The sequence below is a fragment of the Lithobates pipiens genome, unplaced genomic scaffold, assembly GCF_037356315.1.
Source record: "Lithobates pipiens isolate NorthernLeopardFrog02 unplaced genomic scaffold, aLitPip1_a1.2 Scaffold_16, whole genome shotgun sequence".
Taxonomy (NCBI): Eukaryota; Metazoa; Chordata; class Amphibia; order Anura; family Ranidae; genus Lithobates; species Lithobates pipiens.
In genome coordinates, this window is record NW_027507748.1 from 628,468,841 (window position 1) to 628,529,788 (window position 60,948).

General features: G+C 43.2%; 1 protein-coding gene and 1 long non-coding RNA gene across 2 annotated transcripts; both read left to right on the forward strand.

Annotated features, from left to right (window-relative positions):
- Window positions 1–42,581: 42,581 nt before the first annotated feature.
- LOC143984488 (uncharacterized) lies at window positions 42,582–44,771 on the forward strand. The gene is made up of 3 exons (XR_013274885.1): window positions 42,582–42,866; window positions 43,547–43,867; window positions 44,436–44,771. It is a non-coding gene; the product is annotated as an uncharacterized LOC143984488 (long non-coding RNA).
- A 4,479-nt stretch (window positions 44,772–49,250) lies between these two features.
- On the forward strand, window positions 49,251–60,090 carry RFXAP (regulatory factor X associated protein). The gene is made up of 3 exons (XM_077484151.1): window positions 49,251–49,737; window positions 56,867–56,974; window positions 59,567–60,090. The coding sequence occupies exons 1-3, from the start codon at window positions 49,354–49,356 to the stop codon at window positions 59,672–59,674; spliced, it is 600 nt and encodes a 199-aa protein (XP_077340277.1). The 5' UTR covers window positions 49,251–49,353; the 3' UTR covers window positions 59,675–60,090.
- The last annotated feature ends 858 nt before the right edge of the window (window positions 60,091–60,948 follow it).

Sequence of the window (60,948 nt, forward strand, 5' to 3'; positions counted from 1 at the left end):
CCAAACATCGCTGAATAGAGATGGGCTCAGGTAAGTATTGGGGGGGGGTGGCACGGACATCCTTTTTTAAAAAAAATAGTTTTTTATTATTATTTAGCATCATAGTTACATAGTCAGGTTTAAAAAAAGTCCATATATTTCAACCAATAAACAAGTACAACCAAATGTACTTATAGGAGAAAAAGACCTCTTTACATCACAATTCTTAAATTCCAAGTGATAGGAAATGTAAGAAGTATTAAAACTTACATGTGATTGGTCACAAACAGTGCCTGCCACCCCATTTGTGATCAAGCTGTGGACAGGCTATGCATAGACATAGAATAAAAATAAAAATATAAAAACAAGAACAAAAACAGATCAACTATATCTAGGGGGTTATTTACTAAAGGAAAATGCACTGAAAGTGCACTTGGAAGTAAAGTCACTGTAGATCCGAGGGGGACATGCAAGGAAAATAAAAAACAGCATTTTAGCTTGCACATGATGAGCTTCCACTCATTGCAGATCTACCCCTCAGATTTAGAGTGACTGCTCTTCCAAGTGCACTTTCAGTGCAAAGTGGATTTGCCTTTCATAAATAACTCCCCTAGGGAGAGAGTTGCAAGCCTCTCTAAAGTCAGAAATCTCATTGAGTAAAGCAACAAGAGGTAATTACCCCATCACATAATCACTGAGGCCTTTGTCTCTGATAACCATACAGTCCAATATTTTTAAATGTAGCGGCAGCTCCCGAAGAGCACGCGCTATGCGTTTTTCAGAGTTAAGGTTTACCTAAACTGCAGTTTGGGTACAATTGTCTAAATTTGGACTTCAGCATCAGTCTGACTGGACTGTGAGATGTTCAGCCTGGCCACAGGGGGCACTGTCTCTTCTGGCAGGCATGGAACTATGGTCTGGTTAGTTGCTTAAGTTACTCTCTCTTGGAGCCCGCCCAGTAGGAGTGGCACTCTTGCTGTGCTTTCTGTGAGAGGGTATTTAAGATGCGGACGTCATGTGGTATGGGGTTCCGGTCCAGAATTATGTACTGACTTCATGGTCCTGGTCCTCCTGACCAGCCCCCAGGAAGGCTATGGCCTGGGGTGTGGATCCACCCTATCTTGATGTCTCCGGGCTGGCTAGCCCGAGTAAAGGAAACTAAAGGAGGATTCTGAGGTGTTGGGTGCCGTCTCTGATTTGGGAGAGACCCAGTGACTTCAAGAATTCCAGGGGAGGACTCTTCAGAAGAAGACCATGTACGGGTTGGCTTCTTAGCAAGAGCCCGGAAGGGCTGGAGTACCCAAGAGAATCCGGTCTCATGGATATTGCAAAGCTGGCTGAAAGATCCAGGTATCCTACGAGTGTTCTTCAAGTTTAGTAGAGACATTATCTTGTATGTTCTACAACAATGTCTGTGGCAGAGACTTGTTCCTGAGTAAGCACCTTGTTGGCTGCTAGACCTTATGAAAGAAGGACTGTCCAACTTGCGTGAACATCCAGTTGCGAATGGCTATTCTCTGGATGCAGTCAAAGTAAGTAATTTTGACGTTGACACTAAGAGTACCTGAACTTCTTTCCAACCCTCTGATCCCAATTTAAGAGATTGTTCATTGTCTACGTTTTTGCAAATAAAATCCATTCAAGTGGATCTTTTGTCAGTTACTGGGCTATCTACCACGGGAAACCCCTAGATGTGAAGCGAGTAAAACAGAAGGTAACAATAAGCCCAAATCTAACCAGCAGCTCCTTCGGGGGAAGTGCTACATAAAATTAATCAACTCTGCATTCTTTATAGGCCAGCATCTTTTCATATTGACATTGGGTATTCAACCTATTGCGGTAGATAAATTAGGAGCCAACCGGGATTTCCAGCCAATAGTAATAGTGGTGGAGATTTACAAGATCTGGTGTACGCAGAATCTGGTGCAGCTGTGCATGGTAGCCAATCAGTTTCTAACTCCAGCTTGTTCAGTCAAGCTTTGACAATAAAACCTGGAAGCTGATTGGTTTCTATGCAGAGCTGCACAAAATTTACTTTCCAGTTTTAGTAAATCTGCCTCAGTAAGTCTGGCAGCAAAAAGTACATGGGTTCACTCAGGGCCGCCATCAAGGGGGTACAGGCAGTACTTGAGTAAGGGGCCCGAGCATCCCAAGGGGCCCGGCTGGCCAGGGCCCACTCCACCTACAGCAGTACATTAAATTAATCTATCGCCTGTACGGCGGCTGGCCGCTGTAGAGAAAAAAGCCTCTGCATCCTTTCACCCCCCCCCCCCCCAGCCGGACACAGTCTCAAGTCAGACTCGGGTTTCAGAGTTGCAGAGATCCCCACCCCATGGGAGACAGAGGACCAATCATCAGCTAGCATTGTCCAGGGTGTGGGCGGAGACACAGAGCCTGCAAAGACACGCAGGAGGAGCCAGCTTGTACATCTTCAGCGGTAAGCCCAAGTGTTGTGACTCTGTCTCTCTTTCGCACAGATTACAAGCAGGCAGCAGCTTACACACAGTGGTGGTCCGCAACTCTGGCTCCAAGCGCCTAAGTCAGCGAGGTGACCACCCATGGCACCATGCAGTGTGGAGTCCACACTAGTAGGATTCCCCAGTCCCCATTTGGGGGTAAAGATCCTCTGAGGCCAGGGATATGATCAAGATAATCAATGATCAGTCTGCCTGTGATCACAAGCCCATGCCCATCCCATCACACCTTCCTATCACAAGGCCAGCCATGGAAACAAAGTTTGGGAGTAAAAAGAACCCATTTACTGGTGCAATCTTTATACGATTTCTTTGTGTACACCCAGCACAATGGCTAATGCTGCAGCTGCTGCACACTGTCATGGGTATAATACATTATAAAGACTGCACCAGTAAATGAGTTCCCTTTAAAGTAGAACTCTGGGGAAAAAAATGTGTGTCCCATGCAGTGAGACTATGCCCGCACTGCATGGGTTGTCTGTGAAAAGAGAGCCTATACTGACCCAATCCTTTGATCCTCCTGAAAACAGTGCATCCCTCCCCCCCTTCGTCCAATGGTGGACTGTCCCTGCCATCCTAATATCCAGAGATGGTCTATGGGCATGACAGCATCGGGAACAGTCCACCGCACAAGACCGGTAGACTGTAGGGGGGCAGGAGTGCCAGGGACTGGTCTTGCGCCGCGAGGATCAGTGGATTAGGTAAGTCCACTCTTATCACCCCTAGACAAAAAATGATCAGTTAACCCGAGCCGTGCAGGCACAGCCCCACTGCATGGGATGAAAACATTTTTGCCTAGAGTTCTGCTTTAACTCCAAACTTTCTGGTTTCATGGCTTCTCTTGTGGTAGGAAGGTATGATGGGTCTGTGATCCATGTGCTCCAGCGTTCGAGGGGACCCTATTGGGCCCAAACTGACTGGCACGTTTCGAAGGAAGCACCTTCTTCTTCAGAGCCAAACTATATATGAGGTATGTAAACCTACACCTATACCAAGGGTATTCTTCATCTTTAGTCAGGGCTGCACAGTTTGTTTTATTTACACACATTATCTGCATAGGCAGTTTTATGGTAACGGTGAACTATGCCTTAAAATCTGGTTAATGTTGGTGGTCAGGCTGGGGGGGCCCAGGGCTAAAGCTGTGTAAGGGGCCCCAAAATTTCTAATAGCTGCCCTGGGTTCACTGGGATCCTTTTAACTGAGTTATTATGCCCAGGGGATGGGCAAGTCTGCCTGCTCATGTAACCACTGCAATTGGTAGAACCAGCTCTTGATCATTACTAGGAGCCTTTGTCTTTGCACATTTGCAGTGAGCAAGCTCTCGGCACAAAAACCTATGCTGCCCATGGAAGCATATGTGTGGCGTGTGGGCATTAAATCCCATCCTCTTTGCTGGCATGCATATCCCTTACATGGATAGAAGCAAGAGGTTTAGGGGTATCTAAACCCAAGGACAAATGTTTATTACATTGCAGCTTTCCAGTCCTTGGAGGTGGTAGCTTAGTTTTTGTTTTTCAGACTAAGAACATTTTTACCAGTTACAGAAAAATACCTGTTGACTTTGTCAGAAATGCTGTGATCTTATCACTTGCTGTGAGCTGGACAGAAAGCAAAACAATCTGATCTTTCCTTTGTAAGCTAGTAATCCCACCATCCTTTATGTAACAAAAAGTGGACATATTTCAAGTCCTCTGATACATATGTGAGAACATTGCATGTATTTCACTGTGCATGAAGCCCACTGGGCCCTAAAGCTTCACTTTTATTACAACAAAAGAAAAAATTAATTTAATAAATTTGGTGAAGTAAATTAAGCTGTGTAATACTTCTTCTACATTGTGTGCTGGGAAAATGCGAAGTTGAGAGTGAACTGTAAAATGCTTCCTAATGAGGTAACTATCTTTTAGCAAATGTTGACTCATCGAAAAGGTCCAAACTGTGACTCTGTACGCGTTCTCTGCCTCAACACCCATTCTAAATTCAAATCTCAGCACAACCTGATAAATTACAATCAAATCACTAAGTAAACCAAAACCCCCAAAACTCAACATGTTTCACTCTGAATAAAGGGCCTTTTCAGGAGTGAAAAAGTGTCATCAAATAATTGTGTGCTCAAACAAACACATGTGATAATGTTTGAAGTCCAGCCTAGACAGGAAGAGTTTTATTTGAAGGACTAACAGACAAAAAAAAAGGTAATAAAGAACTGAAAAAGAAAACAGAATTCTGCTACCTTATTTAAAACGGTATTAAACCCAAAAGCAAAAATGTAATATATTTCAGCTTACCGATCAATATATGTGGTGGCTGCATTTGTTTTCTTTTTTTAGCCTTTTTCCCTATGTTTACCTGGTGATCTGGCCAGTAACACCTCCTGTATTAGAGGATGAAGGAGCACAGGGGGCACCTTTGGACAACAGTATTGTCAAAATGGGGGGGGGAGGGGGGGGGTAGTGTTAAGCCCCGTACACACGAGAGGACTTATGTCCGACAGACTTCCGAAGGAGTTCCGTCGGAGTTCTGCTGGAATTCCAACGGAGTTCTGACAGACTTTTCGGCTGAGCGGACTTGGCCACACACGATCACACTAAACTCCGACGGATTCGAACGTGATGACATACGACTCGGCTCGAATAAGGAAGTTCATAGCCAGTAGCCAATAGCTGCCCTAGCGTCGGTTTTAGTCCGTCGGAGTAGCACACACACGAGCGGATTTTTCGAAGGGGACCGGGTCCGGCGGAGTTCCTTCGGAAAAATTTGAAGCATGTTCCATATTCTAAAGTCCTTCGGACTTTGGCGAGTCAAAAGTCCGTTGCAGCCCACACACGATCGGATAGTCTGACGGACTCAGTCCTTCGGACTTTGGATGTTGAAAAGTCCGCTCGTGTGTACGCGGCATAAAATGAACTAGCAACAATTTTTTTTACTTTTGGGATAAAGATTTTACATAAATAAAAGCTGACTTTAATAAGCACCCCTGTCAGTGTTAAATTGTTTGTCTCAACCCACTAACTGCTACATCTGCAGGAGAGTTTGTTGTGTTTAAAACAGACTTACTGGCTAGATCACCCGGGAAAAAAATAAGGAAAGAAAGCCAAAAGCAAGCCCCATGCACACTGGGCATTTTTACAGCCGCTGTTTTGGGTGTCAGGCGTTTTTTCTACAGCCAGTAAACTCCCCAGCATGTTACCCTATGTGTCCATGCACACATTGGTTTTTTTATCAGCTTTTTTGGCAGGGGCATTTTCTGGCTGGAAAAAAAAACTGAATTACTGCATTTGAATAGGAGTTTTGCAGCTTAAAAAACAGTCTAATGCCCCGTACATGCAATCAGAAATGCCGCCAACAAAACTCTAAGGCCGCGTACACACGGGCAGACTGTTCGCCCAACTTTGTTCGTCAAACAATCCGACAAACAGTCCGCTCAAAATTTGCATGAACGGACTTGACCACACACGATGAACGAACAGTCCGCTGAAAGCGTGCGCGATGACGTGAACGGCACGTATGACGGGACTAGAAAAACGACGTCCTATACACTGCAATGCAACCTTCGGCCTTGTAAACCCTTTCTGAGTATGCGCGATACTTAGTCCGTCCAACTTGCCTACACACGAGCGGACTGTCCGCTGAAACCAAGTTTGGACGGACAAAACCAAGTTTCAGCGGACTGTCTTACGGAAATTCCGAAAAACTTTGTTCGTCAGACTGTCCGCTGAAACTGTCCGCTGAAGCCCACACACGAGCGGACTGTCCACTGAAACACTGTTCAGCGGACAAAGTTGGGCGAACAGTCCGCCCGTGTGTACGCGGCCATATGAGAGGTTTTGGTCGGAATATGCGACCATGTGTAAGTTCCATCGGACTTTTGTTGGTGGAATTGCAGCCAGCAAAAAATTGAGAGCAGGTTCTCTATTTTTCGGTCGGAAAAAGTTCCTATCCGAAAATGCTTTGTCTGTATGCAATTCGGAAGTGCAAAAAATCACGCATGCTCGGAAACAATTCGATGCATGCTCAGAAGCATTGAACTTAATTTTCTCGGGTCGTTGTAGTGTTATACGTTACGGCTTTCTTGACGGTCAAAAGTTCAGAGAACTTTTGTGTGACCGCGTATATGCAAGGCAAGCTTGAGAGGAATCTCGTCAGAAAAGCCATCATACCTTTTCCCGTCCAAAATTCTGATCGTGTGTACACGGCATTGCACTGACCAATGTGGTAAAAAGTGGCAACTGTGGCTATCTGGCATTTACAAGCCTCACGGTTTTGTGGGAGTGCAGTATAGTTTTGCTAAAAAATGCTGCAAAACTCATGTTTTAAAACTAAAAACTAATGAAACCATCATATCTAATGCCCCGTACACACGAGTGGAATTACCATCCGCAAAATCTTGGATGGATTTTCCGATGGAATTACACTCAAGTTTGGCTTGCATACACACAGTCACACAAAAGTTCTCTGGACTTTCGACCGTCAAGAATGCGGTGACGTACAACACTATGACGAGCCGAGAAAATAAAGTTCAATGCTTCTGAGCATGTGTCAAATTGTTTCCGAGCATGCGTAGGAAGTTTGTGCATTGGAATTGGTACAGACGATCAGAATTTCCAATCGGAACTTTTTCAGACCGAAAAATAAAGAACCTGATCTCAATCTTTTGCTGGCGTAATTCTGCAAGCAAAAGTCCAATGGAGCATACACACGGTCGGAATTTCTGACCAAAAGCTCACATCGGACTTTTGCTGGCGGAATTTCCGCTTGTGTGTACGGGGCATTAGAAGTAATAGACTAAAATATAATACATATTTGCTTTATTACTGCTTTAAAGACAGGCAAGCTACAATATATTGCATTTACCCTAGGTATAGAAAAGAATCACTACCCCCTTTAAAATAATCACATTTTGTGGCTTTTCAGCCTGAAATAAAGACAGACTCAGTTTTTTTTTATCCAGCTGTATTTATTAGTGCAACTTATAACATCCAAGCAGTGGCACAGCATGGGGGGGTGCGAGGGGGGCCACCGCCCCAGGTGCAAAATTTAGAGGGGTGCTGTCACGAGTGTGGACCGTGTAGCACGGGGATAAAAGCCCCTTGTTAAATTTATGATGCTGGAGAATCCACGTTGTTCAGCAACAACGGCCATTCTTGTGGTGCGGGTGAGCAGGCAGCTGGCAGATCCGTATCACGGACCACGGTGGTGATCAGCGAGGGGCCGAGCCAAGGACAGATAGGCTGGTCGCCTAACAGCCCGGGACTGGGAAGAATAGTTCCACCATGCCCGCCTCCTCCTTGACCTAGCCCCCCTGACCCCGCCCCCCCAAAAGATGAGAAGCGGCAGACGCAGCATCTCCCGTGCCTCCAGGGCACTGATTGCTCAAACTTCCTCTCTGACCTAATATGAGGCCCAGAGAACAGGCTGACTGAGGACCCAGAGGACTTGCAAGGAGGCGCACGTTGCCAGGGAGCCGCTAGAAGGATCAAAGCACCCCTGGATCAAGGAGACAGACTGGCATGGAAGGTAGGGCTAGCAGTCTCTCTCATCTACCCCTCAGGCCCCTCTGCCTCTCTCAGCCCCCTCCCCTTTCCCTCAGCTCCACCGTCTCTCTGATCCCAATGGCTCTCTCTCTCAGTGAATCCAAATCACCAGTGCTGCAAAAACACACAATTGTGCAAATATATCAATAAATAAAGAAACTAATTTTATATAATAACCAATAAAAAGTTCATCCATAGCCATAAAGTCCATTCATAGCCATGGGTTTTGGATGCTTTTTATTGATTATTATATGAAATGCGTTTGTTTATTTATATTTTTGCACAATATTGTGTGTTCTTGTAGCACTGGTGATTTGGATTCACTACCCAGTAGGGCTATCTTAGAATTATTGTATTTGATGAATTGTTATATGACATTTTCTGTGCTTTATTTGCACAATGAGGTTGAGGTTTCTTGCAGCATTTGTGATTAGATCATAATATGGGAGCTACATACACTATGTCATATTCACACTATAATACTTGTTGCAGCACCGTGCCATTGGGGTATTGACCCCAACGGCACAGTGCTGCAATAAGTATTATAGTGTGAATGTGACATATGTAGCTCCCATTAACTGAAATATTATAAAATCCCCCCACCTAATGCCTATGATGGCTAACATGTAGAAAAGATGTAAACACCTATTTTCAAGCTGTCCAGTCATGTTATCCCCTATGTGAGCCAGTGGTGTATGCAGGAGAGAGAGCGCCAACAACAGATGGGACATAGGAACCTATGCATGATGTCACCACTCCAGGCTTTACCAGTCATCGTCAATCACGCTCTCCTCTTCCCTACAGCCACCACTGTCTCACACAGGGAATCATGTGACCAGACTGGAGCTAGCTGAAAATAGGTAAGTCTGTCGGTCAAAGGGGGCGCAAAGTACTTGCCTCACCCCGGGCGCTGACAAACCACGCTACGCCACTGCATCCAAGTGAAAAATATAAAACCAACATTTAAAAAAAAAAAAGAAAATCATAAACACAATCACTGAATTGGAAAAAGGATCACTCCCCCCCCCCCCGCCCCCCTCACATCGGTATTTTGTTGGACCACCTTTTGCTTTAATTACAGCATTTAGGGATATGTCTTCACTAACTTTGCACATCTAGACTTTGCAATATTTTCCCACTCTTCTTTGCAGAACTGCTTAAGTTCAATTAAATTTGATGGTGCCTGTTTGCTGACTGCAGCCTTCAAGTCATTCCACAGATTTACAACAGGGTTTAAAGTGGTTGTAAACCCTTACAAACCACGTTGACCTACAGGTAAGCCTAGATTAAGGCTTACCTGTAGGTCCAAGAAATATCTCCTAAACCTATACGGTTTAGGAGATATTTACCAGAAGACAGCCACCGCTGTCTACGGCGCATGCGCACTGGGCAGGCCGCAGATCGCGGCGATATGCCGCGAGTGTTGGCTCCCGTGCGCATGCGCGGAAGTGACGTTATCGCGGCTCCGGCGAATCACAGCGCCGGAGCAGCGAGACCCGGAAGACGCTCCGGGATCCATGGCAGCGGCGAAGAGAAAGACGGAGGACTGCTTCAGGGGCTTCGTTCTCAGGTAAGTTATTCATAATGAGCTAGCATGCTGTGCATACTAGCTCATTATGCCTTTGCCTTACAGGGTGTGTTTTTTATTTTTCTAACTTTACTTCCTCTTTAAGTCTGGGCTCTGACTAGGCCATGCAAAGATATTCCCCTTTTTCTCCTTCAACCACTGTGGAGTCATTTTTGCTGGGTGCTTTGGGTCATTGTCATGTTGAAAGGTAAACCTTCTTCCCATTGACAACTTTCTGGCGGAGGGCAGCAGATTTTCCTCAAGAATTTGATGCTATTTTGGCCCACACATTTTTCCTTCGATCCTGACAACTGCTTCAGTCCCTGCTACAGAGAAACACCCCCATAACAGGATATTACCATCTGCTTTACCGTAGGAATGGTGTTATTTGGATGATGAGCTGTAATGATTGTAATGATTTCCACCAGACATATCGTTTGGTGTTGAGGCCAGATAATTCAATTTTAGTCTCATCTCATTGGCTCACTGGCTGTGATTGAGAGTAGTGGGAGTCAATAGCTCCGGCTGCTGTCTCAGCCAATGAGGAGGAAAAGACCTGGGAGAGCCGCTACTCTCGTGCACAGCCCTGGATGGAAATGAGGCTCAGGTAAAGTATTAGGGGGGCTGAGGGGGAAGCTGCTCACAGAAGATTTTTTACCTTCATGCCTAGAATGCATAAAGATAAAAACTCTTGAACCTTTACAACCACTTTGAGTGGTTCTGGTATTAAATTAGTAACTTCTGGGCAGAGAGATATGGGTAAAGACTGGTTAAAGATTGCAATGTGATAACTTTAGTTGCATTATACTGTTTGAAAATAAGTATAAGATGACTCTAAGCCCCTGTACACACAGTCGGAGATTCTGCCAACCAAATCCGTCGGATTTTGTCCGTCAGATTTAGTCTGACGGATTGTGTCCGAAACTGTTGCATACACACGGTCGGACTAAGTTGTCGAAAAATCCGATCTTTCAGAACGTGATGACGTAATTTCGTTACGATGGGACTACATTCAGGCTAGTAGCCAATAGCTTTGATGTAGGAATTTGATCTGAGCATGCGTGGAACTTGGTCCGATCAAAATTCTCTACACATGATCGGATTACGGCCGACGGCCCAGTTGGTCGGGAAATATTTCCAACATGTTGGAAAATTGGGTCCGACGGATATTCAGACGGAATCAGTCCTATGCATACCACATGGTCCGATAAGACGCATTCCGACGGATTCTCCAACCGTGTGTACGCGGCATTAGAGGTTGAGTATTGTAGAGTATTTGTGCTTGAATAAGCTTGTAAATCCACTTTCTTCTTTTATATCATTGAGATATGAACAATAAAACATAAAAAAATATGGTGGTATCAATAATAATTCCACAGTTGTATATACACCTGGAACTTTTCTCTGTTCTATCTTTATACATACTGTACATATACCAAAGGAGATGCTTGTTGATTTATTCAGATTTAATTATGTTTGTTTTTTATCAGATGTGCTTGACTGGAAAACTCTCAGAGTACAGAGATTTTAGTGACTTCTCTGTGCTCTAATTCTGTCAATTGTGCCTTTGGCTGCTGACATTTAGGCTAAAAAATAAAAGTTTGTTTTTTCACGTGAAAAGTTAGTCACTGGAAAAGTAGTTTTCATAACTCTCCAGAGAATTTGAATCTTGATTGGATATAGTTATGTAAAATGTTTTTTTTTTTTTTTTTAAACAAAAGTGTACATGAAAAACTCTAATTTCCTTCAGAAAACGAAAACATTTTTCAGTTTAACTGTTTATTTATTGGAAATCTTATTTCTGTCACACACAAAATTGAAATCAGGGGTGATTACATGGTTGTCAGGTGAATAGTGGATGTGTGAATGCACACGTACTTTAGCATGGAGGAACATGCATGTGAGTATGGATGTTTTGGTGCCTATTTAAAGCTGTATAGGAGTCCAAAAAAATCGTTAAGTGGACGTCAGCTCCTATTACCTGTGACCTGATCCCATGCTTGCTTCTTTGTTCTGATCTAGCTTCATTTGACCCTGCTTGCTCCTGATGCTCCATTGCTGACTCCAGCTTGTGACCCGACCTTGTCTCCTGTCTGCTGTACCGGTACTTTCTCTGCTCATCTGATAATGACCTCGGCCCAGCCTTGACTCCGCTTCCTGATTTTGTACTTCTGACACCCAGTTGTTGCTGGCCCCTACCTGCCTGACCATGCATCAGAGATACTGCATCTACCAGCTGACAGTTTGCTTGCTGCATAGTCTTCAGTCCTGCACTTGCTAGAGTGTCTCCTGGCCAGGATCTCCTACAGACACTGCTGTCCTCGTATACCCTGTTATCAACTCCAGGGGGAATGGGACAGGAGGTGTAAGGGAAGCCCTCTTTTCAGGGAATCTGCCAGATGCAGGATGGCTCTCTCTCTCCCCCAGACAAACGAGGCTTACAGCGATACGCATGAGGACTAATCATTATATGCCTATGACCTCTAACTCTCTTAGGTGCCTTTCTCTTTCCTTTATGGCCCTCCAGAGTTGCTTCTTCTCTACAAAGTGCTGCCTTCAGTGGCTTCTCTCCCTGCCACTAAGGACCGGATACCCAGCCTCACCAGTGCACCCTTGTCTCTCCCTTTTTTCTGTATCATCATTTATACTACACCTATGATAAAAATTATAGACCCTTCATTTTTTTGTCAAATAAATATTTTCCCCACTGTGTATGTTGGGTGGTTGTAAAAGGGTAAGGGTTGCTAACCTCATATTAACTTTTTTTTCAAGTTGCTGAAAAACTGGTGAAGACTGTGCAAAAAAGTGTTGTGATATCCATGTTTTGCCATGGGAATTTTTAGGAAGCATATTTTCATGAAAATGAAATGAGGCCTATATTTTTATAAGGCTGGATCTGTGTATTTTATTAAAAGTACACCATGCATTGTCAAATTTGTGCACAAATATGCTAAAATGGTTTCCATTCATTTGCAGTTTGACACTGGAATCTTTAACCACTTCCCGACCAGCGCACAACGATGTACGTCGACAGAATGGCACGAGCAGGCATATTGGCGTACAGGTACGTCCAATATTCAATGCCATCGGGAGCGCGCCGCCGGCGGCACGCTCCCGCGCTGGTCGGGACCCCCGTGAGTCCGGTCGCGGGACCCGCGGACTCGATCGCCGCGGGCATCCCCGCGATCGTCTCACGGAGCGGCCGAATGGAGGAAATGCTGTGTAAACAACATTTCTCCATTCTGCCTAGCAACTAGTGACTCTGATCTCTGCTCCATGTGATTGGAGCAGAGATCAGTGTACACTAAATGAAAGCCCAACCCCCCCACAGTTAGTAACACACCCCTAGGAACACTTAACCCCTACACTGCCACCCACTGGTTAACCCTTTCACTGCCAGTGTCATTTACACAGGAATCACTGCATTTATATAGCAGTGATTACTGTATAAATGACAATGGTCCCAAAAATGTGTCAAAAATGTCCGATGGGTCCCCCACAATGTCGCAGTCACAATAAAAATCGCTGATCGCCGCCATTACTAGTAAAAAAAAAAAATAATAAAAAATTATTAATAAAAATGCTATAAAACTATCCCTATTTTGTAAACGCTATAACTTTTCAATAATCGCTTATTGCAATTTTTTTTACCAAAAATATGTAGAAGAACACGTATCGGCCTAAACTGAGGGAAAAAAATGTTTTTTTATATATTTTTGGGGGATATTTATTATAACAAAAAGTAAAAAATAATGAGTTTTTTTCAAAATTGTCGCTCTATTTTTGGTTATAGTGCAAAAAATAAAAACCGCAAGGGTGATCAAATACCACCAAAAGAAAGCTCTATTTGTGGGAAAAAAAGGACGTCAATTTTGTTTGGGAGCCATGTCGCACGACCGCGCAATTGTCAGTTAAAGCAACGCAGTGCCGAATCGCAAAAAGGGGTCTGGTTTTTGACCAGCAAATTGGTGTTTTATCACCTCTATTAGTTGTGATACAGAAGGTACGTCTGCCCCATTGTTTTGCTAAAATTTCAATTTTGTTGCCAGCAGTTTAGACATTAATGGGTGTGTGTTATTTTGAGGGGAAAGCAAATTTACACTGTTATACAAGCTATACACACTATTTACATTGTAGCAAAGTGTAATTTCTTCAGTGTTGTCACATGAAAAGAGATAATAAAATATTTACAAAAATGTGAGGCGTGTACTCACTTTTGTGAGATACTATAAGTATAATAATACATTAGTAAAATAATAAGCTAGTATATAAATTTGTCAGTAATCGTTAAACAAGAAAAATAATCAAAACAAATATACATATCTAAAAACGTTTGAAAAAATGAAAGCAAAAGAGACTATATTCACAAGGCTGAGGGAATCACTAATAAAACCAACCAGGGAGCCAAAGGCTGTATTCCTATAGATTGAGCGAAAAACTGTGGTGGACCCCAGATGGCAACCGGGTGGGGGGGGGGGGGGGGCGTGCACGCGAAAAGGCAGCACCTTTCCAAACTAGAAGGACCCTAGGCACATGGAGTCAAGATCCTTCCAAAATTCTGACCAGTAATCGTTTGAGTCTGGATGGGTACTGCAGTAGAGTGCTCTATATGTACAAGAGAAAAAGAAGGGGCAGAGAGTATAAGGGGAAAAGCACGCATAGTTCATTGTAGAGATGCAAAATAGTAAGTGTACAAATGAGGTATAAGTTGTTATCAAAATGTTTCACCCCCAGCATAAATATACTGAGTATGGTGAAACAGATGAAAGAAAATATGTCTAAGTTTGAAAAAGTAAAGACAATGTTTGCTGATCACATACCTCTGCTCTTAGTCCTGTAATGTCTAATCCCGTCACCCCCACGACATCACTGTGGATGTCTGGGGTGCGGGCACCCTTTTGGGGCCGCACATTTGACATCCTTTGGAGCCTGCCCTATGACAGGTTCCTTCCTGTTTGTGTTTCATTGTGAAGCGCAGACCGGTGGGCTAAATGCCTACCGGTGGCACGGTGATGCGTGGCAAGACTCCACCTCTCGGGGTGGGCTCGTGCCACGCTTCATCATGCCGAGGGACCCCGTGACAGAAAGAGGATACAATTGGTTGAGCGCCACGATCTGTCACACTGACCACCAGCTGATTCCAATTTCACAGAGTGCAACTGATTTCAGTCAGCTTTACCAGGGGTATATTAGCCTGCACCCCAGACATCCACAGTGATGCCGTAGCGGTGGCGGGATTAAACATTACAGGAAAAAAGGCAGAGGCATGTGATCAGCAAACGTTTTGTCTTTACTTTTTCAAACTTAGACTAATTTTCTTTCATCTGTTTCACTCTGCTCAGTATATATATGTTGGGGGTCAAACATTTTGATAACAACTTATACCTCGTTTATACACTTATTATTTTTCATCTCTGCAATGAACTATGCGTGCTTTTACCCTTATACTCTCTCCCCCCTCCCCTTTTTCTCTTGTACAGATACAGAAAAACATATACAGCACTCTACTACAGTACACATCCAGACTCGATCGATTGCTGGTCAGCATTTTGGAAAGAGCTTGTCTCCATGTGCCTAGGGTCCTTCTATTTTGGACAGGTGCCTCCTTTTCACTCTCCTGCCCTTCTGTGCATGCCCCCCACCCGGTTGCCATCCGGGGTCCACCATGGTTCATGATTCGCTCATCTTTGTAAGTATAGTCTCTTTTGCTGTGATTTTTTTCAGAAAATGTTTTAGATATACATATTTGTTTTGATTATTTTTCTTGTTTAACGATTACTGACAAATTGATATACTAGTTTATTATTTTACTAATGTATTATTATACTTATATTATAGAATACTCATGACTCTCAAAAAATGACATAAGCCTCTGAAGAAGGACTACAATGTCCAAAACGTGTTAGGTGTCATTTGCGGTATGCGTTCTTGCTAGCCCAAATATTGTCTATAGGGCAGCTGAGCTTCTTACCAATGTAACTCTGAGTATACTGTCATTTGCTATATACACATTTTATATGTAATATGTAATTTCTACCCCTTTGCTTATGCATTTTTATTGTATGTTTGTTATAATAAAAAAAAAAATTCTACTATATTACCTGGTCTGTCTATAAAATCCGGAGGTGCTTTGAGCACTACGTTCTCCTTTTTTGGTTGTCTGCATTGGATCAGATGGACCAGGTGTTTATTAACACATTGCCAATCCCTTCCTTATACATTTTGGAAAATATGACAGGATTATTTGCTGCACTAAGATGTGTAGTGGCAGCACCAGCAGATTGTTCCTGAAAGATGTAAGTAGTGAATGATTCAACACACCATTGTTCACTAATAGCTAAAAATTTTGAGTGGAATAAGCCTTTAAATATTTTTGTTCCAATAAAGTTTTTTTTTCCCCCTACACTGTGAATTCACAGAAAATATTATTTCACTACAAAAATCTCTCTGAATTACTCAGCTTGTTATTCCATGGTGGATGTCATTGAATATCAATATGTTTGTTTCAAGAAGGACCCAAGAATTTCAGAATGGCCTTGGGTTAATAATATTGCCTACTCTGTAACCAAGGAGTTCAGCTAGCTCCTTTTCAAAGTTTAATGTTTGTATCTTATTTAAAATTAAGAACTCGTGGGGAAATAAGACTGTGAATTTTAATAAATCCAGTTGCAGAGGTCCTAGAGAACGGAACATAATCTAAATGCAAATTATTTTGTAAGTGTATTACCTATATATGAATTGGAAAGAGGTCAGTGCAAGGAGAGCGCTTCGATTTTTAAAACGGCTCCTTAAGTAAGACAAAGAAGGAACTGTGATTTATTCGAAATAGGAGAGTTATATTTTAAACATTATTATCTTCAAGGCACTTGAGAAACTAGAAACAAATGTTGGAATGGGAAGAAATAAAAGTGTCTTTCATGCAGCATACATAAATAAAGATTCAGTACACATGCATTCATTTTATAATGCTAATATTAATTGTAAAGATCTCTAAGCACAGCATGGAAAGCTAATTAACTTTTGGTGTTTTTTTTGTTTGTATTCACTGTTTGGAAGAAAATGTTTCACTGTGTTGCTAAGGCTATTTGTAGTGATGTTTATAGCACTAATATGGAGTAACATTTTAATTACATGTGTGGTTTTTGGAAGCTAAGCCTCCCCACTGATATGCTAATGAACCCCTGGGATTGGTTTATGAGCTCAGCACAGGAAGTGAGGCAGCAGGAAGTTAGAGGATGAAAAAGGGAAGTTGGAGCCATGTGCTCAGAAACAAGAAGAGTTTGTTATGTGGACTTTGGAGAAGGAACAGCTGTTTGGAGGACTTTGAGAAGCAAGCTGCCATGAGAAGATTCCATCACCGGGAAACCCAAGTTAAGTAGATGATTAGTATACTTATGCCTATCACATACATTGTACATGCTTATTTGCTAGAAAGGATAGTTAGCTTGTGCATTTTGTAGGCATATTTTGTAATACTTTGTATGTTATGCATTGTGTATCTTGCAGTTGAATTTGCAGGTTTTTTCTGTTCAGTAAGGCACAGTAATACACTACAGAGTTTTAATTGCTTCCTACCCCAAACCTTAAAAGACACTAAGCAAAACATTCATATAAAATTTGTCCTGTCCCAAAAATGAAGCCTGTGTATACCCCGACAATGTACAAAAACACCTACCGCGTACCCTCATTAGCATAAACAGCACACCTTCCGATATGGTGTTAAGTTAATAAAATTTTTGGAAGCCCTTTACTTATTTCAATAAATATGAAAAGCATATATATTTTAATACATACATTTAAATTAAACAATATAAAAAAGCTTAGCTTAAATAATGATGCAGACTCTTCCAGATGGAGTTTGCCATCTTCCTCCCCACCACAATCCATTTGATCCATCACCATAATGGGATGCCTCGTTGGCCAGTAGATGCCAGTAGAGAGTCATGAGAGAGCAGTCATAGTTAAAGTGATATAAACTGTCTCAATCAACATTAAATACTTTTAAGCCTTATGCTGCTAGCATTAGTAAACAGATAGGCAGGCATATTATATTTACTAGTTTTAAACTTTTTTTCACATTTCTTCAGTTGCTTCCTGATTTCTGGCCTAGGTCAAAATGATTTCATGGGCATTTTCTTTCTTTCATCTGGAGGAGGGAAGGAGGGGCTCTTTCAGCTAACCTGCCTGCATCCTTGAGTTAAGGGCAAATGTATTCCAAGAAGTAAATTCTACATGAATCATTTGCCCTTACTTAAAGTGGTTGTAAACGCAAAAGTCTTTTATCTTAATGCATTTTATGCATTAAGATAAATAACCTTCCGTGCGTAGCAGCTCCTTCAGCCCCTCTAATACTTACCTGAGCCCCATCTTTATCCAGCGATGTACATGAGTGCCTTGGCCATCCGAGACTCTCCCTTCTGATTGGCTGAGACACAGCAGTGGTGCCATTGGCTACTGTTGTACAAGGAGGATTTCAATATTTTTTTTCGAATTACAGAGATTTGGTTTGACAGCTCTCATGATTGGCTGGCAACCATTCAAGGGTATTCCCTATATTGCAGGGATAGAGATGGTAAAAAAGGGGGAGGGGTATGCCTGTATATCAAAAATGTGAGAAATGACATCACTAAGGGAGCAAGGGAGGAGGTGGAATCCTTATGGGTAGAGCTACAAAGGGAGGGAACTAAGGGGGAAGTAATACTAGGAGTATGCTAACAAGGGGGGAGTCGGAGGCAGATCTCCTATCACAATTTGGATTAATGGTAAGAATGGGAAATGTCATAATGGGGGATTTTTGTTATCCAGATATAGACTGGGTGGAAGGAACCGTGCATTTATTTAAGGCTCGCCAGTTCCTAAATGTCTTGCAGGACATTTTCATGGGTCAGATGGTAAATGGACCAACTAGAAACAAAGCGTTATTAGACCTATTGATTACCAACAATACAGACCTGATTACAGATGTGGAAATACGGGGCAGTTTAGGAATAGGTATAAATCACACCAATAGGAAACATAAGGGGAATACAAAGACACTGAATTTCAAAAGAGCCAACTTCCCTAAACTACGATCCTTGCTAGAAGATTATAATTGGGATAAAATCTTAGGAACAAAGAACACAGAGGAAAAATGGGTATGCTTTAAAAGCATATTAAATAAGGGCATTAGCCAGTGCATTCCAATGGGAAATAAATTCAAAAGAGCTAATAAAAGTCCTGGGTGGCTTAACTCCAATGTAAAAATGCATATAAAAGTAAAGGATAAGGCCTTCAAAAAATACAAGGCTGAGGGATCAGCATTCCAACTTTACAAAGACTACAACAACAAATGTAAGGGTGCAATCTAAGATAGAACACGAAAGGCACATATAGTCAGGTCCATAAATATTAGGACATCAACACAATTCTAATCTTTTTGGCTCTATACACCACCACAATGGATTTGAAATTAAACAAACTAGATTTATGTATTTACATCCAAATCAGGTGAACGGTGTAGGAATTACAACAATTTGTGTATGTGCCTCCCACTTCTTAAGGGACCAAAAGTAATGGGACGATTGGCTTCTCAGCTGTTCCATGGCCAGGTGTGTGTTATTCCCTGATTATCCCATTTACAAGGAGCAGAGAAAAGGTCCAGAGTTCATTTCAAGTGTGCTATTTGCATTTGGAATCTGTTGCTGTCAACTCTCAATATGAGTTCCAATGAGCTGTCACTATCAGTGAAGCAAGAGATAGCAAAAAAATTAGTCGTTGCCAAATCAACTGTTTGGAACATCCTTAAAAAGAAAGAACGCACCGGTGAGCTCAGCAACACCAAAAGACAGAAGACCAAAGAAAACAAATAATATATTATTGGATATACCGAAGAATTCTTTCCCTGGTGAAGAAAACACTCTTCACAACAGTTGGCCAGATCAAGAACGCTCTCCAGGAGGTAGGTGTATGTGTGTCAAAGTCAACAAGAGAAGACTTCACCAGAGTGAATACAGAGGGTTCACCACAAGATTTAAACCATTGGTGAGCCTCAAAAACAGGAAGGCCAGATTAGCATTTGCCAAACGACATCTAAAAAAAGCCTTCACATTTCTGGAACAACATCCTATGGACAGATGAGACCAAGATCAACTTGTACCAGAGTGATGGGAAGAGAAGAAAATGGAGAAGGAAAGGAACTGCTCATGATCCAAAACATACCACCTCATCAGTGAAGCATGGTGGTGGTAGTGTCATGGCGTGGGCATGTAAGCAATATTATCTGCTCATATTCAGCAAAATGCTTCAGAACTCATTGGACGGCGCTTCACAGTGCAGATGGACAATGACCTGAAGCATACTGCGAAAGCAACCAAAGAGTTTTTTAAGGGAAAAAAGTCGAATGTTATGCAATCAAGTTAATCACCTGACCTGAATCCGATTGAGCATGCATTTCCCATGCTGAGGACAAAACTGAAGGGAAAATGCCCCAAGAACAAGCAGGAACTGAAGACAGTTGCAGTAGAGGCCTGGCAGAGCATCACCAGGGATGAAACTCAGTGTCTGGTGATGTCTATGCATTCCAGACTTCAGGCTGTAATTGACTGCAAAGGATTTGCAACCAAGTATTAAAAAGTGAAAGTTTGATGGATGATTGTTAATCTGTCCCATTACTTTTGGTCCCTTAAAAAGTGGGAGGCACAAATACAAACTTGTAATTTCTACACCGTTAACCTGATTTGGATGTAAATACCCTCCAATTAAAGCTGAAAGTCTGCAATTAAAGCATATCTTGATAGTTTCATTTCAAATCCATTGTGGTGGTGTATAGGGCCAAAAAGATTAGAATTGTGTCAATGTCCCAATATTTATGGACCTGACTGTAGCAGAGGAGAGTAAAAAAAAAATACCAAGAAATTCTTTAAGTACATAAATAGCAAGAAAGGGAGGTCAGGTCATATTGGTCCCATAAAGAATGATGAAGGGAATCTGGTTACTAGGAAAGGGGAGATGGCGAAGGTATTGAATTTATATATAGTAACCAAACTTGCAATGTTTATCCTCATAACATATCACAAGAAGCACCCGTATGGCTAACAGAGGACAGAATTAGAAATAGACTTGAAAAACGTAACATCAATGAGTCACTGGGACCAGATGGCTTGCACCCACGGGTCCTTAACAACTTGCCGACCAGCCGCCATCATTATACTGCGGCAGGTCGGCACAATCCCATGAACTGTCGTAGCTGTACGTCGGTCCCTTTAAGTGGGATAGCAGGCACGCGCTTGACCGCGGCACAGTGGGGGGTGCCGATGCTCATGACTGGCAGACGTGTTGACTGCCAGCCACGATCGATCGTGGGCACGAGAGGCAGAACAGGGACTTGTGTATACATCCCAGTTCTGTAAGGAGAGGAGAGAGAGATTGTGAGTTCCTACTAGGTGGGAACCACGATTTCTCATCTCCTATACTCAGTCCCACCCCCCACAGTTAGAACACACTCATAGGAAACACAGTTAACCTCTTGATCACCCCCTAGTGTTAACCCCTTCCCTGTCAGTGACATTTACACAGATCGCTGTATAAATGCCAATGGTCCCAAAAATGTGACAAAGCGTCCGATATGTCCACCATAATGTTGCAGTCCCAATAAAAATCATAGATTGCTGCCGTTACTAGTAAAAAAAAATAATAATAAAAATCCTATAAATCTATCCTCTATTTTGTAGACGCTATAACTTTTGTGCAAACCAATCAATATACGCTTTTTGCCATTTTTATTACCACAAATATGTAGAAGAATACATATCGGCCTAAACTGAGGGAAAAAAAATCGCGTTTAAAAAAAAAAATTAGAGGCTATTTATTACAGCAGAAAGTACAAAATATTGTGTTTTTTTTTTTTTTTTTTTTAATTTTGCTCTTTTTTTGTTTATAAGGCAAAAAAAATAAATCCACAGAGATAATCAAATACCACCAAAAGAAAGCTCTATTTGTGTGAAAAAAAGGACGTCAATTTTGTTTGGGTACAGCGTAGTACGACCATGCAATTGTCAGTTAAAGCGACAAAATGGCCTGGTCATTGAGCAGCCAATTCTTCCAGCGCTGAAGTGGTTAAGGAACTCAGTCAAGTAATTGCCAGACCATTGTTCCTAATTTGTATGAACAGTTTACTGACTGGAATAGTACCAGCTGAGTGGAGAAAAGCCAATGTAGCACCAATATTTAAAAATGGGTCAATATCCATCCCTGGGAATTACAGACCAGTTAGCCTAACATCAATTGTATGCAAGCTCTTGGAGGGGATAATAGGGGACTATATACAAGATTTTAGTAATGACAAGGGTATCATTAGCAGTAATCAGCATGTATTCATGAAGAAATTGTTCTTGCCAAATCAATTTATTAACCTTCTATGAAGAGGTGAGTTGCCATCTAGATAAAGGAAGGACGGTAGACGTAGTGTATCTGGATTTTGAAAAAGCATTTGATACAGTTCCCCATAAACGTTTTCTGTACAAAGTAAGGTTCGTTGGTATGGACCATAGGGTGCGTACATGGATTGAAAACTGGTTACAGGGGTGAGTTCAGAGGATAGTGATAAATGGGAAGTACTTGGAATGTATCTAATTCAAAAACTTGCACTGGAATATTAACTCAAGTGTTGAAATATGAATAAACAGAAATTAATAAAATTAATAGGAAGACCAAAGGTGCTACAACCTTAAAGCAATGAAAAATATATAATACACAGCGCTAGCAGCCTATGTCAACAAATATACATCGTAATAAACATCGTAATAAACAGTGCCTAATAGATCAATGATAAGAAAAAACAAAAACATAAAATCTAAAAGTGCTCAAGTGCTTCAGTGAAAGGTGCAACGGTGCTCCAAAACTTTTGGATCGGTGAAGTAGCTGCCCCTTTGGTGTCCCCACTCCCCAAAATGATTGAATCCTCAGCATCACAGTCTGGGATCAAAAAGGCATTGATCAAATGATTTGGGGATATGCTGGATGGTTCCTCGGTAATATCTTGCAGGGAGACATTTTAAGACAGGAAGGATATACTACAAGGATTTTTGGTAAAAACAGGCATCAGTAAAAAAATCATCCAAGTTCGCTACTGAATGGCGTGCGTTCCACAGAGATGGAAATTTGAGTCACTGGTTAACATGAATCGGATGTACGTTGACATGTTTTGCCCCTCCAGGGCTTTCTTCAAGCCCCCTAGATGCGTTGCCCTGGGCAGGCACCCCACCTGCCCCCCCTAGTTTTGGCCCTGACTGTGGGTGACATGAACCAGATTGAGGTATTGGTGTACTTAGACGACATCATCATGTTGGGAAGGACTCTGGAGGAGCACGAAGAGCACCTGGAGAAGGTCCTGAAAAAAGTCCATGACGAGGGGTTGAAGTTCTCTCTGGAGAATTGCCAGTTTTATCAACCTTCGATCAACTACATTGGCCACATCGTGTCTGCCGATGGAGCAGCCACAGACCCCCAGAAGTTGGAAGCCATTCCCTCCTGGCTGAGGCCTACTAATGTGACTGAGCTTAGGTCATTTCTGGGATTCGCTCATATTACAGGAGATTTATTGAGGGATTCGCTAAAATAGCTCGCTCACTCAATGAGTTTAGATTTTATGTTTTTGTTTTTTTTCTTAACATTGATGTATTAGGCACTGTTTATTAGGATATATATTGGTTGATATAGGTTGCTGGCGCTGTTTTATAAATATTTTTCAGTACTTGGAATTGTCCAGGGTGGAAAGTGGGGTCCCCCAGAGTTCTGTGGGGGACCAATTCTAATTAATTTATTCATAAATGACCTGGAGGATGGGATAAACAACTCAATCTCTGTATTTGTGGACAATACTAAACTAAGCAGGGCAATAACTTCTCTGCAGGATGTGCAAACTTTGCAAGAAGATCTTAACAAATTAATGGGGTGGGCAGCTACATGGTAAATGAGGTTTTTATGTAGAAAAATGTAAAATAATGCATTTTGGTGGCAAAAATATGAATGCAATCTGCTCACTAGGGGGGAGAACCTCTGGGGGAATCTAGGATGCAAAAGGACCTGGGGGTCCTGGTAGATGATAGGCTCAGCAATGGCATGCAATGCCAAGCTGCTGCAAGCAAAGCAAACAGAATATTGGCATGCATTAAAAAGGGTATTAACTCCAGAGATAAAATGGAGGGTATTAGTTATGAGGAAAGGTTAAGAACACTGAACTTGTTCTCTCTGAAGAAGAGATGCTTGAGAGGGGATATGATTTCAAATACCGTACTTGAAAAGGGAATTTAATAAGACATGCGGCCATTCACTAAAATTAGAAGAAAAGCGGTTTAACTTTAAACTGTGTAGAGGGTTCTTTACTGTGAGAGCAGTTAGGATGTGGAATTCTCTTCTACAGGCAGCGGTTACAGTGGGGCATCAATAATTCTAGCCGATAATTCTAGCTGATTGATTCTAGCCAAAACTGAAACGCATGTAGGGGCACATGCGCCATAAAAGCATTGATCCTTTTTCTTCATTGAGAGTGAATAAATGTTGACCACTGTAAGCACGCTTGTCAGTGATTAATGGTTTGTCTCAACCCTTTAAAGCATATGTGAACAAGTAGAATGTTCTCCCAGTGCAGCCAGAAAAGTGACCACGCTGGGATGGATGTGCTCTCATGCCATTGCCTGGTGTGGCCAGTTTGAAATAGGAAAGCAGGGCAACTAGCAGGATCACCAGGAATTTTACACAAATAAAGGAATGCAACAAAAAAAACAAAAAAAAAAAAAAACAGGGTACTTTTAAACACAAGTAAACGGTAACACAGACACATATCAGGAACATGAAATGTTGGTTAACATATTCTTTAACTGCTTCCGGACCACCCTACGCACATATACTGTGGCAGGGCGGTCCTTCAGTACAAAATCACGTACCTGTATGTTTTTTTTTTTTTGGGGGTCTGTAATTGGAAACAGCGGGAGACAATCAGCGGGTCCACCAGACCAATGTCCGTCGGGTCCCGCCGATCGTTCCTGAGGGAGACAGAATGGTAGTCTGCCTATGTAAACAGGGCAGATCACAGTTCTTGCAGAGGAGAAAATTGAGATCTTGTGTTTCTGCTAAGCAGGAACACGGATCTCTGTCTTTCCCCAATCAAAGCATCCCCAACACATTTAGCAAGCACTCCCAGGGAAAAAAATTATCCCTTTGATTGCCCCTGATGTTAACCACTTCCCGTGTCATTAGTACAGTGGCAGGGCATTTTTTTAGCACCTATTACTACATTGGTGTCACTGGTCCCCAAAAAGTGTCAGTGTCAGATTTGTCCGCCGCAGTGTCGCAGTCCTGCTAAAATTACTGACGCTATTACTAGAAAAAAAAAATACAGGAATCTATCCCATAGTTTGTACACATTATAACTTTTCTGCAAAAAAACAATCCATATACGCTTGTTGGGATTTTTTTAACCACAAACATAGCAGAATACATATTGGCCTAGATTGATGAAGAAATTTGATTTTTTTTTTTTTTGGGTATGTTTTATATCAGAAAGTAAAAAATATTGTTTTGTTTTTTCAATTTTCAAGATTGTCTGTCTTTTTTTGTTTATAGGGCAAAAAATAAAAACTGCAGAGGTGATCAAATACCACCAACAGAAAGCTCTATGTGTGGGAAAAAAGGGCACAAATTTATTTGGGAACAGCATCGCACGACCATGCAATTGTCAGTTAAAGTAACGCAGTGCCATATCGCAAAAAATGGCCTGGTTATGAATAAAGCTTCCGAAGCTGAAGTGGTTAACTGCCACTTTTGCTGGACAGCTTAGATATTTAAAAATAACAGACTTACTAGTCAAATTAACAAGTGAAAATACTGAAAAAAATGGCTTAAAAAAAACTAAAGCCCCACTGGTTTCTGACGTTGCGGCCAAATTTGAACTATACATTACATCTAATGGCAATGCCCTGTAGTGACTAGATTTTGGATCCGGATGTTTAATTTTATTTATTTCGTGGAAGGAGTAAACATTCATGAATCCCTGGAGTCGGCCCTCTTTCAAAAACTACCTGACGAGGTACCCAGAAAATCTGTGAAATTAATCCTATTACTGTATATGTTTCTGGCAGCTAGAATTGCCATTGCTAAATACTGGAAGCAGTTGGTGGTTCCTTTTACTATGTAAAGAATAAACTTAAAGGGGTTGTAAAGGTTCGTGTTTTTTCACCTTAAAAGCATCCTATGCATTAAGGTGAAAAAATACCTGGCAGTGACTGGCCACCACAGCTCCCCCCGTTTTACTTACCTGAGCCCCGAATTTCTGTCGGCTAAGACGCGCTCTCCCTCTCTCCACGGGGTCCCAGCTCTTGATTGGATAAATTGATAGCAGCGCAGCCATTGGCTCCCACTGCTATCAATCAAATCCAATGACACGGGTGCCAGAGGGAGGCGCCGAGTTCAGCATTCGTGTCTGTGGACGCAAATGCTGGACTTGGGAGAGCAAGGTAACCCCCCAGGAGAGCGACTATCCTGGGGGGTTATCTGATGCGGGGAGGAGCCGCCAAAGCCAATGGAGGACCCCAGAAGTCGAGGATCGGGGCCACTCTGTGCAAAACAAGCTGCATAGTTGAGGTAAGTATGACATGTTTGTTATTTTAAAAAAATAAAAAAAGAGGGTTTACAAAAACATAGCACTTTCTCAAAATAAGAGAGACCTCACAAAATAAGAGAACCTCACTGCTGCGATTATTTTGAGAAAGTGCGATGTCAACTAAAGAAATGTAAGTTTATAACTGTTTTAATAAATGTATACGTTTTTACGAAATTACGCTATGTCAGTTCCATTCTTCTATCCTGTATGATCGTTTTGGTGGAGTGTGATCTGTTTTTCTGATCGGAGGACATTTGGCATCAGGTTTGGTTTTGGAGGAGTTTTCACACCAACCAGTTCCATACTTCACCGTTCTCTGGAGACCATTCAATCGTTTTCATATTAAAGCTGTTCTGATCCTTCGGGCATACGTCCGTTTGGGGCATTGGCGTCCGGTAAGCCTCAAATTTGTTTCAGGTGGTGGCGTTCACACAAGGGTGTATTGTACACTTTTTTGGACTTTCTGGAAGACTTTTGTCATTTACTCTTCACGCAGAGGGGGACTGTTGTTTGTTCCTCGTGTAGACATTGCACCAATTTTCACTGGAGGACTTTGTTAATTAATCCTTTTCTTGTGTACTTTGTTTTTTTCACGTGTAACCTACATACACATATTTAATTTGTATAGGGGTCACCCGACAACTAAGCATAGGTTTGCATTTTTTTTGTATAGAGGTTTATGTTTGCACATTTATTATATTTATTTCATTTAGCGCGGCACTTTTCTTTAAACTGGTATCTATCTGTTCTTTAGTGGTCCCTGGCTGACCTTCTCCATTTCTCCCTCTCTCTTGGTCTTTTTTTTTCCTTCTCCTTTTCTTTTCATGTTTGGTCTTTTTGACTATTTTAAGATGATTTAAGGGCCTCATGTGGCTCTGAATTTGGTTAGACTCCAAGGCTAGTGAGCAGTGGATTTCCTCTTACCTCCTACCCATTGCCTTCCTCCCACCCTTCCTTCCCTACTTTTCCCCACTGTGCAAGTTAGGCTGGGTTCACATATTTGCAGCTGCGGATTTCAGCCTGAGGTCCAGTGTCTTCATGTTCACTGGTTCAGGTGCGAATCAGGTCTGAACATTTGCCTGAATTTGCACCTGAACCGGACCCAAAAATACCCAGGACCCTTTTGGAAACTGCACTACGTCCGTCCCAGACATGTGTGAACTGGCTCTATTGAGAGACGGTCACACTCACTTGTCATGTGAACTGTCAAACCACATCCAATTTGCACATATGTGAACCTGACCTTGCTCTAATATATTGCTGATAGTACACCAGCTGACTTTGATTGTTAAGCCTCTTATGTGAGAGTCCTTGTCTGGGAGTATTTTTATGCTATGGTTTGCCTATCTGGTGATTGTTTGTATTGTCATTGTTGGCTTTTCTCAAGACTCCTGCTTTTGTCACAATGATGACCTGAGTAATTACTACTGTTTAATGGATTTATTTTCCAATATTGTACTTTCTTATTCCAATAAAAAATTGAAATACAAAAAAACAAAAAAACTAAAGCAAACACCACACCTGAGGACTGGTAAGCCAATATATAGCAGATTTTTGTTTTTGGGATTAGCCACACCAACAGAAGTAATGCAATAGCTTTTATTTTTTATAGTCCTCATTAAATATAGCTGAATAAAACACAAAAAACTGAAAACGGTAAAAGGTAAATATTATAAAACAAGCCTCCATTAAAAAAAAAAATAATTTGTTAATGCAAGCCACCAAAACAAGGAGTAATCATATTGCAGCAGGGGGGCTTACTTTAAGCTGAAATGAATAAATATCTTGTGCAGTTATAAAGGTTGATTTTCTATATGTAATATATTAACAAGAAGGCTTTTTCATACTGCCTTGTGCATCATATGGCTAATTGCTTGTGACTGATAGAATGCATACATGACTTGATCTAATGGCATTAATTAGTCAACAAGGTCATATTTATATTGCAATATATTGTAATATAGTATGGGTTCAATCTATCCAAACGAGTTTTGATTTGGCTCTCATTGCTCATACAATTTAAATTTAAGTGTAAGGTCATGCAGCATTTCACAAGTGCTGGCTGCTTAAATGGATACTAATCCAAGAAGAGTCATAAATCGCAACCTCTGCTGTGCACACTTCACCTATCTGTATTCGCAGGAAATGTTTGCTACATTATTTGCATTTTCTGCAATACAAGTGACTGCGTAATGTGTAATATAAACACACCAGTGTCAAATGGATAATTTAAAATGTATTTTTTTTTTTATTCATACTATAGTAAATACATTTTCTATAGGAAATAGAAAAAAATATTACAATGTTTTTATTGAAAAAAATGACATAGAGCTTTCAAAGATTAAAAATCATATGGATACAAAAAACAAACACGAAAATACCTTGCAAGAAAATAAGCCTCGTACATAAATATCCAATAATGGGGATGGGGATATTCAAAGATATCATCCAACAGACTTCTGGAACTAGCCACTCTTGGATGATATCTTTGAATATCCCCATTATTGGATATCTATGTACGAGGCTTATTTTCTTGCAAGGTATTTTCGTTTCTGTTTTTTGTATCCTTATGTGCCTTGGCTCCTCTCTTTGGACAAATTCGTTTTTTATGATGTGTGTCATTTTTTAAACAAATATGTTTTATTTCAGACAGTGAGATCTGCTCTCTCTTTTGCTATCTTTGAACCTTGAACGTGTCCTGATGAAGCCTAATGGTGAAACGCATTGATGCACAAGGGCTCACTGTATATTTTGTATCATTACATATGATTTTTAATCTTTGAATGCTCTGTTCATAAACATTCATGTACTTTTTTCAATAAACATTGTAATATTTTTTTCTATTTCTCCATTGTTTTCTATGCCTTTAAAGTCCGACCCAGGGCTACTTAGCAAGTATCCCTTATTTTTTTGTTTCACATATGTTTAGAATTTTCCATATAGCTAAACAGAAATATGGTAGTTAAAAAAAGTTTTAAATAAGGCAGAAAAGGGAATGAATAATAAAACATTTAATGACAAATATTTAAAATACTTATTGTAATTTTCCTTTCCTGATGCCAAACCATGGTAGCATATTAGTGATGGAGCTCCACCTCTTGACCCCTTGGTCACATGGTGGAGAGACAACAAGTGCATGCAGACAGCAGCAGCAGCAATGACAAAAGCCCAGAGCCACAAACGTCCCAATTCTGGAGGATATTTAAGGCCTCAAATATGGCCTTTAAAGAGATGGTGGAGATGGTGGACATGTTCAAGAGGCCAGACTATGACGGGAAGCACGGACCATACCCAAATCCAAATGTGAGAAAGGCCAAGATCATGACTAAAGTTGTGAAAAGTCTGCCGAAGAATTTTGGGGTATGGCGATCCAAGGATCAATTGAGGAAATGCTGGTCAGACCTGAAATTGAGGGAGCAGGATCAGTACAGAAGAATCAAGAGAGTGCTGCAAAACAGTAAGTATTTTGTCATGTGTTCCTATTCTTCTACTTACGTTCATGTGCTCCATGTGCTTTTCTTTACTATTGTACAGTTTAAATTGGCAAGTTTCAGGTTCATCGGCACAGTAAACATTCATAGTAAACATTGTTTGTTCACCCACTAATACAATGTTTTTTGTAGATGAAGGTTAACTACATTTGGTCATGCCTATTTGTCTTAAAAGAAGTTTAGTACATTGTTGTCTAGATTGGTTTGTAACTAGAATGAAATGCAAACTTAATTCAGTGTAAGGAGAGGACACTCAGCAGCTGTTTACACATCTGGATGCAGTAGTACTAATGTGGGACACCAGAACAAACTTCTTAGGGTGTCCCACACAGGTGCTCCAGTGGATACTAGGGGTCTCTACATGTATGATACTTTAACAAAAAAGTTAAGTATTCCAGCTTCGTAAAGGGAAAAAATCATGTCTTCAGCTTTCAACTCTGCCAAAACAGACAAATGTACGACACTTCCAAGCAATGTTTCACACAACAGGTGAGTGTCTGAGACCACAGCTTCAGGTAATAGATGGATGCCTGCATATTTATAATACATGGTGGTTTTCGTTTTTTTAGGTGATGTGAATGTTGTCGAAGAAGAAACACATTTCACAAGTGCACAAGTCCTCAACAGGGAGATCATGGCCTGCAATCAGGATTTACAGAAGATTAAGGAAGACATCAATGATGTTGAAAAAAAAGACTCAAAAACATCATCGATGTTTTAGGCAGAATCGAAAACACACCAACATTTATCAAATTCTTTCTATTTTTCTAACTTTTCTCCAAAATAATGTCTGATATTGCCTCCACTTTGTCAAAGTTGAACTTTGTAAGTCCCTGAGTTGTGTATGGTTTTATGGTTTTAAACATGCCTGTTTTAACACAAGAAAGGCTATTTGTACTGTCAAAAAAGAAATGTTATTACTAAAATATGTTAGTTTGTTCAAAAACCCTTTTCTAACGCACATGTGAATGTGCACAGAGTAAAACATTTTCTACTCAACAATGTGTGGCTTCTTCAAGGCTCAATATCATTTTTTGGACTAAGTTTGTGCTTACACTGAAATGGGGGTTATTTAATAAAGGCAAATCCACTTTGAACTATAAGGGCACTTTCAGTGCAGTTTTAAGTGCAGTTTCATGTGCACTTTTGCAGTGCACTTGGAGTGCAAAGTGGATTTTCCTTTAGTAAATAACTCCCACAGTGCTTTATAATTTGCCACAATCATGCAATTTTTGTCACTCACCAAAAAAATTCATTCATGGTGCTGAAAATGATGTATATTTTTATCAGTAATGCATTACATACATTAACAACAAAAACAAGGTGTGTGTAGCAGACCCACAAAAATAATAGTTTGCTGAAGAAGAATCATGCATCAAATAAATTACATTTGCACTATTGAAGAAAATGGCCAAAAAGAAAAGCCCGTTGGAGAACCTAGGAGACAGCTAAAAGAAACACAAGCAGTAAATCTAAGCAAATCTTATTTCAGTTTAACTAAAAAATGTATTTTGAAAATGTTTCTTAAACACTTTCTGGCATATCAATGGCCCCCCTACCCGCAAAGTACTCCCAAAAGCGTTATCCCCACTCTTCTGGCTCTGGTCAACCGGTAGTTAAAAACCCTCTGGTCCGGGGTGAGGGTCCTCATGGCTTCAAAATGGTCGGCTGGTCAGAACGAACTGAAAGGACTGAAAAACAAAAAGGCCTAAGAAGAGTGAGCTGAAAATCAGAAACGAGCGGGCAAGAACGCACTGCAAAATCAAATACGTACTATAAAACACGCACTGAAAAACAAATGCAAAATGACAACATGCACTGAAAAACAGATAAGAACCCACAAACACAAACTGAAGAGCAGTAACGATCGGAAAAGGATGAGGCTGAAAAGCGGGAATCGTCTCTCACCAAACTTCTACTAACACGAGATTAGCAGAATGAGCCCAAAGGGTGGCTCACTTGGTATTGAACTTCCCTTTTCTAGTGCCATTTTATGTGTTGTAGGGCACCGCGTTCTTGACGTTTGGAATTTCCAACAAGATTTGTGTGACCTTGTGTATGCAAGACAAGTCTGAGCCAACATTCATCGGAAAAAATCCATGGATTTTGTTGTTGGAATGTCCGATCGTGTGTACAGGGCATAAGAGAGAAAAAATTAATAAAATGATATTCTTCACACACAATGAGAAATTGTTACTATACTGCTATCTTTATAGTATATTAATACTTTATGCTAACATTTAATGCATAATATTATGATATTAAAACACCATTTAGAAAAATCAGTGCATGTGTAGTCTTCTGGGTGTTATTGTGCTGCTAAAATGAGTTATATGTACAAATTATTGGGAAATTAAAAGCAGAATATAAAATGAATCACACACAATAGTGATCTTTTTTTTTAGTTAGCTGTTGAACGCAGAAATGTTTGCTACATGAGGCTGACACCTAGAGTTCAACATTCATAACTGCAAAACTCTACGGTCTCTTGCACACTGCAGCTTGAAAATGCTCAGTACAGCTTATTTTTTTTACTGAGCTAAAATACAGCCCATTAATTGTAATGTGCCTATGCACACAGGAATGTAAACAAGCGCCATGTATTCTACAGTAAAAAAAAAAAAATTAAAAAAATCTGCATTTTTGCTGAGTAATTTACACCTCATGCACCCAAACACCTCATGCACACGTTTGCCCATTTGTGCAAATGCACACAGATTTGGCCATTGACATTGTCAAACCGGAAACAAGCTTCTGCACATGAGCGGAAAGGTGCACAAATTTGCATGGAAATATGTGCAGATTTGCACGAGAATGCGCGAAAATACATTTTAAAAAAATGTCAAACGGGAGTATCATGTGCACATGGTTTTTACAAGATCACCTTCAAGGAATGAGACACTTAGCTTATGGTAAATAGTAAATTAAAATAGACTTTGCAAATGTCCTAAAGTCAGAAAGTTCACCTAACAGGAAAGACACGTCACACAATTCTTGCTGTCACCTACGTCTCATCCTTCATCATTTGTGGGCTTAGAGGGGGACATATAAGCCTATTCCACACTTTGCTAGGTCTGTTTTTTAGAGGTGGAAAGAGATTAGTATTATTGCTGTTTTTTTATTTTTTATTTTTTTTTATTTTACTGGAAGACTGAGAATAAATATTTCAAAATTCCCGCGTTAACCTACTCCAGGTAACTTCTTAAACAGGAGTTCCAGACTGTAAAAATAAAATAAAAAAATGTAAAGTCAGCAGCTACAAATACTGCAGCTGCAGACTTATTAGGACACTTGCATGTTCAGGGATCCCTCAATGTCGGTACCCCAAGCCGATCCATCTGCCGGCTCCAGGTGCAGACGCTATAACCTTCACTAAGAGAAATAGGAAGTAAAGCCTTGCGGCTTCACAGCCTGGATCCTACTGCGCATGCGCAAGTCATGCTGCACTTTGTGAAGGGTTCCACTGTATTCTGGGACCTTTGTGTCTCCCAGAAGGCAGTGGAGGGGGGAGGCGGCAATTTCATAGATCAACGCACAACGATTGTGGCGATCTGATCCCAGAGGTGGGAGAGGGGACCTTGTTTTGCTCCTCCTCTCTCCCTCGAAAGATGCCATATGGCAGCGGTGGGGGGGGGGGGGGTAGAAAACAAGAGGAGCTTCCCCTTTTGGGTGAGGCTTCACTTTCAAGTACAAATAAACCCTCCTATACTTTACTAGACATGTGCGGTTTATTTCATTCCGAATTCATATTCGGACAAATTGTTCATTATTCGGAGATTCAGATATAATCGAATACCCGAATTACAATATAAACAAATTTTACCTAATGCTCCAAATAACGAAACAAAATTCATCCGAAATTCAAATCGACTTCACATCTACTGTAACTCCAGTCGAATTCTAACTGTACACTCATTGCTGAAATCAAAGACTGTGTGTGTTATTAGAGTAACATTTTGAAATAATGCTGTTTTAGTTAAAGGATAACTCCACTTTTGTGGGGAAAAAAAATAGCAAACAAAGAAAAAATAATATAGCATATACAATTGAGATACAAGTCATATTGTAATTGAATGTTATAAAAAAATTACCTTTCTTTTTCCCTCTGCAGCTGCTCAAATTTTCTAAAAATGCAATGCAATACAGCTACCTGGAGTTGTTCTGTACACAGAATGTGTGCTGACCACTCCCCAGAAACATAATTTCCTGCTTGTGTGATTGGCTCACCAATTTTCACAGAAGTCTGCCTAAGATACAAATCAAATATCAAGGATCACCTGCAACAAAAATGTAATTTTTGGTGAGATACGAACACGTCTAAAGGGATGCAGGCCCAGCAGTTTTCCACTCTCCAGCTGCACAGCTGATGGATAATTCTGAGGAACACACATGGATTTCTTCTGAATAACAAAAAGGTAGGAGTCTGCAACAAAATGGAAAATTGTTTCATACTTACCGTAATTTTCCTTTCCTGGTGCCTATCCATGGCAGCATACCTGTGATAAGCTCCGCCCGGAGTCCTCCCCTCAGGATAGTTAATAGCTTATAAAAAATGACAACCATACCCCCCCTAGCATTCTCCAATTATATTGAATACCAAGGGAGGGCATGTATGCTGCCATGGATAGGCACCAGGAAAGGAAAATTACGGTAAGTATGAAACAATTTTCCGTTTTCCTGATGCCTCCATGGTAGCATACCTGTGATACAATAAATAGCTAACACCAGGGTGGGTACTGCTTCGAAAGAATTTTAAGGAAATGCAAGAGCTGACTCAATTGCCCCCCTCCCAAACTCTACTGAAGTGAGTGCTCTTGAGTCAGTTCTGTAATGACACATGAACGTATTTGGAGACGTCCATGTGGCCGCTTTGCAAATAGTTTCCAATGACACACTTGTCCTTGCCGCCCACGAGGAAGAGACTGCTCTCATTGAATGGGCTCTAACCACCGGAGGATCCAACCCTCTCGCCCTATACACCCTTTGGATTAATTTACAAATCCACAAAGTGATCGTCCTTTATATGGCTTTTTTCCCTTTATTTTTGCCCCAAGGTAGTATGAATAGTCTATATGATGCTCTGAAGGGGCTTGTGACCTGCAGGTAGCGTGCTAATACTTTGGAAACATCCAACTCTTGTAGTGTACATGAAAGTGGATCTGTGAAAGTATGCAGTACCCAGGCCTCTGAGAGAGTGGCTTGAGATGACACTTTTGGGACAAACCCTTGCACTGTCCTCAGCTCTACCCTATCTGGGAAGAAAGCTATGTGTTCCTTTTCTGCTCCTAGAGCCTGCAATTCCGAGGCTCTCCTTCCTGAAGTTATTGCAACTAGAAAAACGGTTTTGAGCGTCAGGTTCCATAGTGAAGCAGATTCCAATGGGATAAAAGGCTGAGCCATTAGACAGTCCAGTACAAAAGGCAGATCCCAGGCTGGGAAGGCACGTCTTACTGGTAGACGGATTTTCTTGACTGCTTTGAAAAACTGCGTGATGTGCATCTTCTGCCCATCTTATCTGGGTATATCTGGGATATCTTGAATTTATTCCATATTTTAGAATAAATTAAGTCTGTGGAGGGTTTCCTAGCTTTTAGGATGAGTAGAAATCACACCCATCTTAAAGACTGGAACTTCTCCTGTTCAAGATCCAAACATGTAGGTTCAGCTTGTCTGGAGCTGGGTGTACCAATCTCACCTGCGAGAGGAGCTGTGGGAACACTGGAATCTTGAATAGAGGGTATATGCTGAGGTTCATTGCCCAAGGGAACCAAGGCCTCCTCGGCCAGTACGAAAGAATAGCTACCACTGCTTGTGAATGCCCGTCCCCGTGTAGCAGCAGCTTATTTTCGTTCTGTTAACGCTAAGGGCCATGCGTGATGTCCCCTTCAGAGGTGAGCGAGTTCTGGAATAAACGGACACATGCACACGCCAATACGAACACGTGGGTGCACTCGCGCACCAATCCGAACATGTGTGCGCACTCACACATGCACAACCACATCCACCAATCCTGGCACATGACACTATATATAAACAGGGTCCTGACCTGATACCAGTGCTGGATCATCTTCAGCTTGTTCCTGAGATACCTGAGCGCCCTTGAACCCGTTACCTTGTTCCTGATTACCTGGCTTACTTGACTATTCTTCTGGATCACCCTGCTTACTACTTACCTGGATTTACTATACTGACCTCGGCTTGGACTCTCTACTTTGGCTTGCTTCCTGACTTTGTACCTCGCTGCCAGCACGTTTTTAACCTTTGCCTGCCCTTGACTGTGAACCTGCCTTCCGTTCCTGTACCTTGTTGCCAGCCAGTTGTCAACCTTGCCTGTCCCTGATGTGCAGTATTTCTATGTATCTGCTTGGCTCCCGCTGAACACTTCCGGTGATCAGTCTACACTTCTTCCTCTGTAAGGATCCAGTGTCTTCGAGCCTCAATCTTCAACCTGCAGGCACCTGCATCCTTTCGCTGCCTCCGCACTCCCTGTCCTCACTACCAGGGGTGTTGCAACAGGAACCGTGCAAGAGGCCACCCCCAGCATTCATAGTCAGGGCCGGTGCTACCACTAGGCGGACTAGGCAGCCGCCTAGGGCGCACTTCCGCCTAGGGCGCCCCGCCACTGGTGACCCTTTTCCCCCTCTGTCTGCAGCCAGCAACTATGTCCGTCTCCACACAGCAGGTAGCCGCTCCCGAGGCCCTCCGTACAGTCTCAGAGGCGCAGTGGCTGCGGGTGGAGAACTCTGGTGCTGCCTGTGACCATCTAAAGGGATGCCGGGGATGCTCTTTGCTGGTGTTCTCACTTCATCCGGAGAACAGATATCCCACTAACACTGATCACTGTAGGAGGAGGGGGAGGGCGGGGGACTGAGCACACTTCACCTCTCCTTCCCGGGATCCTATTCAGTCTGGTGCCGGCTGGAGCTCTGTGGGAATCCACTGATAAGAGCCGCACGTGTGATCTCCTGAGAGCCAGAGAGACACAGAGTCCTCTCACTGGTTGTCATCCGCAGCTGACTGACTACCCATCACCATGGGGTAAGTGTGTGCCAGGACACCCCCCCCCCCCCCACCTGTATATGGTTCAGTCCTCCCACTATCACTTCTATGCAACTTTTACTACCCTGTGTATTAATGTGGGGTTATCTGTAATAATGGGGGCAACTCTGTGCAGTAATTAAGGGGTCACCCCGTGTAATAATGGGGGTCAACTATTGTGTCGTGACGAGGGTTACCCCTGTATATTAATGTGGGGGTCACCGCTATGTATAAATGTAGGGTCACTCCATGTGTAGTGATATGTAATAATGGGGTCACCCCATGTGTAGTGATGGAGGTCACATTCCCTTTTCACTTTATTGAGGACTTGCTCCCCCCGAGGTGTTTTAGAGTGTGTGTGTTCCCACGTATCGTGTTTTAGTGCCGGTTCACACTAGTGCGATGCCAGACATCGCATGTAATTTGCAGCGCACTGCTGTTCATATTACATGCGATGTCTGTGCGGTTTGATATCAGCCATACAGATAGTATGGCTGATATCGCACCGCATTCGGTCCAAACACGCACAGGACCCTTTTTTCTGTTCGGACCAGAATCGGATCGCATGTGTGTTCACACATATGCGATCCGATTCATGTCCGAACTGTCAGTTCGCAGTGCGATACACGAGCTGAAATGGGGGTGTCGTTAACATATAATGACACTCCCCAGCAGTTGGCATACGGCGGTGTGAACTGCTGTGCGTGTCGAGTGCGATGCAGGAACCCGCAGTTGATTTGCAGGGTTCTCGCATCGCAATAGTGTGAACCGGCACTTAAGGAAGCCTATTAATATCAATGGGCAGCCGTGTTTGCGTGAAACGTGCAATAAAGGTGCAAATGTGATTTTTGAAATCGCTTCACACCAATCTGAATTATATTGCAGTGCGGTCTGTTTTGGTGGGTGTGTTTGCTGTATGTGTGGGGATGCCATTAAAAAAAAAAAAATCAATGGATCCCATAAATTTCTGTATTTTCATGTAGTGTGGGAAAAGTGCAGAAATCATACAATCTGGTATCGTACGAAGAAATTTTTCAAGCATGTCCGATCGTATATATATATATATCAGATGAACTATCATGATTGGCTCTGGAACGCTGTGTACAATCAGATTATCATACGATCGATTCAAAAGCAATATTTTTTGCTCTGATCATGTGTATGGGGGCTTAAATAAACAAAATATTGACTACCGGCTGCTGCCTCTGCAGCTGAAGAGGGTAGCAGTTGAGTGCTCAACCATGGAGATTTATAGTTCTGTAGCGGGAACAGGGCCGGTGCTACCACTAGGCAAACTAAACAGCCCCCTAGGGCGCACTGTTGCCTAGGGGCACCTGGTCACTGGTGTTCTACTCTTTTCTCTCTGCAGCAAGCAACTTAGCCTCAGCATCACCAGGCCGCCACTGCTCCGTTTGCACAAAGTGTCAGAGGCGCAGCGTTGGCAGAGGACTGTGTCTGTGTCCCAACTCCTGAATGAATGCAAGCAAACATTCATTGGTAGGCTGCATTGATGGGCGCTTCATTAAAAAGGTGGGGTATACATGGGCAGGGCAAAGGGGGTGGGGTCAGGGGTGGAGCCAAGGGGGCGGCAAAATGAGGTTTCGCCTAGGGTGTCAAAAATCCTTGCACCAGCCCTGTTCATAGTTACATAGTTAGTAAGGTTGAATAAAGACACCAGTCCATCCAGTTCAACCTGAGTGAGTGTCTGCAATTGTCCCTATCCCTGTACATTGCACACTCACATCGGTCCCTACCCTCAAGGAGCCCACAACCCAAGGTCCCCATTCTTATACTAGGGTGAATTTTGGACAGAAGCCAATTAACCTATCTGCATGTCTTTGGAGTGTGGGAGGAAACCGGAGTACCCAGAGGAAACCCACGCAGGCACAGGGAGAACATGCAAACTCCAGGCAGGTAGTGTCATGGTTGGGATTTGAACCAGTGACCCTTCCTACTGCTAGGTGAGAGTGCTAACCACTACACCACTGTGCCACCATTCGAGCTCCGCTGTAAGGTACGTGACAGTTCCCTCGACAATCTGATCAAAAACTTCGTAATCAAGGGTCTGGGGGGGGGGGAACGCATATGCTGTCTCGCACGCCCATGGGCTCGAGAAGGCATCTACTGATTCTGTGCGGGGATGAGGTAGGCGGAATATAAATTTTGGTCATTTTGCATTCGTTGTTGAAGCAAACAGATCTATTTCTGGAGGCTTTTGCAGATTCATGATCCAACTGAACACCGATGGGTGTAGTGATCATTTGTTGCTGTCTTGAAAACAATGGGATAGGTGATCAGCCTGCTGATTCAAAGGGCCCGGAAGGTAAATTGCTTTTAAATCCAACAGATTCCTCTCCGCCTATAACATAATGGGCTCTACTTCTCTTAATAAAGTGATGCTGTGCGTTCCCCCCTGACGCTGTATATACGACACTGCTGCTCTGTTGTCCAGCCGCACTAGAACTTGTTTCTGCTGTAGATGTTCCTTCAGATTTACCAGAGCTAAATAGACTGCTCGTAGCTCCAAAACTTTGGAAGCCACCCCTCCGTGGGGACATCCCATCTCCCTTGTACTGCCAGGTGATCGCAGTGTGCTCCCCACCCTTTTGAACTTGCGTCGGTAGTAAGAATGGTCCAGGAAGGCCATTGAAGGAGACAAGGCTTTGAAATTAGGTCTTCTTTCGACCACCAGAGGAGACCCCTCCTCATGGAAGCCATAGTTATTATTTGACATAGTGAGTTCCTCTTTCACTGAGTCAAAAAGCCCCATTGAAAATTCCTCAGATGCCAATGAGCCCAGGGTAACATCGGAATGCAAGCTGCCATGGTCCCAATTAGACTCAAGCAATTTGATGGTGACAGGTGAGAGAGAGTTCTTATATGGCCCATCTTCTGAGCAATCGTCGTCACATTCTGGGGAGGGAGGCGCACTGTACCGGTCTCTGTGTTGTTTAGGGCCCCAAGGTAAATCATTACCTGAGTTGGGGTTAGGAAGCTCTTCTCTGTATTTACTAACCACCCAAACTCTCTCAGGGTCATCAGAAGAATCTCCTTGTGAGCCGATAGTTGGGCTGGACTGGATGCTAGAAGTAGAATGTCATCCAAAAAGTGAAAGACTCAAAGTCCCCTTCCTCCGAGAGGTGCCAGAACTGCGATTAGCACTTTCGAGAATATCCTTGGCGATGTGCATAGGCCAAAAGCAAGGAACTGAAACTGGAGATGTGTTGGACCCACTGCCACTCTCAAAAATCTTTGGAAAGCCGGTAAAATGGGAACATGGAAATAAGCATCTTGTAAGTCTACCAAGATAATCCAGTCTCCTGGTTGGACTATCTGAATGATCGTCTGTAAGGAATTCATCTTGAAAGAGTCCATATGTATAAAGCGATTTAACCTCTTCAGATCCACAACTGGTCTCCATTCTCCACTCTTTTTGGGGATAAGAAAGAGAGGAGAATAGAAATCGGAGGGAGGGACCGGTATAACTGCTTGCTGTACTAATAGAAGGTGAAGGTACTTTTGCAGAGCTTCCGCTTTCTGCGGTGAAGTTGGCCTTTTTGTTAGAATGAGTCTTGTGGGGGAAGATCTTGGAACGTCCAAAAATGGCTGAAACGGACTGTAGAAACTACCCACGGGTCCTTGCAGCAATTGGCCCATACTTCCGCAAACTCCTTCGAACCTGGCCCCTACTGGTGGGAGTGGCCTCTTGTCAAAAGGATTTCTTCCCCCCCTGGGTATTGGAGAGGCTTCTCTGTTTGTTTGCCTTCAGAAACGTGGCTTGAGTGCTCCTCCACATCTTTTTGGGCTCTCTGCTTTGTCGGAAGTTGGTGAAGTTCTTGTTTCTGGACGATTGGAATTTAGTCAATACCACCCGAGAGCGCCTCACCCTTCTATCCTGGGGAAGTAATCCCGATTTCCCCCCCCCCCCCCAGTCACTCTCAAGATCGCCTTTTCCAGTCTTTCTCCAAAGAGGGCCTTCCCATCAAAGGGGATTTTGCACCAGTTTTGTTTTGATGCCACGTCGGCTGCCCATGGTTTTAGCCACAGCGCTCGCTAGGCCATAATTGTGTGTAACATTGCTCTGGCTGAATATCTAATTGAATCTATTGCGGCTTCTCCAATGAAATCCGCTGACAGTTTGAGCTCTTCTAAAGCCTTTATAATGCCGTCTTTTGGTACATCCTCCCAAATGGCTACTTCAATGTTTTCAGTCCAGACTTTCACGGCATTATGAACTGAGGCTAAGACTACATCCGGCCTGCATGCTCCTCCAGCTAACTGGTAGGCCTTCTTTAAGTCTGCATCTATATGCCTATTCAGAGGGTCTTTAAAGGAGGCCGAATCCTCAATAGGTAGGGTGATGTTTTTGGCTAAACGCACCACTGCAGCATCGACTACCGGAGGGGTGTCCAGGAAGGCTGCGTCCGACTCAGCCAGAGGGTACAACTTTTGGAGTCTATTTAGAGAGAAGCGTTTGTCCGTCCTTCTCCATTCTCCTTCTGTTAGATCCTTTTTTAGGAACAGAAAAAAAGACAGAAAAAAAGACTTTGCCTTTTTAGGTGGCTCTTCCGCCTCCTCCCAACCGATAGCTTGCTTAACTGCCAAGATAAATGGTTGCACTAAGGAAAAATTAAAGCCTGAGGGTTCCGATTCATCCATGGAATCCTCCGAGTTGGCTCTGTCCCCTGCTGTTAGGGGAGGCGGGGTTGAAGAGGCGCCTGACGGACACGTGGTTGACTGGCCAGGGGTAGTTGTTTCTGAAGCATGCGCCTGACCCCTAAGCGTGTCCTGCAGAGAGGGAGTTGAATGAATTAGCTCAGCTAACGAGTCTTTAACCACTCTTTTCTTTAAAAAAAACTTGCTCCACCTTGTAACTTGCTCCATCTAGGCCTTTTCGCAATCCGCGTAATCTTGAAAACAGTCTTTACAGATCAGTTTATCTGTCATGGGGGGTGCACTACACGTCCTACTTACCCTTTTTCCCCATCTGGGAGGGATAGCTGAACGATGCCTTTTGGAAATTGATCTTTCCTTAGAATGATAGAGAGAGCTAGTTGAGCGGCTGTGCGCCGAACTTGGGCATGCGCGTCCGCCAGACGTCTGATTAAACATGCTCTGGTGTATAGGGCAAGTAACAGCGCAAGGCACTCTTTTAAAAAAAGAAAAAAAACTAAAAAGAGAAAAAATACTTAAGGTACGTGCCCTTACCTAAGAAAGCAAGGGTCTTGATCTAGCGGCGGCTGACTCATAATTGTAAGGGCAGGCAAGGGCAGAAAGGCAACTGGACAGGATACTAAAGAAAGCACATATATATATATATATATATATATATATATATATATATATATATATAAAAATTAAAAAACAGCCTAAAAAAAAAAGAATTATCCCTTTATATCCATAATTTTAACCTCCCCTTTTTTTTAAATAAAAATAGAAAATAGCAAATACCCCATTGTGTAGAGGAATATCCCAGAACAATGACCTAGGTACAATGCATATAAGACTGCATAAAGTCAATACTATACTTAAGTTCCTCCCCCCTCCCTCCCCTACTCTCTTCTTTTTTTTTTTTACTTTTTTTTTTTTTTTTTACTTACTAGAGCGATCTATAGTACAGGCATAGGAGCACTCACAAGGCAGGACCTGCCACTGACAGAGCCTGTCTCCAACTGAGCCATTAGTGCTTTAATAGGAGAAGGGGGAGGAGAATCCTCCCACCCCCCTCCTCAGCTCCGCCCCCCCGCCGCTGAAGGATGAACAAAACTGAACTCTGCTCTTAACTGCGCAGAACGGCCGCGTTGCTCCTTCCGCTATACTGGCAAAAAGAAAGCATAGACCCTGCCTTCCTATGGCGCTTCGCACCCTAGCGCTCGCCCAAACAGCACCAGGGAAGTCTGCACTAAACAGAAATACGAACAGCATGAAAGGAAATTAAGAAAGAAAAGGCTCAAAGCGAGCCCCTACCTGCCCCACAGAATTTCATCTTTGCCTGCACGCAGTACTTTTACTCCAACTTAGGAAGTGGCTGCTGCCCCAAAAGACCCTCAGAAGGGGATCCCCTCTTATAAGAGCTGTTAGTAACCCAAGACATGGGACTGCATCTGGGAGAGGCCAGAACTCAGACGGAAGCTGCTCAAGGCAAAGGTAAGCTCACGTACAAACACTATCCGTCAGGTATGAGAAAAAAAAGGAAAATGCTGGGGGGGGGGGGGGGGGGGGATATGGTTGTCATTTTTTATAAGCTATTAACTATCCTGAGGGGAGGATTCCGGGGAGGAGCTTATCACAGGTATGCTGCCATGGAGGCACCTGGAAAGTTTGTTATACATTCCTTGCAACGTAATTTTTCTCAACAAAAGCCAAAGCTGATTTATGGAGTCAGAGAAATCATGTGATAAAGATTTTTCTTTTTTTTTGTTCACTTTGCCACAATCGAATTAAAAAACAATTGAAATTTTTTGATTCGAGCGATTAAAAATTTATCAATTTGAACGTTTCAAATTGAAAAAAAAAAGAAAATCTGTAAATTTGAACAAAATTCAAAAAATTACGAATTGAACAAATCAACCGAATTTAAGGAAACTGAATAACTAGATTAACTAATCAAAACAAAACAGATTTTTTCGTCATGCCCATGTCTATACTTTACAACCAAGGAAGCTGTCATATTAGCATAAACTGTCAAGCCATCAAATAAATGACTGCTATCATAGGACTATTACGTCTTCTTTAAACAGCATTTTAGCCAGTATTTTTTTGCAGATTTTTTTTTCCAATTCGTCTGTTTGTAAACCTTTTACATTTGCATTCACTCATGTTTGTAGATTCAAATTTGAAAAAAACAAAAACAGACGAGGTCGGAAGGAAGGTGTGAGACTGGACAGCAGAGAGGGGAGTGCGGAAAAGGCCCAGGGAAGGCGACCAGGAAATCGGTGGGTGGATCTGGCATGAGGAGGCGGGGTTGACAACAGAGCATATCCTCGGCATCCAGGGACAGATCCCCTGGAGGGCTGTCGGTGAGGGAAGAAGACATGAAAGTCAATCAGGGGGCAAGCTGTCCCAGTCAGAAAAGGAGGAGCCTCACGCATGCCCTGCAGTGATGGAGGCAGGATCTTCAGCTGGTGGGACCCTTCCTAGGCAGCCTGGTAAGTCCACTGTTACTTCTGTTTGTGCCTTTAGAACTGCCGGGGATGTGGGGGTGGTTACAGGGGGTGGAACTAGGTCCAGTGGCTGCATTGCCCACGGAGTATTCCCCTGCCATATTTATCCAGGACCATGCCACGGCGGATGTAGGGTTGCAGGGGTTCCTGGCAGGTTTGAGGGAATTGGTCCAGATGTTTGAACCTGGGATGAGCAGGAGAGATACGAGTCGCCCCCACACCCTTTAATGCTGTGGCCTTTATGAAATTGGTTAGTGGACACTGTGGAGGCAGGTCAGGATGTGGCTAGCAAGGCGGCAGCGGGGGACAAGGTGGAGATGGCGGGGGAGGCAGCTAAAAAACAGGATGTAGTTAGGCTGGCCGACTCAGCAAAATGTAAAGTCTTTGTGTGCTTTGAGGGGCCTCTGGGAGCAAGAGAAGATTTGGAAAGGTGAGTATGTGGAGATATTCTCACTGCTGCCGCTGGGGAAGTGTCAGGGCTGGCTTAGCCCTTCCTTCTCTGGGCTGGCTGCTCAGCTGTCGGCTAATTGCCAGCTCTCAACTCTCTCCACAGTTACCAGCTGTTCCTGATCCTGCTCGTCAGACCTGCCTACTTAAAGCCGGCCAGCTCACTTCATCTCTGCCTTCGCCTTGGTCACATCACAAGAAACCATCTCCTGCAGTTCTGTTTAAAGACTGGCTTGCTGACATCCCTTCTGGCTCCTTATCCTGCTTGCTGTTGCTCCACTTGGATCCCTGACTTCTGGCCTGGCTGATTACCAGATCTGGTTATTGAACTCTGGATTGGCTGACTACTCGATCCGGTTACTGGACTATGGCTATGCTTTGACCACGCTTACTCCATTTACCTTTTTATTTTTTATTAATAAACAAGTGTGATTTAATTGTACTTCTGTCTGGGTCTGGTTCATGGTTCAATAAGGAGACATGAAACACATTTGAGATGCGCATACTAGGAGGAGGTCCAACGCGTAAGCCACTGGGTTATTCCAGTACTATTGTACTGAATATCAAGTCCGAACTAAATGAACCGCAATTGTCTACCCAACATACAGGGAGCACCATCAGGTGTTCTAGGAGCATAAATTACCAATTTTGTTTCCTGACAACCTATTACATTTTTGAAGGCCCTGGAGCACCAGGACAATGGAATTACCCACAAAATTACCCCATTTTGGAAAACAAACACTCCAATGTATATTCAGTGAGGCATAATGAGTCTTTTGAACATGTCATTTTTTTCCACAAGTTTTTGGAAAATGTGGAAACAAAATGAAAACTTAATTTTTTAGCTATGTTAACAGATGTGCGCAGATGATCACTGGAACAGATGTGACAGATGTTGATCATCTGGTATTACTGGGACAGATGTGGCAGATAATCATGGACAGATGCATGCAGATGTTCACTGGGACAGATGATCACGGACAGATGTGGTAAATGATCACGGACAGATGTGGCAGATGGGCACTGGGACAGGTGTGGCAGATGTGTGCAGATGTTCACTGGGACAGATATTTTTACTGTGACAGATGTGTGACAGGTGTTGTTCACTGTGTGGGGATACTGTGACAGGACACTGTTTGGGCTGGGATATCAGTGTGTGAAAAGCTGTAAAAATAGCTCAAAACTCACTGATCCCCAGCTGGCAGCACAGATTGTCTCTGCTTCTCCTCATTGACAGGCTGTGTGAGGAGAAGCAGAGCCGACTGCCTGACAAACAGCTCTATTTACATCACATGATGGCTATAATTGGACACAGCCATTATGTGATCAGAAGGGCCAATCACAGAGCCCTCCTCCGGGGATACAGGCACATCGGCATTGCACGCTGCGCTTTATTGACACCCAGCTGTTTATATTTAGTGGCCAGGTGGGAAGAAGTTAAAGATCAGGATCCGCTCACAGGGAGACTTCACAAAGGGTTGCAAAGTCTTCCATGGCAAAAATAAGCACTTCCTATCTGAGGCACTTGCTATACCTTCTAGAATTATGAACTGACCCAATAATAGCAAGCATAATTGAGAAATGTCTCGAATTTCCCAGGACATTCTTGGGATTTAGACCTGTCTTGCTTTTAGCGTTTTCCGTGAAATCTGTTTTCCCATTTTTTCGCCGCTGCCACTGGAGGTCCACGGCCGGCAGTGAATTGTCTCCGCTGGCCACCATTTTACAGAAGACCAGCTCTTGTATAGCCTGGTCACTTGCCGAGGGGAACAAACAAGAGGCAGAGACAGGCGGATGGCTGCCAATAGAAATTGAGCTGCCGCCCACGCCCTGTGGCTTGCTGCCGGTCTGGGGGTAGGCGGCAGCTCAATTTCTATTGGCAGCCACCCGGCCGCCTCCGCGTCTTGTTTGTTCCTTTTGGCAAGTTACCTGTGTTACATGAGAGCTGGTCTACCATAACAGCGGTGGAGACTGCGCTGCTGGGACACCTAATGTAAAGGGGGGATCCACTGGGGGACATCTGATGTAAGGGGGTGCTCCACTGGGGGACACCTAATGTAAGGGGACTCTACACTGGGGGACACCTAATGTAAGGGGGGCACTCCACTGGGGGACACCTAATGTAAGGGGGGAGTTCCACTGGGGGACACCTAATGTAAGGGGGGTGCTCCACTGGGGAACACCTGATGTAAGGGGGGTCTCCACTGGGGGATACCTAATGTAAGGGGGGTCTCCACTGGGGGACACCTGATGTAAGGAGGGACACCGCTGGAGGACACCTGATGTAAGGAGGACTCTGCTGGGGGACATCTGATGTAAGGAGGACTCTGCTGGGGGACACCTGATGTAAGGAGGACTCAGCTGCAGGACACCTCCTCTGGGGACATCTGATGTAAACAGGGGCTCCACTGGGGACACCTGATGTAAGGAGGGACACTGCTGGGGGGACACCTGATGTAAAGAGGGACATCACTGGGGGATCGGCTTTGGATCGCACAGGAGCCTGGTCCCAAAACATACATGGTCTGGATGGGGGGTCTAAAACTTTCTTAATGATTTTATCCCCAAACGAAGGATTTCGTCTGTATAAAAATCTTGGTTTCTCTGGAATAACCTCCTTAAGGGTGCGATCCAATTTTAGAATATCCCAATGTTTATGGACAATCGCTTCCACCTCCTTATATTGTCCATGTAGAGTGCTGATAAAACCCCATTCATGGTTCATTCCAGCAACTCTCTCCTTGGGTTGAAGACACATCTCTTGAGTTGTCTCCATAACCTGATGGAGTTTCTCCGTATCCGTAGGAACTGCACCTCTGATGAAGATTATCTGTTGCAAGCAGCTTTAGTAAGGGATACATTTCTTGAGAAAGGATATTCCTCTGAAACCCTGGATAGGAAATTATATCAGGTTATGCCACATTTCAGGCTTCAAACATGAAGATATAAAAAAATTATTTTTTGTGAAGAATCACCAACAAGTGGGACACAATTGTGAAGTGGAACGAAATCTATTGGATATTTTAAACTTTTTTAGCAAATAAAAAACTGAAAAGTGGTGCGTGCAAAATTATTCAGCCCCTTTACTTTCAGTGCAGCAAACTCACTCCAGAAGTTCAGCGAGGATCTCTGAATGATCCAATGTTGTCCTAAATGACTGATGGTGATAAATAGAATCCACCTGTGTGTAATAAAGTCTCTGTATAAATGCACCTGCTCTGTGATAGTCTCAGGGTTCTGTTGAAAGCGCAGAGAGCATCATGAAGACCAAGGAACACACCAGGCAGGTCTGTAATACTGTTGTGGAGAAGTTTAAAGCCGGATTTGGATACAAAAAGATTTCCCAAGCTTTAAACATCCCAAGGAGTACTGTGCAAGCGATCATTTTGAAATAGAAGGAGTATCAGACCACCACAAATCTACCAAGACCTGGCCATCCCTCTAAACTTTCAGCTCAGACAAGGAGAAGACTGATCAGAGATGCAGCCAAGAGGCCCATGATCACTCTGGATGAACTGCAGAGAACTACAGCTGAGGTGGGAGAGTCTGTCCATAGGACAACAATCAGTCGTACACTGCACAAATCTGGCCTTTATGGAAGAGTGGCAAGAAGAAAGCCATTTCTCAAAGATATCCATAAAAAGTCTCGTCTAAAGTTTGCCACAAGCCACCTGGGAGACACACCAAACATGTGGAAGAAGGTGCTCTGGTCAGATGAAACCAAGATCGAACTTTTTGCCCACAATGCAAAACGATATGTTTGGCGTAAAAGCAACACAGCTCATCACCCTCAACACACCATCCCCACTGTCAAACATGGTGGTGGCAGCATCATGGTTTGGGCCTGCTTTTCTTCAGCAGGGCCAGGGAAGATGGTTAAAATTGAGGGGAAGATGGATGCAGCCAAATACAGGACCATTCTGGATGAAAACCTGTTGGAGTCTGCAAAAGACCTGAAACTGGGACGGAGATTTATCTTCCAACAAGACAATGATCCCAAACATACAGCAAAAGCTACAAAGGAATGGTTCACAAATAAACGTATCCAGGTGTTAGAATGGCCAAGTCAAAGTCCAGACCTGAATCCAATCGAGAATCTGTGGAAAGAGCTGAAAACTGTTGTTCACAAACGCTCTCCATCCAACCTCATTGAGCTCCAGCTGTTTTGCAAGGAAGAATGGGCAAGAATTTCAGTTTCTCGATGTGCAAAACTGATAGAGACATACCCCAAGCGACTTGCAGCTGTAATCGCAGCAAAAGGTGGCTCTACAAAGTATTAACGCAAGGGGGCCGAATAATTTTGCACGCCCCACTTTTCATTTTTTTATTAGTTAAAAAAGTTTCAAAAATCCAATAGATTTCATTCCACTTCACAATTGTGTCCCACTTGTTGGTGATTCTTCACAAAAAATAAAAATTTTATATCTTTATGTTTGAAGCCTGAAATGTGGCAAAAGGTTGAAAAGTTCAAGGGGGCCGAATACTTTCGCAAGGCACTGTATATATATCTCTCATATATGAAATCACACGGAGATATATATATATATCTCCGTGTGATTTCATATCTATATATAATACATTCTTCATAAACTGTGCTTTAAATGTATGGTTTTCCCTTGCATGAACAAGAAAATAAATGACGTTATGACATTTTTTCCAGGGTTTTTATTCCCAGTCCGACCCTGTCTGCAGCCACACATCGGGGATATTTTGTACTGTCTGTGATTAGCGCAGCGCTGTGCCGACTTCCTGGCGGGTTCAGCACGTGGACCATGCGAACACGCCTGACTAAGCTCATCCCTATTCTTTATTAATGCAGATGTGACAGGAAACATGTGACTTCCATTTCCAAAGTTGTGTCTAGTGTCTATTGAATGTTTGTTACATTAAAGTTAATTTAAAAAAAGCAAGTTGAGTGGAGGTCACGTGTTTCCTGTCAAACGCGGAGCTACAGTGTGCAGCCAGACCCCGGTTGGAGGAGTGCAGGCGGCGCCCTACACAGAGCGGATCCGGGTTCCTCCATCATGCAGGAGCCGACGGAGGCTTCGTCTTCCCGGGAGGAGGAGGAAGAAGAGGAGAATGAAGGCGGCCAGTACGCGGAGGTCCCGCTCATTTATTACACTATGATGCCCGCTGATGATGATGGCGTCGACCTGCTGGACACCTCGGACCCCAGAGACAGCACGGCGAGCCCCGAGGAGCTGGAGGACGAGGACAACTCCGGCGACAATGACAGCGTGGTGACCAAGACGTGTACCTACCCGGCCTGCCAGGAGACCACCAGTCAGGTGGCCAAGCAGAGGAAACCCTGGATGTGCAAAAAACACCGCAACAAGATGTACAAAGACAAGTACAAGAACAAGAAGAAGAGCGATCATGGGGTCACCACCACCGCCAGCAAGCTGGAGGTCAGCACCGGGGACACGGGATGGGCCTACAACCTCCATCACCTGTGCTTGTTGGGGAACTACAACTCCCAGCAAATCCACCAGTCAGCTGGGGGGTCTAACATGGGGCGTTTATGTCAGGCTGCAGGAAAGTAGAACTGTCATCACACTACATCATATACACCCAGAGTGACCCTTCCTTGTTGTGGGACTACAACTCCCAGCAATGATCCGGGGAGCAAATCCATCAGCCAGCTGGTGCCATTGTTTCGTCGCATATGGCGACCCATCACATTTGACTACCTGCTGGACTGCGCATGCATGACACTGCCATATGTGTTCCACCCCTGAGTCCAGGTTCAAGTCCCACCATCCAAGTGGACATAGAGTTAGATTATAATTATGCCTAGCGAATCGAGGCCGTGCCCGAAGTTTGAACACACATGGCGGTGTCACGCATGCACTCTCCAGCGGGTAGCAAAATGTGATGGGTAACCGAATGTGATGTGACACCATGTCAGGATAAGTATCTTCTGCCAGGACAGGGCCTGTGACTACAACTGGCATCACACTACACCTTCTATACCGATCGTTACCTGTCCTTGTTGTTGTGGGACTACAACTCCCAGCAATAATTGGGGATTAAACAAGCACGGTGCTATGATTGGCTTCCAGGGCAAGTCTTGTGCCCATACTAGAAAGTCTAGAACAGTCACCACACTCTACATCAGGGATATGCAATTAGCGGACCTCCAGCTGTTGCAGAACTACAAGTCCCATGAGGCATAGCAAGACTGACAGCCACAAGCATGACACGCAGAGGCAGAGGCATGATGGGACTTGTAGTTTTGCAACAGCTGGAGGTCCGCTAATTGCATATCCCTGGCCTACATCATAAATACCTGTAAAAACCTGTCCTAATTGGGGAACTACAACTCCCAGCAATGAACAGGAGATCAAATCCATCAGCAACTGGAAGTCTAACATCTGGCTTTATGTCAGGCTCAAGTTTGTGACTCTCCAGAAAGTCATCAATCTACATCATATACACCAATAATGACCTGTCCTTGTTGTGGGACTACAACTCCCAGCAATGATCTGGGGAGCAAATCTACCAGCAAGCAGGTGCCATATCATAAGTATCTACTGCCAGGACAGGGCTTGTGACTATTTGAGAGAGTCTACAACTGGCATCACACTACACCTTCTATACCAAAAGTGACCTGTCCTTGTGGAACCACAAATCCCAGCAATTAAATCCGCCAACAGGAGGGTGCCATGTCAGGATTAGTATTTGAGGTGTTGTGTACACACCTGAAAGCCTAGAACTGTCACCACACTCGACATCATATTTAATATATTTATTATTATACAGGATTTAAATGGCGTATATATATATATATATATATACACACACAGTATCTCACAAAAGAGTACACCCCTGCCTCACATTATTGTAAATATTTTATTATATCTTTTCATGTGACAACACTGAAGAAATTACACTTTGCTACAATGTAAAGTAGTGAGTGTACAGCTTGTATAACAGTGTAAATTTGCTGTCCCCTCAAAATAACTCAACACACAGCCATTAATGTCTAAACCGCCGGTAACAAAAGTGAGTACACCTCTAAGTGAAAATGTCCAAATTGCACCCAAAGTGTCAATATTTTGTGTGGTCATCATTATTTTCTAGCACTGCCTTAACCCTCTTGGGCATGGAGTCCTTTTGCACTCCTCCATGATGACATCACAGAGCTGGTGGATGCTAGAGACCTTGTGCTCCCCCCACCATCTGTTTTGAGCAGTGGCGGTACGTCCATTAGGGGTGATCGGGTGCCGCCACCTCTATCATGCCACCCCCTCTGTGTAGTACGGATAGATTTATGATATAAAAAGGGAACTTTGCACTAGTAGCAAACTGCTCCCGGCATTAGCAATAAGACTAATTGCAGTGGGGTGTAAAAATGGCTGCATCTTTCCTGTGTTTTTTTTTTTTTGGATAGATTCATGTCCCGGCATCTGAATTCCAGCGGGGGGGGGGGTTGAAGCACCGGATCAGAGCCATTGGCTCTAACGGGCTTCAAAAAAGTTGAACTTGTGGTGCAGAGCATTGCGATACGAACACACTCAGATGTGTTCAAAACAAATGAATATTCGCTTTTCTAACACTGAACCGCCTCTCAGCCAATCAGGAGGCGTGGATCTAATACCCGTCGCCTGATTTTCTGAAGGCACCGGAGCTGTGATTGGATGCCTAGCAGAAGGAAGACGAGGCAAATGGAGGACACAGGAGCCGCCGCCGCCTGACCTGCTGCCTGATTCCCTACCAAGATGAGGTAAGTACCAGGCAGCCAGCGAGCAGTGGCGAAATTTGATGAGCACAGTGGCAGCATTTTATGTGTTTTTTTCAGAAGTTTGCCCCCCCCCCCCCCCCCCCAAAACAAAAATTTGAGCACCAGCCTCCACTGCGTTTGAGGATGCCCCACAGATGCTCAATAGGATTTAGGTCGGGAGACATACTTGGCAAGTCCATCACCTTTATCCTCAGCTTCTTTAGCAAGGCAATGGTCATCTTGGAGCTGTGCTTGGGGTCGTCATCATGATGGAATACTGCCTGTGGCCCAGTCTCCAAAGGGAGTATGCTTCAGTATGTCACAGTACATGTTGGCATTCAAGGTTTCCTCAATGAACTGTAGCTCCCCAGTGTCGGCAGCACTCATGCAGCCCCAGACCATGACACTCCCACTACCATGCTTGACTGTAGGCAAGACTCACTTGTCTTTGTACTCCTCATCTGGTTGCCGCCACACATGCTTGTCACCATCTGAACCAAATAAGTTTATCTTGGTCTCATCAGACCACAGGACATGGGTTCCAGTAATTCATGTCCTTAGTCTGCTTGTCTTCAGCAAACTGTTTGTGGGCTTTCTTGTGCATTATCTTTAAAAGAGGCTTCCTTCTGGCATGACAGCCATGCAGACCAATTTGATGCAGTGTGCAGCGTATGGTCTGAGCACTGACAGGCTGACCCCCCCACATCTATTTGCCAAAGACAACCTCTGGATATGACGCTGAGCATGTGCAGTCAACTTCTTTAGTCAACCATGCTGAGTCCTGTTCTGTTAAACCGCTGTATGGTCTTGGCCACCGTGCTGCAGCTCAGTTTCAGGGTCTTGGCAATCTTATAGCCTAGGCCAGTGATGGCAAACCTTGACACCCCAGATGTTTTGGAACTACATTTCCTGTGATGCTCAGGTACTCTGTAGTGTAGTTGAGCATCATGGGAAATGTAGTTCCAAAACATCTGGGGTGCCAAGGTAAGCCATCACTGGCCTAGGCCATTGTTAAGTGGAGAGCAACAATTCTTTTTTTCAGATCCTCAGAGTTCTTTGCCATGAGGTGCCATGTTGAACTTCCAGTGATCAGTATGAGAGAGTGAGAGCCACATGACACCGGGAAGAGGGAAAAAGGCTAATTGGACCCAAATTGGACATTTTTACTTAGGGGTGTACTCACTTTGGTTGCCAGCGGTTTAGACATTAATGGCTGTGTGTTGAGTTATTTTGAGGGGACAGCAAATTTACACTGTTATACAAGCTGTACACTCACTACATTACATTGTAGCAATATGTCATTTCCTCAGTGTTGTCACATGAAAAGATATAATAACATTTTTTTTTTTTTAAATGTGAGAGGTGTACGTACTCTTGTGAGATACTGTATATCCTATAGTAACTGTCCTTGTGGAACTATAACTCTCGGCAATGATTGAGGATAAAATCCACCAACAAGCACGGTGCTATGATTAGTATCTGCTGCCAGGACAAGTCTTGTGCCCACATTAGAAAGTCTAGAACAGTCACCACAATCTACATCGTAAATACCCAACTCCCAGCAATGAACAGAAGATCAAGTCCATCAGCAAGCTGGAAGTCTAACATCTGGAGTTATGTCAGGCTCAGGTTTGTCACTCTCCAGAAAGACCTCACGCTACATCATATACACCCATAGTAGCCTGTCCTTGCGGAGGAACACAAACTCCCAACAATGATCAGGGGATGAAATCCGTCAGCAAGCTGGAGGTCCAATGTCTGGCATTATGTCATGCTTAGTATCTCCAGGCTGGGCAGCTCTTGTGACTATTCCAGAAAGCCTGGAACAGTCATCACTCTCTACATACTGAATACTGACTTTAGTCAATGTTTTATGCTGGAAACTGCAATAAAAATGACATTTTGTCATCAAGCCGGATCACAATTAGAGATGGCCTCGGGCGTGTTCAGGATCCCGCCAGGAAGCTGACCCTGCACACTGCTAACCACAGGCAGTGAGACATTTCCCCATCTGTGATTAGCGGTCTGCAGTGCCGGCTTTCTGGCGGGATTGGCACGTGGTATCCTGAACACGCCCAAGGCCATTCCTAATCACAATACATCCAGAGGTTTTGCAGATTTCAGCATATTTGACTTATCTTTGATGTGTGATTAAAGTATAACCAAAGGGAAAACCCCCATTTTTTTTTTTTGTTTGTGGAGGTGAGATGGATAGAACATTAGGCAGTTTCAACCTCTCCGTCTAGCCTAGTGACTAATAAAAAGCAATGCACTATCACGTATATAGTATTTACATATAATGAAAGAGTGACTAATAATCCAGATAAGCTTAAAATTCCAAAATGGTCAAAAAAAATTGGCAATACGTTCGCCATCCGTCCAGCGAATTGGGTGAAAACAAACATGCTGTGCTTTTTCATCCAATCTTCAGAGCGGAGCTCTGACAGGTCTGTCTCAACACAGTGAGTAGAGATGGGCCTGTCATCCGTCTGCTCAGCGGGATCAGCATATCGATCCTCTGCTGAGTGGATCCGCCCCGTGTGAAAGGGGCCTAAAAGATGCGCCACCGCAATATGTACAAAATGCACGCTTAACTGTTTGCCAAACAGTGCCCGCATTTATACTGCGGCAACATGGCTCGGCTGCGCAAAACGCAGACGTTACATCGGTAAGGTAGACGGCCACAGTTTCCAGTTCTCTGAGGGGAGAACAGACAGGTCTCTATTCATACAGAGTATGAACAGGATCTGACATCTCCCCTGCACAGTCCCACCCCCCCTACAGTTAGAGCACACACTAGGACACACTTAACCCCTTCACTGCCCCCTAGTGGTTAACCCCCTTCAACTGCCAATTTCCACTTATATTTAAAGGTGCTATAGTCAGCACCAACACAAACAGCCTGCTTATGTTGTCCTGCACACTGCTCGGTCCAAACCAACATGTGTTTCAAACAGCCGAATGTCCTAACCATTTCCATAGAGAATAATTGATTTTTTTCCCTCCAGAGCTTTGTGGCTTCAGACTACAAAACGCTCAAGTGTGAATAGGGCCTAAGACACCAAATGCGCACATATTATAGATGTTTTTGTTAAGACTCCTTTCACACTGGGGCTGCCCGTGCGTTAGTGCTGAAGCGACGCTTGTTTTAGCGGCTCTTTAAGCGGGGCTTTTAACCCCCACTAGTACCCAAAGAAGGGGTTAAAACCGCCCATGTTGTGGTGCTTCCGAAGCACTTTTCAGGAGATTTGGAAGTGATGCCCATTCATTGCAATGGGCAAGGGCGTTTTAGGAGCGCTGCAAACATCGCTCCCAAACCACCCCAAAGATGCTGCTTGCAGGACTTTTCTTAACGTCCCGCAAGCACACCGCCCAGTGTGAAAGCACTCATTGCAGAGAATGGGAGGCAGTTTTCCGGTGCCTTACAGGTGCTATTTCTAGCGCTAAAACGCCTGAAAACTGCCTCTGTGTGAAAGGGGTCTAAGCAGGGTGCATTTTGTACATGTTGTGGTTGCGCACCTTTTTATAAGGAGTATTTAAGGCACTCTTACAAACAAGAGCATGGTGGTTGGAGTTTTTTCCCAGCAAAGATTTAGGAATATATATTTTTTCTGGACTGTGATATTATTTCAAAGTGGGGTTTTTGTTTTGTTTTTTGCACTGTTTTGGATGTATCTTTTGGACTATTTTGAAGCGTATTTGGATTATTATTCACTCTTTCATTATATGTACATATTATATATGTGCTAGCGCCCTGCTTTTTAGAACACCTTTTCATTCTTTAAAAGGAATGCAAGACATTCTCCCAGTGGAGAGCGAGCAACTCCCCATCAGAGCTGTACTCCAGTCAGAAGTGTAAGTATCTGCGCTGGACACTCGGGGTTTACTATACTGTAGGGAATGAATAAAAAGTTTACAAAATGCTGCAGACTACACACAGGACACATCTTTAGTGCTTATTTATTTTTTACAGTGCATATGTCCAATTATAGGTTTGGCCAACGTTCTGCTTTAAGCTTGCTAAAAACACGCTTTAAAGCAGTTGCCTCCAAACTGCAGCCTCAGAGGCCTGATATAGCCCTTTGCTTGCTGGCAACAATTCCTGCACTGACACCAACAGTGAGGCACTATTTTTCCAACTTGCCGCCAGTAATGGTGTACTGTTCCTCCCAATGACACCGGCGATGGGGCCGCTGTCCCTCCCAATGACACCGGCGATGGGGCCGCTGTCCCTCCCAATGACACCGGCGATGGGGGTGCTGTCCCTCCCAATGACACCGGCGATGGGGCCGCTGTCCCTCCCAATGACACTTGCGATGGGGCCGCTGTCCCTCCCAATGACACTTGCGATGGGGCCGCTGTCCCTCCCAATGACACTTGCGATGGGGCCGCTGTCCCTCCCAATGACACCGGCGATGGGGCCACTAATAATTCCCCTAATAGAATAGATGGGACATTTTTTACTCACACTGATGCTGTGACTTCATCTCCCAATGGCCACAGTCCAGCCCCCTTAAAATCTAAAGCACAGTAAACTGGCTCTTTGTTTAGAAAGTTTGGAGACCCCTGCTTTAAAACCACATTCATATTGAGATCGGTGTTCTATAAATGGAGCTGAAGGATGTTTTAAAGGTTTTTCAAGAAAGCTGTTCAGAGGTTTTGAATGAGTTGTAAATGTTTGCTAAGAGCGAAGCTCCTCAGACTAGTGATTAGAAGCTAAATACACCAAATAGGTCTGCATTGAGATTTGCTGTACATTGCAGATAGAGATACAAGATTATTTATCCTCTATTTGTTTTTTATTATCCATTTAGGATACTGCAGAGTGCTCTGTGTCTCTTACAAAACAAAGAACTGGATCTGTTGGGGATCGCCCTCCTCGCCCTACATTGCTGGAACAAGTGTTAAACCAGAAAAGACTTGTAAGTGTTTTCAGTGGTTAATGCTGGAGATTGTTAAAATGTTCATGGATTAGATTGGCACACTTTGCGGGTTCAGTCACCCATCACCAAGAGCTTTGAACATAACTTTCTATATCTAGCCACCTGTCACTGTTATTGCAGTTTTGCCTTAGGCTGGCTTCACGTTGCAGGAGATTTACCAAAACTGACGCACACAGAGTTCAGTGCAGATGTACATAGTAACCAACAGGGCTGCTGATAAAAATCAAGGCCCCCCTCCTCCGAAAAAATCTATCTATATTTTTGCCAAAATGCAACACTTGCGATGCCAGAAATTCTACCCCCATTGAGCAAGACCCATTCAAGTGAATAGCAGGATGCAGGCAATAACTGGCCCCGATTTGCTTGCTGTGTTCATTCAGGGTGGTGTGTTCCCCCATGACCATCATCCTGAAATAACCCACCTGTGTGCCCTCAGCCGCTACCGGCAGGAGAGGAGGGAAAATGGCAGCACTGTGGGGGAAGGGGGCACACAGGGGTTCCAGACAGCAAGGGGGAGGGGTGCAGATACTAGAACTGATCCTCCAGCAGTCCAGCCAGAGCAAAAAAAGAAAAGTAGAAACTAGCAGCACTGCACAAGAGTCACAATTGTCAGCTATAAGGCAGCATTGCTGGCTCTTCTGCTCAGCAGATGCTGGGCCCCTTTTTTAAACTGAGGCCTGGGCCCGGTACAGGGGGGGGCTAGCTGTATTGTCTTTATCAGCAGGCCTGGTGACCAATCAGCTTCTAGGGTTTAGGCCCCTTTCACACGCTAAAAAAAAAGGCGGTCTTCGCACCCCTAGCCACACATGTAGCCGGAGACCGTGACCCCAGAAGAAAGACCGGGGGAAGATGTCAGCCCTCTCAGCGGTGACAAAGCGGCACTGGAGGGCTTTGTTCTAAGGTCTCTAATAATGTGCTAGTATGTGATTGCCTTGCAGGGGATTTTTTTTTCCCATCCATTGATGTTGACTACCGTGTTCAGGTGAGCCCCATGCCAAAAAAAAATAAACGCAGTGGGTTTCCCCAAAAATTAATACCAGGATGCATTAAGGTGAAAAAGCAAGGGTTTACCACCCCTTTAATTTATTTCAGTAATTCAATTCAAAATGTGAAACTCGTATATTAGATTCATTACACACAGAGTGATATAGTTCAAGAATTTCTTTTGATTTAATTTTGATGATTATGGCTTACGGCTTGTCAAAACCCACAATTCAGTATCTCAGAAAATTAGAATATTGTGATAAAGTTCAATATTGTAGACTCGTAGGGGGTTATTTACTGAAGGCAAATACACTTTGCACTGCAAGTGCACTTGAAATTGCACTGAAAGAGCACTTTCAAGTGCAGTACCTGTAGATCCGAGGGGGGCATGCAAGGAAAATAAACAACATTTTAGCTTGCACATGATTGGATGATAAAATCAGCAGTGCTTCCCCTCACTTTCAGATCTACAGCAACTGCACTTCCAAGCGCACTTTCAGTGAGCTTTGTAGTGAACAGTGGATTTGAATTTAGTAAATAACCCCCATGGGGTCGCACTCTAATCAGCTAATTAAAACATCTGTAAAGCTTTTCTGAGCCTTTAAATGGTCTCTGTCTGGTTTGGTAGGTTGCACAATTATGGGGAAGACTTCTGATTTGACAGTGTCCAGAAGAGTCATTGACACCCTCACACAAGGAGAGTAAGTCACAAAAGGTCACTGCTAAAGAAGCTGGCTGTCCACAGAGTGCTGTGTCCAAGCATAATTAATGCAAGGTTTAGTGGAAGGAAAAAGTGTGGTAGAAAAAGGTACACAAGCAACAGGGATAACCGCAGCAATGAGAGGATTGTGAAGCAAAGGCCATTCAATAATTTGGGGGGGATGGGGGTTTAACAAGGAGTGGATTATGGTTGGTGTCAGTGCTTCAAGACACTAGACCACACCGAGACATATCCAGGACATGGGCTACAATTGTTGCATACCAAGTATTGAGTGTATACTATACTGTACATGGACTTTTCAGTAAGCCAACATTTCTGTATTAAAAAACTTCTTTTTTTTTTTTTTTTTTTATTGGTCTTATGTAATATTTTAATTTTCTGAGATACTGAATTTTGGGTTTTCACTAGATGTAAGCCATAATCATCAAAATTAAGAAAAAGGATTGAATTATATATCATCCTGTGTGTAATGAATCTATATAATGAGTTTCACTTTTTAAATAGAATTACTGAAATAAATGAACTTTTTGTTGATATTCTAATGACATCATGCACAGCTTTCTCTCCTGAGAGGGCCAATAAGAGCTGCAGAGCTGGAGGTGCTTGTCTGTGCAAGTCCAGGAAGTAAACAGGCAATAAGTCCAGGAAGTTAAAATGGATACAGCCAGACTCAGTGGAGGGAGATTTCTGCAGCATATTTGGCAAGTACAGAATCACAGTATATATAAAATATGCAAAGTGGTTGGAGGGAAGCTTCAGAATGGCAAAGATGTTATAATTACAATTATGTGAGCAGACTGCAGTTCCTCTTTAATGATTTCTGTGCCTGTGATACCATTAATGACACATTTTGATTTTGCCACCAGTCCCTTTTGAGAAGTCCAGACGTTGTCAAGTTTCTTCAGACCCAACAGCAGCTTCTCAGTCGTCAGGCTTTGGAACAGAGACAATCTTTTCAAGGAGCATCACTTTGACCAAATCTCTGCATGTGTTGGATTAGAAGGATTTTATTTTGACTGTTTTATTTTTATTTAATTTTTTTATTTATTACATTACAAACTTACATTTTTGGAATCCTCTAAAATGATTGTGCTTTTCATCATATGGATCTTTTGTGCTTTGGAGCTAAAGCTGGCAGCAGTATGAACATGTAAATGCTTTTGAACCCATACTTACACTTATTGTGATAGGGGTGGAAATGTGTACATGCTAGGCGTCCATAAAAGGGTTAAAAAAAATTCTGATCTTATGCACTGCAGCAGTGCAGTGACTGATCCTGTGCAAAGTGATGTCATCTATAGCAGCCAATTAGATTTGAGTTTACTGAAATACTAAATCTGGTTGTCTTGGGTTAGTGCAGTTTGCCTAATTAAATATATCTGTGTGTTTGTTTTTTTGTTTTTTTTAAAAATCTGTATTCTAGGTATGATTTTTATAGCATAGTTACTTTTGGAGAAGCTTGGACCAATGGACACACATGCATATCTCATACCGGACCGATACCTGTGGAAGCCTCAAATCACTGTAATAATCACAGCTAGTGATGGCAGCGGTCTTCGGGTTCCAGGACTGAGTGGCTGTCGTCCTGCAGAGTAACCTCAGAAGGGACTGCCTCCATCCAGGGAAAGCCTTATACATTTTGAATAAACACAATTACCACCTAGTCCAATCGGAGAATACAAAACCTTCTCTGAATGTCGGCACTGCTCAGCGTGTGGCCCCCATGTGGTTACTATGGAGAAGAGCAGCCACTCAGCACAGGACCCAGAAATTGCTCCTGTCAATATTGGTAGCCGTGACCACTGTAGTGAATGCAGCTTGTACAGGCATCAGTCAGGTATCAGATATGCATATACACTATATTACCAAAAGTATTGGAACGTCTGCCTTTACACACACATGATCCATAATCTGTTGGGAGCATGAAATTGCCCAAAATGTTTTTTGTATGCTGACACCTTAAGAGTTCCCTTCACTGGAACAACCCCACACCGTAACGCCCCCCACACCAAATAATTATTTTTTAATTAAAAGCAGTGCAAATACACAAATTTAACTTGGTATCAGCTGGTTGCAGTTTTTGTAGCAGAGCTCAGAGAAAAGCAGCACAAGGAGTCAATTGATCCTGAAGCATGCTGAGAGGAGGAGAAAGCAGAGTGACAGAGATCAGCTTATTGCTGTGCTGCTTCTCCTTCGCTGTTCAATCACAGGCTGTGGATGAATCCAGGACAACCTAGGCTTAGAGAAA

Bases quoted from the DNA above. Each gene is read 5' to 3' on its own strand.
- RFXAP (XM_077484151.1), top strand. From the start codon at position 49,354: ATGCAGGAGCCGACGGAGGCTTCGTCTTCCCGGGAGGAGGAGGAAGAA. The intron at 49,738-56,866 runs GTCAGCACCGGG...TTATCCATTTAG, and splicing joins CCACCGCCAGCAAGCTGGAG to GATACTGCAGAGTGCTCTGT. The intron at 56,975-59,566 runs GTAAGTGTTTTC...TTTTGCCACCAG, and splicing joins TGTTAAACCAGAAAAGACTT to TCCCTTTTGAGAAGTCCAGA.